The sequence below is a fragment of the Eschrichtius robustus genome, chromosome 6 (assembly GCF_028021215.1).
Source record: "Eschrichtius robustus isolate mEscRob2 chromosome 6, mEscRob2.pri, whole genome shotgun sequence".
Lineage (NCBI taxonomy): Eukaryota > Metazoa > Chordata > Mammalia > Artiodactyla > Eschrichtiidae > Eschrichtius > Eschrichtius robustus.
In genome coordinates this window covers 29,684,364-29,756,452 of record NC_090829.1, presented here as the reverse complement: position 1 = coordinate 29,756,452, position 72,089 = coordinate 29,684,364, and the positions used below count along the sequence as shown (strand labels likewise).

Here is a 72,089-nt window from a genome sequence, read left to right as displayed (position 1 = left end):
CTGCAAACCTACCTTCCCCTTCTCCCCTTTCCCAGATTCCCTGGGGGTGACTTGTCACTTCTTCTAATTGCCTTTTTCTATTATCAGGATTGACCTATGGTGTGATTTTAAGAGTCCTAGAAACGTCTTCTGCTCCAAAGTTCTCTCCCCTCTGTCTGATATTTAAGAGTTGGAATTCTACTTCTGAAGTTCCACTCCTTGTAAGCCATTGTCCTGTGTTAAAGCAAAAAGCCTCTGGGAGGGCTAGGTTCACCTTCCAGGGCTGTGGTGTCATTGTCCTTAAAATGAGGAGGTTACAGAAGATCATATCCAACAAGTTTTCCTTTCCTATAATTGATAACATATGGAACTTTATTAGTCTTTCTGATGGAACTGAAACTTGCCTTGCTAAGGGGCAGGGGAAGAAAAATTTATAAAAGTAAGGTATTTGGTAAGTAAGAGATTAGTCAAGAAGGTTGTGAAAAGAACATATAGTTCAAGGGAACAAAAATTAATCTTTTTTTAATGAAATTTATGAAGTACTTCATTGACATCGTTATTTTACAGTCCTTTGTACAAGATCTATTAAGTAAATCAGTGTTTTTTTCATCATTTTACAAATGCAGAGACAGTGGAGAGGCTATTTCTATTAATAGACTCCAAAATAGAGTCCAGTATTTGCTAAAGGTAATGCACGCCATGGTGAAACAGCATAGAACTGGGAATCAGAAGATTTATTTGGAGTCTAAACTCTGCTATTGCCTGCCTATATGATTTGAGACCTAACTTATTGAGTTTCTATTTCTTTCTCTGCAAAATGAGGCAGCTGGATTGGAAACCTCAACCATTCCATCTAGCTATAGCAACAGTGATTCCTGTACAAGGGACATTTATTTAATTCTGTTTAACCAGCATTAAGCACTTGCTGAATGTCAGGCAACAACTCGTTCGGCCCTGAGAGGAGAGCCATGGTCACAGCAATAGCAGGCACTACTAAACTTCTGACTCAAGAAATAACTAAGACCTTTAGTCCACTGTTTGCGCTGTTGTTTTGGCAACCTTCCTCTGTCAAAAATTAATCTTTAACTTCAGTAAATTAATCACACCCCCCCCCGCCAGGATTTTTAAAAATGTGAGATTATATTAACAATATCACTAATTTTTATGCCTGCATGTGGTAAATGGAGAAAATGATTACTTAGAATGTGTACTTCTAGGTATTAGTTACATAATGATTTATATTTTAAAATAAAGATGATATTTAAAAATTTTCAAATAACTGTGGAATATGGGAACTTCTTAAGAACTAAGCCCAATGATATGTTAAATGGATATAAGGGGAAAAAAGCTTGAAAAGGTGGTATCACTTAAAAATTAATTGAAAGAAGTCCATGAGTGTGTCTTCTTGAGTGGATGTCCACATAAATCACGGGGACCCTTCCATATACAAAGCAGTGGGTAATCCCTGGCAAGTAGGAACAGCAGGAAGTGATGTATCTGAATGGCAGAAAAACATGAGGATTGATGGAGCATGAATCCTGAATAAATAAAATTATGGGATCCTCCATTCCATGAGAAATTTTTCTGTTTTCCACCAATAGGACTGATACTACTACTACTATTTGAGGACCATTGGACTGTCAGTAACGGGGTGAACAATTCTTTATCTTAGTGGTGTGTGCTGGAATTTCTCTAAGGACATATTCTGACAGTCTGCTTTGGGGAGAAGATGAGTCTCTGCCTCAGGCATGGTTGATATTCAGCACGGGGGAGCTAATGAAATGAATGAGTAGGTTGTTTTATGTGAGAAAATAAGGGAAACTGGATTTGCTTCCCCCAAGGGAGGTGGTGATAAAAGAGCAAAGAGTGCAGAGAAGGAAGGGGATGATGTTTGAGATAGGGTGAAGGTGGGGACTGCATGGGGTCTAGGGAGAAATGTCCAGAGTGATGGAGACCTTTTTGATTCAAGGGTATCCCTCAGTGCTTATAGATGTGTGTGTGTTTGTGTGTGTGTGTGTATAAGTAATTGGAGCTGTTTCACCTCTATATCCCATGGAACAGGGACATCCTACAGTCTGTGTAGAATAGTGAGATGATGTCTAAAGTGAACTGGGGGAAGCAGATGGTTATAATCAGACCATGGAAATATAAACTTCTCAGGCTTCGGCAGAAATTTCTGAACATCTTGGACTTTCTCAGGGAGTCTGAGTCAATCTCATCTAAGATTTTAATGGACCTAGAGGTTCCAAGTACATCGCTACTCCTGTCAAGTACAGCATTGGACGACTCTCATGTCACAGTACTGGATACCCTCACATCATCACCTTCATTGAATTGTCATGCTCTTGGCTTTTATAGAAGAACATTACAAGAACGACGATGTAAGAATCAGACCTAAATGAAAAATGTTGCTTAAAAGCGATCTATTAGGTTGCTCTACGTCTCTACAATTCTTTGTGAGAAACTCCCTTAGGAATTCAGTGTCAAGAAGACTCTGTTCCATTTGGGAAGCTGGTCTGTTGTTGCTTTGATAAGAGTTGCTGGGGATGTTGTGATGTTCATCCCAAGAAGATCAGAACTCAATATTTTTCTCAGTCACAACTCCTCTGCTAACCTGTGTTATCAGTGGTTTTGCTTCTTCCTTCCTGCGGTCTTTATTTCTGTTTTAAAGTGTTCTTCATTGGAAACCGCTCAAATCCTCTATGGAAACATTTAGAGCAAAAATAAAGGACACCTTTGATTTTGTTCAATAAACATTTTTGTTAGAATCACAGGAACTGCTAGAAATACTATAGAGTGTCCTGGTGGAGCTGCCAGCTGCACCACCATGCCTGAGTGTTTCATTTCTGCATTTAGTGTCTTCTCTGAGGATTAGCTGCTCGGTGGAACCCACACCTTCATTTTGTTTTCCATGGCAGTGGGGGTGTAACCATTTGGCTTTACGTCATGCTACCAGCTGTCTTTGTTGCTAACATTCATGAGTGAATTCAAAATATACAGCTTGTTGTACAATTCTGATAGATTTGCCTATTTAGCCCCCCAAACGACACTGCTCTTTTTAATACAATTTTCCATGAAATATATTATTTGGATGAAGTTCACATGCAGTGACATTTGAGAAGGTGACTGGGAGCACAGAAAAGAGAGGGGGGGAAAGGCACTTTATGGGTAATAAAAATCAGGAGACCAGCACTTTCTTATTTACCACCATACATGGCAGCTAATTGACACTGCTTAAAAGGTGCTCCTCCCTTCCTTCTGGACCCCAGAGATTCTCAGCCTTGACCCTAATGACATGTTGAGCTAGAAAACTTTTTGCTGTGTGGGACTGTCCTGTGCATTATAGGATGGTTAGCAGCTTCCCTGGTCTCTACCCACTGGGTGGCCCTGGCACTTTCCTCCCCCAAGTTGTGACATTCAAAACTGTCTCCAGACATTGCCAGATATCCCTGGGGAGCATATCATTCCCAGTTCAGAATCACTGATCTACCTCTATGCCCAACTTTCCTATGCTACATTACTACTGTCTTCATTACTACCTTTTTTTTTTTTGGCATTTACAAGTTCTGTCTATTTATTTATTGAAGTACAGTTGATTTACAATATTATAGTAGTTTCAGATATACAGCATAGTGATTCAGTATTTCTATAGATTATATGCCATTAAAAGTTATTACAAAGGGCTTCCCTGGTGACGCAGTGGTTGAGAATCTGCCTGCCAATGCAGGGGACACGGGTTCGAGCCCTGGTCTGGGAAGATCCCACATGCCGCGGAGCAACTAGGCCCGTGAGCCACAATTACTGAGGCTGCGCATCTGGAGCCTGTGCTCCGCAACAAGAGAGGCCGCGATAGTGAGAGGCCCGCGCACCGCGATGAAGAGTGGCCCCCGCTCGCCGCAACTGGAGAAAGCCCTCGCACAGAAACGAAGACCCAACACAGCCATAAATAAATAAATAAAATTCTTTAAAAAAAAAAAAAGTTATTACAAAATAATGGCTGTAATTCTCTGTGCTGTACAATATATCCTTGTTGCTTATCTATTTTATACATAGTAGTTTGAATCTCTTAATTCCGTACACCTATATTGCCCCTCCTCCTTCCCTCTTCCACTGGTAGGTAACCCCTAGTTTGTTTTCTCTCTGTGAGTCTGTTTCTTTTTTGCTATATACATTCATTTGTTTTATTTTTTTAGATTCCACAAATAAGTGATATCATACAGTATTTGTCTTTTTTTGTCTGACATTTCACTAAGCTTAGTTAATATTCTCTAGGTCCATCCATGGTGCTTTAATTGGCAGAATTTCATTCTTTTTTGTGGCTGAGTAATAGTCCATTGTGTGTGTGTGTGCGCGCACGTGTGTGTGTATATGCACACATATGTACACACACAATATCTTCTTTATCCATTCCACTATTGATGGACACTTAGGTTGCTTCCATGTCTTGACTATTGTAAATAATGCTGTTATGAACATTGGAATGCATGTATCTTTTTGAATTACAGTTTTCATTTTTTCCAGATATATACCCAGGAGTGGAATTGCTGGGTCATATGGTAGTTCTATTTTCAGTTTTTTGAGGATCCTGCATAATGTTTTCCATAGTGGCTGCACCAATTTACATTCCCACCAACAGTGTACAAGGGTTTCCTTTTCTCCACATCCTTGCCAACATTTGTTATTTAAAGATTTTTTGATGATAGTCATTCTGACAAATGTGAGGTGATATCTCATTGTGGTTCTTTTTTTTTTTTTTAATTTATTTAATTTATTTTTATTTTTGGCTGTGTTGGGTCTTCGTTGCTGTGTGCGGGCTTTCTCTAGTTGTGGCGAGCGGGGGCTACTCATCGTTGTGGTGCGCGGGCTTCTCACTGCGGTGGCTTCTCTTGTTGCGGAGCACAGGCTCTAGGCGCACGGGCTTCCATAGTTGTGGCACGTGGGCTCAGTAGTTGTGGCTTGTGGGTTCTAGAGCTCAGGCTCAGTAGCTGTGGCACACGGTCTTAGTTTCTCCGTGGCATGTGGGATCTTCCCGGATCAGGGCTCGAACCCGTGTCCCCTGCATTGGCAGGCGGATTCTTAACCACTGCGCCACCAGGGAAGTCCTCATTGTGGTTTTGATTTGCATTTCTCTAATAATTAGTGATGTTGAGCATCCTTTCATGTGTTTGTTAGCCATCTGTATGTCTTCTTTGGAAAAATGTCTATTTAGGTCTTCTGTCCATTTTTGGATTGGGTTGTTTGTTTTTGTGATATTGAGCTCCCATTTATTTATTTATTCAATCATTCATTTATATCAGCACAGACTCTTGAATATTTATTTTATATTTTGGGCTATAACCCAATACCATATTATTTATTTTATTGCTTGAATTATTTCAGCTTTGGCCATTGGAAGCTCTTCAGATTGGCTCCTGTGTCCCTCTGACATGACAACATCGTTTATTTTTCAGCGTTTCCTTACTTTCTGGCACTACAAAACACTCCAGGTTCATCTAGTATATTCCCTGCCTCAGCCCTAGAATCAGCCATTTCTCCAAATGGCACTGGTTCTTTAATTGGAGAATGGTACAGAAAGCAACATGTGGGCCCTTGCTGTGCCTGTTGCTACAGAAGTGTCATTGCTCCTAAGCCTTTTCAGTGCACAGAGACAGGAAATATATGTATGTGTGTTAACATACATGTACACATATGTATACACACATATCTATAGTTATTCATGTATCTATCAGTCTGTATCTATATTAATCTAAACATGAGTTCATGCTGATGTCACGAAATTTAATCCAAGCCCACACGGTTCATTCTAGCCTGCCTCTCTTGTTAGCCTGTAGCCTCCTTCTCCAACAGGGAGAAACCTGGCTCCCACCACCTGTCCTGCCTTTACTTATTTGCTCAATCTCAGTATATATGTAGAGAACTTTCAGAATTGTTAACCTCCACAGGAAACAACTTTATCAATCTAAGTACAGTATTTATGCACCTTTCCTTTTGTCTTTAGTCTTAACAGTTTCCAGTTGTTTCTTTTTGTGATACTAAGCTGCATAAGCTGCTTCTATATTTTGGAGATTAATCCTTTGCCAGTTGCTTCATTTGCAAATATTTTGTCCCATTCTGAGGGTTATCTTTTCGTCTTGTTTATGTTCTCCTTTGACCTACAATAACAAACCCAGAACAATTAAGAAAATGGTAATAGGAACATACATATTGATAATTACCTTAAATGTAAATGGATTAAATGCTCCCACCAAAAGACATAGACTGGCTGAATGGATACAAAAACAAGACCCATATATGTGCTGTCTACAAGAGACCTACTTCAGACCTAGGGACACATACAGACTGAAAGTGAGGGGATGGAAAAAGGTATTCCATGCAAATGGAAATCGAAAGAAAGCTGGAGTAGCCATTCTCGTATCAGACAAAATAGACTTTAAAATAAAGACTATTACAAGAGACAAAGAAGGACACTACATAATGATCAAGGGATCAATCCAAGAAGAAGATATAACAATTGTAAATATTTATGCCCCCAACATAGGAGCACCTCAATACATAAGGCAAGTGCTAACAGCCATAAAAGGGGAAATCGACAGTTACGCAATCATAGTAGGGGACTTTAACACCCCACTTTCACCAATGGACAGATCATCCAAAATGAAAATAAATAAGGAAACACAAGCTTTAAATGATACATTAAACAGGATGGACTTAATTGATATTTATAGGACATTCCATCCAAAAACAACAGAATACACTTTCTTCTCAACTGCTCATGGAACATTCTCCAGGATAGATATATCTTGGGTCAGAAACCAAGCCTTGGTAAATTTAAGAAAATTGAAATCATATCAAGTATCTTTTCCGATCACAATGCTATGAGACTAGATATCAATTACAGGAAATAATCTGTAAAAAATACAAATACATGGAGGCTATTCAATACACTACTTAATAACCAAGCGATCACTGAAGAAATCAAAGAGGAAATCAAAAAATACCTAGAAACAAATGACAATGAAAACACGATGACCCAAAACGTATGGGATGCAGCAAAAGCAGTTCTAAGAGAGAACTTCATAGCAATAAAATCCTACCTCAAGAAACAAGAAACATCTCAAAGAAACAACCTAAACTTACACCTAAAGCAATTAGAGAAAGAAGAACAGAAAACCCCAAAGTTAGCAGAAGGAAAGAAATCATAAAGATCAGAGCAGAAATAAATGAAAAAGAAAGGAAACAATAGCAAAGATCAATAAAACTAAAAGCTGATTCTTTGAGAAGATAAACAAAATTGATAAACCATTCGCCAGACTCATCAAGAAAAAAAGGGAGAAGACTCAAATCAACAAAATTAGAAATGAAAAAGGAGAAGTAACAACTGACACTGCAGAAATACAAAGGATCATGAGAGATTACTACAAGCAACTATATGCCAATAAAATGGACGACCTGGAAGAAATGGACAAATTCTTAGAAAAGCACAACCTTCCAAGACTGAACCAGGAAGAAATAGAAAATATAAACAGACCAATCACAGGCACTGAAATTGAGACTGTGATTAAAAATCTTCCAACAAACAAAAGCCCAGGACAAGATGACTTCACAGGCAAATTCTATCAAACATTTAGAGAAGAGCTAACACCTATCCTTCTCAAACTCTTCCAAAATATAGCAGAGGGAGGAACACTCCCAAACTCATTCTACGAGGCCACCATCACCCTGATACCAAAACCAGACAAACCTCTCACAAAGAAAGAAAACTACAGGCCAATATCACTGATGAACATAGATGCAAAAATCCTCAACACAATACTAGCAAACAGAATCCAACAGCACATTAAAAGGATCATACACCATGATCAAGTGGGTTCTATCCCAGGAATGCAAGGATTCTTCAATATACGCAAATCAATCAATGTGATACACCATATTAACAAATTGAAGAATAAAAAACATATGATCATCTCAATAGATGCAGAAAAAGCTTTTGACAAAATTCAGCACCCATTTATGATAAAAACCCTCCAGAAAGTAGGCATAGAGCGAACTTACCTCAACATAATAAAGGCCATATATGACAAACCCATAACAATCATCATTCTCAATGGTGAAAAACTGAAAGCATTTCCTCTAAGATCAGGAACAAGACAAGGTTGTCCACTCTCACCACTATTATTCAACATAGTTTTGGATGTTTTAGCCACAGCAATCAGAGAAGAAAAAGAAAAGGAATCCAAGTCGGAAAAGAAGAAGTAAAGCTGTCACTGTTTGCAGGTAACATCATACTATACATAGAGAATCCTAAAGATGCTACCAGAAAACTACTAGAGCTAATCAATGAATTTGGTAAAGTAGCAGGATGCAACATTAATGCACAGAAATCTCTTGCATTTCTATAAACTAATGATTAAATATCTGAAAGAGAAAAGAAGGAAACACACCCATTTACCATTGCAACGAAAAGAATAAAATACCTAGGAATAAACCTACCTAAGGAGACAAAAGACCTGTATGCTGAAAACTATAAGACACTGATGAAAGAAATTAAAGATGTTACAAACAGAAGGAGAGATACACCATGTTCTTGGATTGGAAGAATCAACATTGTGTAAATGACTATAGTACCCCAAAGCAATCTACAGATTCAATGCAATCCCTATCAAAGTACCAATGGCATTTTTCACAGAACTAGAACAAAAAGTCTTAAAATTTGAATGCAGACATAAAAGACCCTGAATAACCAAAGCAATCTTGAGAAAGGAAAATGGAGCTGGAGGAATCAGGCTCCCTGACTTCAGTCTATACTACAAAACTACAGTAATCAAGACAGTATGGTACGGACACAAAAACAGAAATATAGATCAATGGAACAGGATAGAAAGCCCAGAGATAAACCCATGCACATATGGTCACCTTATTTTTGATAAAGGAGGCAAGAATATACAGTGGAGAAAAGACAGCCTCTTCAATAAGTGGTGCTGGGAAAACTGAACAGCTACATGGAAAAGAATGAAATTAGAACACTCCCTAACACCATACACAAAAATAAACTCAGAATGGATTAAAGACCTAAATATAAGGCCAGTTACTATAAAACTCTTAGAGGAAACATAGGCAGAACACTCTATGACATAAATCACAGCAAGGTCCTTTTTGACCCACCTCCTAGAGAAATGGAAAGATAAACATAAAGAAACAAATGGGACCTAATGAAACTTAAAGGCTTTTGCACAGCAAAGGAAACCATAAACAAGGTGAAAAGACAACCCTCAGAATGGGAGAAAATATTTGCAAATGGAGCAACTGACAAAGGATTAATCTCCAAAATTTACAAGCAGCTCATGCAGCTCAATATCAACAAAACAAACAACCCAATCCAAAAATGGGCAGAAGACCTAAACGGACATTTCTCCAAAGAAGATATACAGATTGCCAACAAACACATGAAAGGATGCTCGACATCACTAATCATTAGAGAAATGCAAATCAAAACTACAATGAGGTATCACCTCACAGCAGTTAGAATGGCCATCATCAAAAAATCTACAAACAGTAAATGCTGGAGAGGGTGTGGCGAAAAGGGAACCCTCTTGCACTGTTGATGGGAATGTAAATTGAAACAGCCACTATGGAGAACAGTATGGAGGTTCCTCAAAAAACGAAAAATAGTAACTACCATACGACCCAGCAATCCCACTACTGGGCATATACCCTGAGAAAACCATAATTCAAAAAGAGTCATGTACCCCAGTGTTCATTGCAGCTCTATTTACAATAGCCAGGTCATGGAAGCAACCTAAGTGTCCATCTACAGATGAATGGATAAAAAAGATGTGGCACATATATACAATGGAACATTACTCAGCCATTAAAGAAACGAAATTGAGTTATTTGTAGTGAGGTGCATGGACCTAGAGTCTGTCATACAGAGTGAAGTAAGTTAGAGAAAAACAAATACCGTATGTGAACACATAAACACACATATATATGGAATCTAAATAAATAATTAATGGTTCTGAAGAACCTAGGGGCAGGACAGGTATAAAGATGCAGACGTAGAGAATGGACTTGAGGACACGGGGAGGGGGAAGGGTAAGCTGGGACGAAGTGAGAGAGTGGCATGGACATATATACACTACCAAATGTAAAATAGATAGCTAGTGGGAAGCAGCCACATAGCACAGGGAGATCAGCTCAGTGACCACCTAGAGGGGTGGGATGGGAGGGTTGGAGGGAGATGCAAGAGGGAGGAGATATGGGGATATATGTATATGTATAACTGACTCACTTTGTTTTAAAGCAGAAACTAACACACCATTGTAAAGCAATTATACTCCAATAAGTTAAAAAAAAAAAAAACTAAACTAAAATAAACATAAATATCAGAAACTGGTAGTCGCATACAGCAAACCCCAATCTACAGTTGCTCCCAAAGTCCAGTGCCTCAATTTTGGGATCATTCGTTGTCTACTTAAGTGTTCCACAGATGCAGGGTATATCAAGTTGATTGTGGGGATTTAATCGGCTGCTCCTGAAGCTGCACGGGGAAATTTCCCTTTCTCTTCATTGTTCGCACAGCTCCTGGGGTTCAGCTTTGGATTTGTACCTGCCTCTGCATGTAGGTCACCCTCTGGCATCTGCCGTTCACCCAGACAGGAAGGGGTTAAAGGAGTGGCTGATTAGGGGGCTCTGGCTCACTCAGGCCTGGGGGAGGGAGGGGTACGGATGCAGGGTGAGCCTGCGGTGGCAGAGGCCGGCGTGACGTTGCAGCAGCCTGAGGCACGCCATGTGTTCTCCTGGGGAAGTTGTCCCTGGATCTCGGGACCCTGGCAGTGGTGGGCTGCACAGGCTCCCAGGAGGGGAGGTGTGGATAGTGACCTGTGCTCGCACACAGGCTTCCTGGTGGTGGCAGCAGCAGCCTTAGAGTCTCGTGCCCGTCTCTGGGGTCCGCGCTGATAGCCGTATCTCGCGCCTGTCTGTGGAGCTCGTTTAGGCGGTGCTCTGAATCCCCTCTCCTCGCTCACCCGGAAACAATGGTCTCTTGCCTCTTAGGCCATTCCAGACATTTTCCTGGACTCCCTCCCAGATACCTGTGGCGCACTAGCCCCCTTCAGGCTGTGTTCACGCAGCCAGCCCCAGTCCTCTCCCTGGGATCCGACCTCCGAAGCTGGAGCCTCAGCTCCCAGCCCTGCCCATCCCGGCGGGTGAGCAGACAAGCCTCTCGGGCTGGTGAGTGCTGCTCGGCGCCGAGCCTCTGTGTGGGAATCTCTCCGCTTTGCCCTCCGCACCCCTGTGGCTGCGCTCTCCTCCGTGGCTCTGAAGCTTCCCCCTCTGCCACCCGCAGTCTCCGCCCACGAAGGGCCTTCCTAGCGTGTGGAAACCTTTCCTCCTCCACGGCTCCCTCCCACTGGTGCAGGTCCCGTCCCAATTCTTTTGTCTCTGTGTTTTCTTTTCTCTTTTGCCCTACCCAGGTACGTGGGGAGTTTCTTGCCTTTTGGGACGTCTGAGGTCTTTTGCCAGCGTTCAGTAGGTGTTCTGTAGGCGTTGTTCCACATGTAGATGTACTTCTGATATATTTGTATTTGTGGTGGAAGGTGATCTCCACGTCTTACTCCTCCGCCGTCTTGAAGGTCCGCCCTGTGTGTGTGTCTTTAGCTCTGAACTGAGTCTCTTGTAAGCAGCATATAGATGGGTTTTGTTTTTTTATCCGATCAGCCACCCTATGTCTTTTGACTGGCGCATTAATGCATTGACGTTTAAAATAATAATTGATAGGTATGACTTATTGCCGTTTTATTACTTGTTTTCCAGTTGTTTTTGTAATTCTTCTCTGTTCATTTCTTCTTGTTTTTGTTTCCTCCCTTGTGATTTCATGTTTTTCTTTAGTAGTATGCTTGTGTTATTTATTTTTCTCTTGTTTTTGTTTATCTATTGTAGGTTTTTGAATTGTGGTTACCATGGGGTTCATATATGTTGACCTATATCTATTTGTTTTAAACTGGTAATCATTTAAGTTCAAACATATTCTAAAAGGTCTACATTTTAAAACTCCTTTCCCCCACATTTTGCATTTTTGATATCACATTTTATATCTTCATGTTTATCCCTCAACTGTTTATCATAGTTGTAGTTGCTTTTGTATAATTTTTTTTCTTTTAATCTTTGTATTAGCTTATTTAAATTGTTGATCCTCAGCCCTTCCTATATATTTGCCTTTCCTAGTGGGCTTTTCTGTTTCCTATAGACTCTTACTTCTTTTCCACTTAGAGCAGACTCTTTAAAATTTATTTTAGGGTAGGTTTAATATTTATGAACTCTTTTGGTTTTTGCTTGTCTGAGATGTTCTTTATCTCTTCTAAATGATTATCTTGCTAGGTGGAGTATCTTAGGTTGCAGGTTTTCCCTTTCAACACCTTGAATATATCATGCCACTCCCTTCTGGCCTGCAAAATTTCTGCAGAGAAATAAATTGATAGCCTCATGGGGATTCCCTTGTATATGACTGTTTGCTTTTCTCTTGCTGCCTTTATAATTCTCTCTTTATCTTTTACTTTTGTCATTTTAATTATTATATGTCTTGGTGTGGATCTGTTTCGGTTCATCTTCGGTTTGGGGCCCTCTGTACTTACTGTTCCCAGGTACCAGTTTCCTTTCTCAGGTTTGGGAAGTTTTCAGCTCTAATTTCATCAAATACATTTTTGATCCCCTTCTGTCTTTTTTCTCCTGCTGGGATCCATGTAATATCGATGTTGGTATGCTTAATGTTATTCTAGAGATCTCTTAAACACTTTTCATTTTTTACAATTTGTTTTTTTTGTTGTTGTTCTGATTGAGTGATTTTCCATTATTCTATCTTCCAGATCACTTATTCATTCTTTTACATCAGTTAGTCTGCTATTCACTCCTTCTAGTGTGTTTTTTATTTCAGTTATCGAATTCTTCATTTCTGATTGGGTCTTTTTTATATTTTCTAGTTCCTTGTTAAAAATTCTCACTGTGTTCATCTATTGCTATCCCTAATTCCGTGATCATTCTTATTACTAATGCTTTAAATTATTTATCTGGTAAGTTGTTTATTTCTTTTTCATTATTTATTTTTTCAGGAGTTTTCTTTTGCTGTTTCAATTGAGACCAGTTCTTCTGCCTTTTCATTTTGCTTAACTTTCTCTGCCTCTATGAATTTAGGTGAAACATTTACCTCTTGTGGTCTTGAAGGCGTAACCTTATGTGGGAGTGTCCCTGTACAGACTGTGTGAGCCCAGTGCCTTTGGTGGGAGAGACGGATTTGACGTGGACACAAGACATGTCTTTCCTCAGGGTGTACTGCCAGCTTTCATCTTGGTAGGAGGTGGGACTGGAGATGGAGGGGCTAGAGCTGGAGCCAGGTGCGAGGCGGGGCTTCCCCTCTGCTCAGTGGACATCACTGCCCTATCAGGAGCGGGGTCTGATCCCAAGCTGCTGGAGGAGAAGCCCTGAGGGTCGGGCCCTAGCTGGCTTTGTTCCCTCTGAGTGTGTGCTTTCCCTTCTCCAAGCACTGAGACCCTTGCCCCAGAGTGGCGGAGTGCTGAAACAAGGGGAGCCTGTGTGGGCTCTCAGCTCGTGCTGGTAACAGACAGAGGTCAAAGCTGTCTCCAGTACACTGCCTGTGCTGGTGCCAGCAATTGTTTACCTCTCTCCGCTGAATTGTAGCCTCGAGTCCAAGCCCCTTTGTCCCTCACAGCCAATCACTCCCCCAGCCTCTGACACCCGTGCCTTGTTGTGGAGCCACACTGCAGGGCAGGGGGGCCTGCGTGGAGTCTTGGTGTGTATTGGTGAATGAGCTGTGGTGGGCTGGTAGCTGTCAGAGGCCTGGGCTGCTTCCAGTGTGCTGCTTGAGTAAGCACCAGCAGTGGCTACCACTGCCCTACTCAGATGCTGCCCCAGGACCGAGTCGCCTCTGCGTCCGACTTCTGAGCTTCCTTCCTGGTGGTGGCAGCCATAGATGCATTGCCATGCTGTGACATAGAGTAAGCGGGGCTGGAGCGTTCCCTCAGCTTGAGCTGGGTGCTCCCTGGGTTGGTTGTGGGAAAGCCGGCAGCCGCTGGCGCGATCTCCTATCTGCTGTCTCTGCCCTGCCTTGGGGCCACACCAGTGTGTGCGCACTCCGCGTAAGTGGAGTCCAGGATTCTCTTAGCCCTCCTGTTAGTCTCAGCAGTCCTTAAACCAGCCAAGGGGGCTCGTCTCCCTGTGTAGGACCCCAGAACTGGGGCGCCCAGTCTGTGGCTCAAACTGCTTACTCCCCAGGGTGGGTCTTTGCCCATGTATTGATAATTTCCCTTTTTTCTCTGAGTCGCCTCTCAGGAGCACAGGTCCTGACCTGATTGTTTCTCTTCCCTTCCTGCCCAGTTCCTTGTGGATCTTTCTCATAGCCTTGGCTGTACAGGAGTCTTTCTGCTAGTTTCTATTTAGTTTTCAGTGAGAATTGTTCCATACGTAGATGTATTTTTGATGTGTTCATGGGGGGAGATGAGTTGCGTGTCCTCCTACTCCACCATCTCTATCGATCTCCGCCATTACTACTTTCTGATTCACGTTGGTTGTTGGAATTTCCATCATGTTGTGGTCATCCTCTCAGCCCCTGGCTGAATCACCTTGTTTTTAAGTGTTTCCTGTGTAACCACTCCTTTCTACCTCTTCTGCACCCTGAAGCAAAGGTGAAACAGTGAGCATGTTTTGCCTGATCTGTTGCAAATCTCTTCGTAGCTCTCACTGTTTCAAATAGTATCCATTTTGAGGTGATTTTCAGTGATGCTGCTAGAACTTTCCTCAGGACTCATGGCTGTGATCTTATTGCCTTTATTCTTTTGGTTTCTGGACACAGTTGAGATAAATCACACTTTTGTTTTCATTATCCTAGGTATATTCTTCAACTAAATTTATTGCCCAATCTGAACTGTATAACTTAAAAGGAAATCTCTCAGAGTGTAATATAATTTCTCCACAATGTTTTCTCAAAAGAACATCATTCCGTTAGGTTGTAAGAAGAAAATTTGACATGAAAAATTAATTTAGGAATTTCTTTCTCTCTCCCATTTAGTAAATACTGTCTAAATTCTTGGCTGCAGAAAGGACCAGAGCATTGAACTAATTACTGTGACAGTTAGCAGTCATAGCCTGTTTATTTGCTAGACCCAGTATAAGCTCATCCAAAATAATACTCATGTTGATTTTGAATAAATAGACTTGGGCAATATTTTGGAAGGTACCTACATGATTCGTATATTTTTTTTTTAAATGGGGTTCTCTCTCTCTTTTTTTAAAATTTATTTATTTATTTATTATTAATTAATTAATTTATTTACTTTTGGCTGTGTTGAGTCTTCATTTCTGTGCGAGGGCTTTCTCTAGTCGTGGCAAGTGGGGGCCACTCTTCATCGCGGTGCGCGGGCCTCTCACTATCGCGGCCTCTCTCGTTGCGGAGCACAGGCTCCAGACGCACGGGCTCAGCAGTTGTGGCTCACGGGCCTAGTCGCTCCGCGGCATGTGGGATCTTCCCAGACCAGGGCTCAAACCCGTGTCCCCTGCATTAGCAGGCAGATTCTTAACCACTGTGCCACCAGGGAAGCCCTAAATTTATTTATTTTATTTTTGGCTGCATTGGGTCTTCGTTGCTGTGTGTGGGCTTTCTCTGGTTGCGGTGAGCCAGGGCTACTCTTCATTGCATTGTGCGGGCTTCTCATTGTGGTGGCTTCTTTTGCTGCGGAGCACAGGCTCTAGGTGCGTGGGCTTCAGTAGTTGTGGTGCACAGGCTCAGTAGTCATGGCTCGCAGGATCTAGAGCACAGGCTCAGTAGTTGTGGCACATGGGTTTAGTTGCTCCGTGGCATGTGGGATCTTCCTGGACCAGGGCCCGAACCTGTGTCCCCTGCGTTGGCAGGCATATTCTTAACCACTGCGCCACCAGGGAAGCCCCTGATGCACATTTTGTGATGCTGTTTTTTGGAAGGGGGCAACATAGTTTAGTAAATAAGAGCACAGATTCTGGATTCAAAATGTCTGGGTTCAGATTTCAGCTCTAGCATTTGTCAGTCACGTTGCCTTGGACCAATTATGCAGCATCTCTAAGCCTCATTTTGTCTCATTGGATAATAATAGAACTGATAAGATTGGTTGTTGTGAGGATTATGTAATATAATGCATATAAGCAGAGAACTCTGTCCTATATTAAGAATTTGATAAATGGTGGCTCTAATGATTTTGCTGAAGATTGGATTTTAGTGGATAATTTTGACAGGAAACTCATCCTCAGACAGCTTAAGAAAAAAAAGTCTGGCACAGAAAGTCAATTCTTGAATGATATCATAAAGGCTTGGTTCCTCTCCAATTCTTGGTCTACCCTTTCATTATTTTAGTTTCATATGTTGACTTCACTCTTATGCTTTCTGTGAAAACTCCAGGAAATTTCTGCCTCTCCCTTTGGAGTGACCAAATGCTGCATCTGCTCCTCACATTTACTTAAGTTCTGTATGATGAGAAAGAATAAGCATTTTGTCTGGTGGCTCCTGGCAAAATTAGGAAATTCACCTTGATTGGGTCCTTTTAGGCTATGTGCCCATTCCATTGCAGTCAGGGGAATATATGGGCATCGATTTGCTTAGGTCTCCTCACACCTCTTGTTGCATGTGTTTGGAATAGGGGTAGAGCCCTATCCAGACTCTACACTAAACTTGGGACAGAGAGGGCACCAAAATGGAAATAGGGGGCTATTTCTGGAGGAAGGTGGAACAGATATGGGTACTCACGGAACAACTGTAAAGGTGATAATCAGTGAAAAGGTTTTTTTTCCTGCTATCCATTTACTACATGAATGAATGAAAATAACAGTTACTTATTTGTAAGGACATCAGATTATATGCTTGGGGATCCTTTCTCTCTCTCTCTTTTTGTTGTTGTTGCATATCTCCAGAGATTGAAATTGAGGTGCATCTTATTTTCTGCAAGTTATCATTTAGCAACTCTGTGTGCCAATATGGCATAGCAGAACTTTATCAGGCTAGGAAAAGAGGTTCTGTGAGATATAGCCCAACTCACCGGGATGTTCAGCCAGGATTCCCATTTCTCATCTTGTACAGTTTTTCAAAAGAACCTTTGTAATACATGAAACGAATCAAGAAATGGGCCCCAGGACATTTATGGCTCATCATCATTTTGATATTTGAAGCCAAGTAATCATAATAGCAAACTGGTTTTTAATAGTTTCAAAATTAACATCATTTATTTATCAAATTTACATCTCTTGTGCACATAGATAAATATTTTCCTATCATGCTGTTTGAAGGGCAAACCTCAGGGTATTTAAGCTCTTAGAGGTTATTACACAAAGTTTCTTTGTATATGAGTGACAGAATTAAATATTAATAAAGCTAAATTCTCTCATTCTAAGCTATTGTCTTTTGGAAAAAAAAAGACAATAATCCAATTCTGACTCTTTCTGATTGTGAAAATTCAGTTATCTCATTTCTCAAGTAAGGTGGATGGACTTGTTGAATGAAGGCCTTTTCTGTTGTATTTGGGCAGGGTAGGATGCAGTGTTCGCAAGTTCTGTGAGATCTAGAGAACATCCAGGTCATGGAGAGAGGGGAGGGTCCAGACAGCATGTGGACCATGTATTTGAACTCTCAGGGGGTGCAGGGTGCTCATTACCTCTCTTTACTTATATTTAATAGTTCAGATAATACTTATCATAATTTCCTGGGCAACAGAAGAGTGTTTTACCAGTGTGCCACCTCAGGGGAAGATCTCAGTTTATAATAATTTACAGTAGTAGGTACCGTAGTACCCTTAGTCTCATCTAAATACGGGTCCTTTTCTATCAGCACACCTCTTCCGCTCTAACACACACAATCCTAGATGTCCTGGTCCTCACCTTTTGATAAGGAGACATGTGAAAAAAGGATGGTCCACATGACTCCATATTAAGATAAAGATATTTCGGGACCTAGACTGGTATTATTCTTGCTGGATGGTCAATGGGTGATGTGTTGACCACTACAGAAAGGAACTTCTTATTGGTCAAGCAGGAAGGAACACATGCAGATCTCAGCTACAGATCATTATAGTCTGTCCCCTGATTAGAGACATGGATGCTGGTTCCAAGTATAAGGTGGGCAGGGACACAGCTGGGCATTGGACGCAGATAGAATCAAGGACTCAGGTATCCCCTGGACTTTCTTGCCTTTCTGTTAACTTCACTCGCAGTACAGGCTAGATTTATCCAGAGTGAAGACATGGTTGCTAATAGATTCCAAGCTTACATCTCACAGCTTCTCTCCCAACAACTTCCAGCACTGGAGTTGGGCCAACTCTTCATCAGTATATGCTTAAAAAATCCTTAGGAAAAAAGCTGTGAATGGTTCAGTTCAAGCCTGGATTGATTAACTGTGGCCTGGGGATAGGGTTAGGTAAGAAAATTGCTCATTCTAAGGTGGTTGTGTTCTTCGGTGAGTTGGGAAATCCCCATGATAAGGAAAAAGGGGACACTGTGCAGATAGTTCCACAGGTGTCCACTACACATAGCCATCAGATAAGAGTGGCTGTAGTTGCAGATGTCATATTTTAACTGATTCAAAGTTTTAAATTGTGAAAGTCTGACTCTATGATCATTAGCTCCAATATTCTACCTCTTCCATTTCCTTACTCCCTTTACATTTATTCTTCAGTCTCATCAAAACCTCCAGTATGAATAGTTCTTCAGAGGACTTTTGCTTTTCCAAAACGCAACCTGAAATATATAAAAATTGCTGAGTTTTGCCGCATACCGTTGTCTACTGTTTATTACTTGCTTCCCTTCCTGATATTTAGGTTCTTTCTTCCTCTGGTTGGTCTGGGTCTAGTGGATCCAACATGGCCCGGGGGGACTAAACATCTGTATGCAGCTCTCCTGGGGGTTTGCACCCTGACATTTGAGGCAGTGTGTCGCTGTCCCCAGGGTTCTACCACTTCTCAGTCTTCTGTATCTCATCTGCTCCTGATTTATTTTCTTCACTGCTCTCAGGGAAATCGTCCTTCATACCAGTATTCAAAATTCCCTGGGACTCCTTTTCTCCACTCACTTCACCTCACTTTTGTGACCTGTCTGAATCTACTTTCCCATCTTTGGTCCTCCAGGTTGGCATGTATTGTTGGAAAAAAATTGGCCTGGTATACAGAGTTATAAAACTGAGAAACTGTGGCGTCAAACCTTTGTGAGCTTTTCCTTGGATTGGCAGTCAAGCTACTTCTCACTTGGCTTGCTTTCATACTCCCCACAGCAGCTGGTTGAAAAGTTTACTGTGCATTTTAAGCTGTATGTTATATAACTCTAGTCCTCCAGCACAGAATAGGTAAGCAATACAAAATTTATTGAATCCATGAATTAATGAATTATTGACTGAAAAGATGAATCTTTCATGGGGGAAACAAGGATTGGAATGTAAAAAAAAAAAAAAAAGAAAAAAAAATATATATATATAGACCTTGAGTTCTGTTGGGCACATAGATCCTCATGGTAAATATTCCTTTCTGATTAATTTTAAAAATATTCCAAAAAATAAAGAGTCCACTTAACCTCTAAATACGTTCATGAAGAATAAATCATGGCATACCATCCTAACATTTTGGTAAGTAGAGTCTCAACTTCAGTATTAAGTTGGTCTCACTGATAAAGCAAGATTAATCATGAAGTTATCAGTATCTATTTCACAAGATGGGATCAGGAAAAATCACAGTATACTTTGATGAAATTAAAATGAAAACAAGGCTTGGAGCTTGTTATTCACACCAGTTAATAAATACATGAGATAGAGGGTATCTAAGTACAATTGTCTACCAGAAATCTTATCAGCTATAACTTATTAAGTGTTTCAGCAAGTTTGAAGTACTTGTAATCACTTGGCTTAAGATGATTATTGAATAAAAAATGAATTGTTATACAGCCGACTCAGAGGGATTTCAAATAGGGTAAGTCTACACTATAATTTGAGACAAGCTAGAATTTATTTTTTGGAGGTGATTGTGAAAATAGTAAAGGACGTTTGGAGTTAGTGGCTGGCATTTTATATCAGTGAAATTAAAAATAATATAAAAGGAAAATGAGGCACATGTAACCACATTTATTCACAGAATAACTCTATCCTTGGGAATGTGAACGATAATAGGCTGCTTTGTGGAGATTCTGTCCAGCCTACCGAGGCCTCTCTGAATGCTCCCCCTCAGCCACGCCCCCCATCAGCTCCTTTATACATCAGCCCAATCCTTGGCCACTGTTTCTGGAGTCAGATGAGTACCTCTGCCTGCTCTGTGCAGGGCAAAGCAGCAGAGGCCTCTAGGATACTCCAAGGGGAGCAGGAACACAACAGCACTTTCTTCAGTGCAGTTGCATCCTTGCTCTTGCATGTGGCCCCTGAATTCCTGCAGTAAATTTTCCTTTTCTGCTTAAATCTGGTATATATTCCACGCTGCTGAGGCTGTGGTGAGATGTCATACATAGTTGGTAGTATTGTAAATTGTTATGTTTTCTGGAAAATATTTGGCAATACGTATTAAGAATATTAAAAACATTCATATCTGTATACTCAGTTGTACCACTTCTAGGAGTGTATCATGAGGGATTTATCAGATTCATGTACTTGAATGTTCAGGTACAATGCAATTTATGATACTGAAAAATCAGAAAAAAGCTAAATGTTCCAATTTGAATACTAGCTAACTGTATCATGATGTGTCTGTATTTTGTAATGTTATACAGTTATTAAAATGTTTAGAAAAACATTTAATGGTGTAGCAAACTACTATGCTATGACATTAAGTGAAAAATTTGTATACAAAATACTATATACTTTATGACTCCAATATCGTGATTTATACATGTGTGTGTGTATAATGAATAAAAGAAAAGTGGAACATTGCACCTAAATGTTAAAAATGGTAATTTTTGAGCAGGAGAACTAAATATGACTTTTTTTTTTACTGCTTTCCTATATTTCTTACAATAATCATGTATGTGAATAGAAAAATCCTATTATTAAAAAATTCTGTGTAAAATAATATATTATTTTAGTGTTAAAAGGAATGAGTTTTTTCTTTGTTGCATGAAAAACTTTGGAAAATTCAAAATGGTGTATTTACTCCATGTTGTACAGTGGAATAAAGTGTGTTCTTTATCTTTTCACGGCAGGATATAAAATCTAAAACCAACAGTATTAAACTATCAGTTGTATCAAAATTTAAATAGAAATATGTTTCTACTTATTCACAGTTGTTTTAAAAATAAATCAGCATCTATTTTAAGTAATGAAGATTAAATACATTACAATAACATTGTTTTAATGTGAATATAACTTTGCCAGATTTTAATAAAATAACAACAGTTTAGAGATATACATATATAGGTAGAATATATACTTTTTAAAATAGTAAGGCATATTTTATGATATATAATCTTTTTACCACAAAATATATATACTTCTCAGATACGAAATAAAACTAATATGACTAGGAAGACACTACTACCTGGGACCAGAATAACACCTTTACAAGTAGTTTAATTTTTATACGTGACTTTAGTAGCATCATTATACAAATAAGCCATTTAGCAGGCATGTTTTGGCAGTGTGAATCTATAAGACACTGGCTGAATTTCACATAAACTTCTGCAACCTGACAACTACTGCTTAGCAGGTCTTTGTATAAAATGTGCAGTAGCAGGTACAAGTGGGCCACAGTTGCTAATAGGTAAATAGGCACGAAAGCTTTGCTGCCCTTTGGAAGTTGGGCAGAGCAATCTTGAGCTCTGATTTCCTGTTGCTCCTCTCAAGTTTTAATATATTCTAAGTACCTTTATGTGGAAATCAAAAATAACGGAACAAGAGCAGACTGGGGAGATGGCGTTTCTACCAGTAAAATTTTCCAGATCAACACACTCGTCCAGTTTCTGACATCACTCTTTGAGTGGACGTCATCTATCTGATGCAAAATGTGGCTTTGCTTTGTTTAGTTGCAAAGGGAGAGGAAAGCTTTTGTTCAGAGCTTTAGAAAAGTCAGTTCAGTACACATAATCCATTTTCTTCTTTAATTCTGAAAAGTAGCTCACGCTCATTTGGTAGTGAAGTGTTGTAGAGGAATGTTTCTCTTGCTCCTTCTTCAACAAGATGACTTCACAGACAGGTTTCAAGTGTGTCACTCAACCTCAATACATGGGACAGGCTTCTTGGTAGATGAGCTTCCATTTTCTGAGGGGCGGTAGGAAAGCGTGCTCATTTTTGTTGACAGGGTTGAGTGGGATTTGGCCCTTGGGGGAATGTATTTCAGAAGCTGGAGAAAATGTTTTTTAAATTTTTTCCCCAGAAAGCCATAAAAGAGAGGATTCAGGCAATTGTTAAAATAAGCTAAGCAAATAGTGATGGGCATGGCGGTGTCGACAACATCTGAAATTTTACAGTCATGTATGATGCCCAACTGAATCAATACATCCAGAAAAGTGAATATTTGGTGGGGAACCCAGGAAAAGAAAAAGAAAAGCACAATTGCCATAATTATCTTGAAAATATCGTCTTTTCTTGGTTTGTTCTTCTGAATTTCATAAGCCTTCTTTAGGGTCTTCCAAATAAGAGTATAACTTGTAAGAATAATTAGAAAAGGAAACAAGAAACCCAGTATATTCTTGGTTAGGCCCAGCCCTACGGGGAGGGTTGAATTTTGGGATTCGTAATGGAAAGCACAAACTGTGATATTGATATTCTCAATGAAAAATACATTGCGGTGGATTATAGTTGGCAAACTGGCCAAGCCAGCCAGCAGCCAAATAATGATGCAGGTGACTTTGGCCACAAGCATTGTGCGCCGAAGGCGGGACTTCATTGGGTGCACAATAGCCAGGTAGCGATCAATGCTTAGACATGTGAGTAGAAACACACTGGCATAGAGGTTGAAACTGACGCTGGCTGAAGCGATCTTACATAGGTAATTGCCGAAGGGCCAGTGGTATTCCATAGCAGTGTAGACAGCCCATAGTGGCAAAGTCAGTAAAAAGCATAAGTCAGCCAGTGCTAAATTCAAAAGAAAAACACTGGCCACAGTCTTCAGTTTCATGTAAAAGTAAATGACAATCACCACCAAGCTGTTTCCAAATATTCCTACCACAAAGATAATACTGTATAAAGTGGGAATCATGACAAATATGTAATTGTGCCTTCCAGCTTTGGGACAGTCCTCTTGGATTCTTTTAATACCATCTTCGGTGGAAGAGTTGAGGATCATTTTGATCTCCTGGGTTAGTTGGTCTCAGACACTATGCCAAATGCACCTAGAAAAAATAAAAATGAAAAGGTAAAAAATTTTTAACTTCCAGTTATAAACGAATAGTTTATTTCTCAATCATTAATACAGTAACTCAACTTTAGTTTTTAGGAAAAAAATTAGATCATATTTTCTGGAGAAAAGCTGTGAACTGATAAAACCTAAGACTGCACATTTAAATTAAGTTTTAGAACATATTGCTTTTCCAGGAAATGATAAAGATCCTTCAGACAAGTAGACGTGGGGTCCTATGTGAATACTCATCTATGTCCTTTGCCTTTTTTCTAGGAGTAAATCCTAGCTTCCAAATTGATTAGAAAAACATAATCTAAATCTCAGAAAATACTACTGAATTAAATTAGTTATTCAGAAAGACTTGAGTTTTTCCTGAGGCTAATTAATTTGTCTTTAACCTCAGAAATGTGACACATCCGTATCTTATTCTTTGAACCATTTCTTTCATATCACAATCTTAGGTATAAAAATTATTAGCATCCTCCCTTAAGTGGTCTGAATAGCTGCCTCTAGGTTCTCAGGAATTGATTTAAGAGGGGATAAAAGGGAGGGCTCAAGGCTTTGGGGAACAGCATTCTTCCCATGGTTTTCCAGGTCACTACAGGCAGTTACCACTTATTCTTTAACTTCCACCCCAGTCTAGCAAAAGGGCCTGAATCTCCTAACTTTTGTGCCCACAAGTCATTTCTGGAGTTAACTCTGAGGTTAACCGTTTGTCTAACAAGGATGTCAAATAAATAGATTAGGTCAGGATTATCAATAAAACATGTGTTTTGGGGGGGGCTCAAGATAGCAGCGGTTCTTTAGGATTTTAGGAAGAATCAGATGCTCAGGAATGAGCTCCATAGAGACTTTTGCAAATATTTGCTCCAATATTTTACCCAATCAACAGTCAAGCCATTCATTTATGTGATTTAGAAAAGCATCATATTCTGCCCTAGACAAGAGTCTATCAAAAAGCCCTTGGAAGGGAAGCTGAAGATGCTGTGAGGATAACGTGGCAGGGTGCGGCACAGGCAGGCTCTGAGGTGAAGGCCAGCCCTAGGCACACGCGAGGCTGGCCAGGCAGGGTAGTGGTGTTGGGTAAAGACCCTATTGCTCCACCAGGAGTGGGTCCCTAGATGAGCATGCGTGTGCATTCCACTTGTAGCAAATCATCCTGGGTAAGAAGAGGAACAGGAATAAGACATTAATAGTCTGCCCAGGATAGCTGTGCTTGGCATCCAGGAGCGCTGGATGAACTCGTGCACTTAAGGTGGTGTCCATCTTGGTGCAAGGTGGTGCTATGAAGAGGATGAGTCTCAAGTAGCCAGATTTTAAGAGGTAACACTGGGAAAGAGAGGTTCTTAAGTGGCCTCTTTGCCTCCCCCAAGGAGGCAGTTATTCTCCCTACCCAAGTTTTTGGCTCTATGCCCTCGTTATCGTCTCCTTTTGTACTCAAGACTATATAATCTAAATCCCTTTCTTCTCTTTTCATTCATGGGGGTATCAGCATCCACCAACAGGCAAATGTCACAGCCTCTGTGGAGCCTTCCTGACTTGTCTGGGCAATTGGCTGTTCCATTTTTTGTGCTGCTTTGGCACTCTCGATGCAGGTTTTGACCTATATATTATAATGGTATGTTGACATATCTGTCTTCTCCACTGGTCTGTCAGTGGCTTGAGGGTAAGGCCTGTTTCGAAGCATCTTGTTCATTAGTATAGGCCCTGACATTTTCCTGGAAGCAGATGATAAGTGTCTGATAAATAAGAGAGCAAGTAGACAAATGAATGAGTGAATATTATATAACTGAAAGCTACAAGTAGAGAGTATGAGACTAATTTCTAGGGGCCAATGAAATCAATTTACATTCTGCTCCCAAAGAATCTGACAGAAAATACTCAGTGTCAACCTGGGCTTCACCTTGGATAACAAGCCAAAACCCAAACCCAAATCTAATCCTAAACCAAACCAAACTGACCAAAAAAACCCTTGGCACTTTTAGAAATCTGTAGTTTACAAAACAGAAGAAGATAAAAATAAGGAATAACTTAGTAGAAACTAGGGCTAGGCTCTCAGGAAGGTTTGACCTACTTCTTCCTCACCCAGAAGGATTTCTCTACACTTTCCTGATTTTTTCAGTTTTTAAAAAAGTCATAATTACTGAAATTATGCCAATTTAAAAGTAGAAATTCATTTTAGGTAAACAAATATTCTCTATTAAAAATTAAATGCTTCTTAAAAAGCTTATGAGCTAGCAGTCATTTATACCTTAAAGTGGATTCATTTACTTATTTGCTCTCCTTCTGACATCTAGTTGTGATAAGTTGGATTTTGCCTAGGAAAAACTTGGAAATGTCAAGGTTAAAGAATCTCAAAGATTAAAAGTGGCCTGGGTTGAACTGAAAATAGGGCAGAGTTAAATATTTGTTTCAGTTTGGGCATAAGAGCACTAAACGTTAGGAAGGAATAAACTGGATTCATTAGGATTCCTTGGGTGCCCTGAGCTTGGGTGCACAAGAGTAGGGGGGGGACTCTCTTTCCTCTCTTGACCTCACTTTGAGGGCACACAACTCTTGCTGGTCCCATTTTTTGTCTAGAGGGGGTAGAACTTTATTGACTAGGCTGGAACTATAACCATCATTTATAAAAGAATTTCAGTGGAAAAATTTGCATTTGAAAGGACCCATTTATAAACACGGTTTTGGACTCCAATTCCTTCACATTCTGAGGTCAGCCTTTTCTTAAGTTTCCATCGATTCATATTGACTAATATTTAAAATGTAAAAAGGTTGCTCTGAACAACTAGGGAAACATCCCTGGAAGTTTGAATGAGGTATGTATTATTTTAATGAGTATATTATTTGAGAAACTCTGGGCATAGCATTGAATATACTAACTGGAAGGACATTTTATATAAATGTTTATATAAGTAATGACCGAAACTTCCTATCTAGTAAGGCGTTGGGGAGAGGAATTTCAGGGGATGAAAATAGCAGGAGCAAGTACAAGAAAGCAGAAACGCAAATAGTGCATTCAGCAGGCAGTCATCCATTCGTCCCATATTCACTAAACACCTACTATGTGCTGGGGTCAGGGGTGCAAAGTGAATAAAGCCACAGTCCTTCTCCTGCTTTGGATGATTTGAGTCTAGCTGGGGGAACAGGAGCCGTAAAGCCAAAATTATCTCCAGTGTGTTGAATACTATACCATACCAGAGGCATGTGGAAAGTTCTGTATTTTTCACTGACCCAGCTTGATGGTGGGAATGTCCAGGAGTTAATCAGGCACATTTCCCAGAGATGGCAGTTGGACTTTGGAGGATGTATGGGAAACAGAGTGGTTAGAAGTTAAAGGCAACCAATCTGGCCGGCTAAGGTCGAATAGAGATTTCGTTATCGCTTGAACTTTTCTCTCCTTATAAATGTCTGCAGCTTCATCTATGGGAAACTGCTCCTGTAAATTTACAGATAGTGTACAACCTCCCAGGCAGGGGTGTGGGGTCTGAATGTGTACTGGATGGGAGGGTGACACAGGCCACACTGGTAGGTAAGAAGTATTGTTCTCTTAGTCTGCACTGTTGCCACTCATAGGCTTCCCTAGAGAAACTTGGTTCTTGAGAAAGAGAGAAAATGGAACTCTTATGATTGGAGTCACCTTAGATTGATGACAAATAAGTGGTAAAGAGTAGGCTGTTTTTCTCTTTGAAGCTTGGAAGTGTGCTGTTTTGGTGAGCAGCTGAAGGAGAGAGAGATGTGATCTCCCAGGACACCAAACTTTTGAGTCCCAGAAAGCAGCTACTTTTCTGTTTCATCTTGCTTCTTCTTCCAGTAGGGTTATAGGCAGGTAGGAAACTGATTAAAAACACAGGAGGATCCACCTCTCTCTATTTCTGGGTCTCACCGTAGCTTTTACTCAGGCTCTGTGGTTTACATGAATTCCACAACATCATTTCCTCTTGGGGTAAAGAAGATGGAATTTGGAGTCAAAATGCTTGTAATGGAATCTTCCTTTACCACTGACAAATCTGTGTGGCTCTGGATAAGTCACCCAGTTTTTCTCTGAACATAAGCCTCAGTTTCCTCATCTGTAAGAAATGGGAGCAATGATTCTTACTGCACTTAATTATTGTAGTAATTAAATGCAATAACTTGAAAGCGCTGGGCCTATCTTTCAAATAGTAAGTGTTTAATAAATGTGTTTTATTTGAATCTTTACTATTATTTTTTTGAATGCAAGGCAAGTGCTGACTCAGCCATGGATCAAAAAAGCATGAGAGATTTAAAAAAAAGGTTTATCATTGGTAAGCTCTTTCTCTTGCCATTAAAAGGCTAAAAATACCAAGCTGTTTTTCTTTCAAAGTATGAGTAAAAAATAATCTTAAGCAGATGAATAAATTTGCCCTGAGTCAGGTGGGAACTTTCAGTCTGCTACAAACACAAGGTTGGTTCATGGTGGCCACACCACATTTATCTACTGCTTGCTTTAGTAGGAGTTACCTTTCATTCCTTGACACCTTCCCTGGTTCTTAAAAACAAACCTAAGAAAGAAGATTTTCTTTTTTCTTTTTTTTTTAATTCTAAGAATATTTCCCCAAGACTTTTGATTAGAATATTAATACCTCCTTAAGCTTTTAGGCAAGCCAAAACCAATCAATTAAATTGTTCATCACAAGCTCCTTTTTTAATGAGTTTGCAATCTGAAGAAAAAAAAAATACCCCGAAGTTTCCTATGATAATAAAGAGAGAACTAAACGACCAAATAATTATATTTTAGGATAATCTATCAAAGTATGTTTCTTTTTTAAAAATTTCTATTTAATTTTATTATCTCCTTTTATTTATTTTTTAAAATATTTATTTATTTGGTTGTACCGGGTCTTAGTTGCAGCAGGCGGGCTCCTTAGTTTTGCTCCGGGGCTCCTTAGTTGTGGCATGTGAACTCTCAGCTGCGGCATGCACGTGGGATCTAGTTCCCTGCCCAGGGATCGAACCCAGGCCCCCTGCATTGGGAGCACGGAGTCTTAACCACTGTGCCCCAAAGTATCTTTCTTAAATATCAAAAAGAGTAGGCCAGTGTTTGTTATTTGCCTGTAGTGCTGGACAGCTCAATACACCATCCTGTTCGAAAGGCATTCTCTTTATTGCTCCTATCTTATAATTCAGACATTAGAAAGCAACTGTTTCTGCTCCTGTGTGTTTTTCCCCCAGTAATGAATGAGGCATTCTACAGGGAACAACTGTTAGTATCCATTTGTGAATTCATTGAATCATAGAAGTTGGCATTCAAATTTTTAGGGTTTCTACTTGTTTCTTTTTCAAATCCACTTGTTCTTATTTCTTAACCTTCTGTTCTTATTTTATGGGGTCTATTTCTACCCTTATCTCCTTAACCATTTTGAACATCTGTATGTGAAGAGCCCCTATCCAATTGCTTTACTATTTGTAGTTCTTCAGGTCTAAATTCTATTTGCTTCATCTATAGACGCTCTTTCTTGGCATTTGCTTTCATCTTAGGTTTCATAATCTTTGCGAGTTAATCTCTAGTGGGAATTAACTTCTTTAGGAGGCCTGAGTGGATGGCAGTGGTGGTAAAATTTCTGCTTGGGCATAAAACACTCACTTGATCTGGAAAAGCTTTTAATGCCGATTCTTAGCCTAGTTTCCAACCCCTTACTTTGCAGATACTGCAGATTAGGCCCTCTACCCATTCTCAAATTTTTGCTGGTCTACAGAAGTTATCTTAGTCTTTGGTCACAATGGGCAGTAATTTTCCAGTCCTGGCTTTAACCAGGAAACCCAGTTTCTGTTGCCTTCAGTACATGAGCTTAATGGTCTTTACTTCCATTCTGATAAAGTCATTAGAACTTTATCTCAGCTGTGTATCTGGTGTTGGTTCTTCTCTGGCCCCTGTGGTCTCAATTCTTATTCGGAGCTGTAATGTGATATTTTATGTATTTAGAGAAAAAAGGTAATATCCATGATTGCTTAATCCATTATCTTCATCTTGACTGGAAGTTGCCCTACACATTATTTGGTGATAATAGTTAAGTTGCTTGGATCCAATAAGCTTTGAAATATAGTCTTGTCCCTCTTCTTGCTCTCCCTGCCCCATCCTGCCCTTTGATGAAGCATCCAGGCCTTTCTGGGTGACACTCTCCTCCAGGCTGATAATCCTGGCAGCCATGAAGAAGGGAGCGTGGCAAAGAGCCTGCATCATAAGGCAAGTGACCAGAATTACTCTCAAGTCAGATCCACAGGAGAATGCAGTGCTTTTGGTCAGCAGTCCCAGCCTAACTTCTCTATGTTAAATACTTTTGTTGATTTTGTTTGCCTCTGCAATTCCCAGATGAATCTTTCTCTTAATACAAAAGATATTTTATTAAAATTATTAATGCCATACTAATTACATACTTAAGATTCAATCTCTTCAAACTTAATGAATGCAAGTGTGGTATGTCTAAGTGGTAAGTAGTGGTGTCTGGCCCTCTTCCTAAGTCAATATCATCCACCATGGCCTGCCCTCACAAGAAATGAAAACAGTGCAAGCTACTTTTTTATTTCTGCTCATACCATATGTAACCAACTGTGGTGATGGTGGTTAAATATCCTGTCATCCTCAACCAGTCCTCCCCTTTGCTTTGTCCAAAACAGCCCAAGAACCTAAAGAACTCAGCTTTAAGAAAGGAAATTCTGAAGTTCCTTCCAAGTTAGGGTATAAATTTCAAGGAAAGTAAAATGTTCATCCTAAATTTTTGCTTCTTGGAAATTATTCAATACTTTAATATCTAATAATATAACATTAAACTACAATTAAATTTCTCTCCACTCGAGAAGCTCCAATTTATCATAAATTATAGTTTAAACAAGTCGGTTGTGATGAATATCCCAAGCTCCCCAAACAACTCTCTTCATTCCTATGGTATTTCCTCCCACTCTTGTCTATCCTAAACTCTTGGCTATTTCTGTAGTATGATTTTTTTTTTTTTTAATTTCAGAAAGGAAAGATAGGGATGAAAGATATGTGATTAAGTCTAATCAGGTGCTTAATAATCGTCCTTTGACACACTGGTGTTAGAAGAAAATATTCTTCTTATGTTAAATATGGAAGGCAATGGAAGGTTTTCCAGTGAGCTTAGAAAGAGTAGTGTTCCAGAGACTAGGAGAAAAGGAAAATAACATCTAACTTGGAAGAAAGCTTGTATATACATGAACCCCTGTCCTTTATTACTTCCGACTTTCTCAAACTTATGGACTCATAGAATCTCCCTGAGGGAATCATAACCACATTTCGAAAGATCAGTATCTTGGCCATCAAGGTGGAGGAAACCTCATTTTTAATATATGGCTTTCGGAGACTGTTTACAAGCTTTTCTTTTTCTAAAGATGAAAAAGGCAGCTCCTAGGTGGGCATCTCAGTCAACAACAGCTGCTTTATCCAACTTGTGAACAAAAGCCCAGATTTCATCTGTGAAGCCACTCCACATTTGCTTCTTTGAGACTTTAAATCAGGAGCAGACACTGCTTATTTCATTTCAAATTCCACTTTAAGGGGTATGAGGAAAGTTATTGGGAAGGAAAGGATGCACTAATTAATTTATACCCTTAAGAAATGATGATAATATTATAGAATTTATATGTATTATGAGTTTTATGTTAGAGGTTATGGCATATAACCATATATGGCATATGACATGGCAATTCATTTCAGATTAAAGTTTTTAATGTTATGCAAATCAGATAACCATAAATTTTAAATGAAGCTAGAAGGATTAAATATTCAGTATATTGTACATGTTTCCCCAAATTACCCAGTGTCCTAACTGAAGCAGAAATATTCTTTGGATGATAGTCTACAAATTGGTCCTGCACAATGTGTAAGGAGACTTGGGTTCTAGATAGTCTACAAATTGGTCCTGCACAATGTGTAAGGAGACTTGGGTTCTAATTTTGGCTTTCCCACTCACTAGCAAGGTGACCTTGAACCAGTCACTTAGCTTCTCTAGGTTTCTCTATCGTCAGGGAGCTGGTACATGCTTCAGAAAATCTCCTGAAACACTGAAATTTCATAATCTCTCTTCCGAATAGGTATACATCTTTTGTATACAATATACAAAAGATATATATTAGGTAGATATACAAAAGGTATACAATAATGGCTCGACAAGTAGAAATTACCCAATAAATCATTAAGTCAGCCAGCTATTTGTTTATCTATTGATACAGATATTATTAGTGTCACAATGATTTAATAACATTCTGTAATTAAATATAAAAACTCTCTTTTATTAACAATGAAATGAAAAGAATTTTACCTTTTACTGAAGATGAATAAAGAAACTCTACTTAAGATCATTATGTTTTAGTGACAGTGAGTTCCCCCCGCCCCATTTTTTAGATTAAGCATCTATTAACCCAAAGACATGTTACCCCAGCAGAGCATTTGGATAGCTGGTTGTGACTCCAGGTTGATGAGGTCAAGATTATAGGTTTGGACCCGATCTAGACTAGCTGTTTTCACTCCATTTATGGTCAAAGACTATGAGCCTCTCAGGCATCCCTTGTGTTATTCACTGGCAATTCCAGGTGAAAGGGTAAAGACAGATTGATTCATGGCTGCAAGTCAAAATTAAAAGTATGCCCTGCAGTGAGGGAGTCAAGATTATATCATCCTATGAAAAAGGTGGCACAATATGTTATTGTTAAAATAACTTATTCAAAACGAACCTATTCTCAGATTCTCTGTGGGGAAAATACAACTTTTTAAAGTTTAGCATATACTCAAAGTGGTTCAGTTGCCCAGATAAAACATAGAGGTGAGGGCAGAGGAACCTCACAGTAATATACTATTTAGAATAATACTTCAGAGTATTATATTGTCAGTGTTTTGATGAGCTAAATGGACTTTTGTGCCAAGAAAATGAATTCTGTAAGGGTAATGTCCATTTGATTTTTATCACAGAGTTACATTTTTTTTCAAATACAGTTTTGTATGCTACTTTTCATTTTATTTTTTACATTAAAATGTCATAAAAATGGAGAGATGGTAGAATGGTTTGACAGAGAAAGCGCTGGAATAGAGTCCCGTCCAAGGGCTTGTTTTGTCACTAAAATCATACATAGGTAATTTAATCTCTTATCCCTTAAATATTACAAAGTATTTAGAATGGGAATACCAATACCTGTTCTCACCTCTATTTCATAGATTGTTAAAGTTAAAAAGTGAGGTCTTTGGAAGGTCTGGAGGCACTTTGAAAACATAAGCTTTCTATAATGCAAGGATAAATGAAATGAACTTCATGAAAGAAAACTCAGAACTTCAAAAGATTAATGGAATTTTTTCATTCAGAAATTCAGCAGAAATATTTTTGATTATTGTAATCTAATGCTTTTACTTCAAGAATTATAACAGGGTACTTGATTAATGTTGAAAGGTAAAATGATACGATACTGTATAGCTTCTACATTTGCACTGTAGCAGCAAATGTTTGTGTACGACATGGGACCCTCAGGCTAAATCTGATTGACAGATATATTTTCTTTGGCCCCCAAAGTGTTCATAGCTTTTGGGATTTGAATACTCTGTGGTTCACTAATCCCCACCATTCTCTATTTTCTGATTCTTTAGGTCAGTGCTGTTCAAAAGAAATATAATGTGAGCCACATATGTAATTAAACATTTTCTAGCAGCCACATTAAAAAATAAAAAGGAACAGGTGACATTAATTTTGGTAATATATTTTATTTAACCCAATATACCCAAAATATTGTCATTTCAACATGTAATCAATATAACAATTATTGAGATATTTTACTTTTTTTTTTTTTTTTTGTACCAAGTCTTCAAAAGCCAGAGTATAGTTAGTTGCCAGCACCTCTGGGTTGAAACTAGCCACACTTCAAGTGCTCAGTCACCTCTCGGGGCAGCCCGCTGAACTGGACAGCACAGCGTACGTGCTTCCCTCACGTAAGTCACCCACCTAGCCCTTCTAGCAAAGGTGCTGAAAGTGTGGTCCCTGGAACTGCAGCATCGCCATCGCCTGGGGATTCCCTGGGAATGCACATCTTAGGCCTCACCGCAGACCTACTGAATTAGAAGCCCTGTGGGTGAGGTCCAACAAAATTGTAATGAGCCCTCCAGGTGATTCTGATGCACGCTACCATTTAAAAACCACTGCCCTACTGGCATCTTCGTTGGTAACCCTTGCTTATGTGCTCTGTGCCCGTCATGATTCATAGGCAAAACCAAATACAACAAACAACCAAAGTGCCATCAGCTAAAATGTTTTCATTTGGCCCCTTTGAGGCATTAAAACCTGAAGAAATAGGACAAATTCCTAGATGCAGCTTGAGAATTACACATTAAACTGTGTATTTCTTTTAAACATTCAGGACTGGAGTAGCCAAGGGGAGCCGAACAGGAGTCATCTAGTCAAATAACCCTTGCACCTACTCCTAGATGTCTGGAATTTCTTTAACTGGGGTGGGGTGGACGATACTCACATCTATACCCCCATTAGAACCAAGATCTACCTGCAGGAGAAGACACACTGACTCAGGTGAGAGCCAGAGTTAAGGTCGTGGAAGAGCATGGTGCTGGGAACCAAAGACCTGAATCAAGTACACGATTTACCTCTTATGAGCTATGAAGTTTTTAGCTTTTCACCAAACCTATGACTCATCTTATTCGTCTGGAAAATAATGATAACGAAGTTCATGATAATGATGAAGTAAAAAAATATCTGTCCAGTCTGGCTCACAATACCATTGTGAACATCAGATGAGATCATGTATGTGGAGATGCTATGAGATCCTGTAGCTTTAAGACTTTTGTTAGTGTTATTAAAATCCACTGTGGTGTAAATGACCAATTTTTCCCTTGCAAGCAAATATGGGTAAGAAGGATTGGAAAACTCCATGTGATTCTGGAAGGAGAAGAAGCTAAAGGACCAGAAAGAGGTGGAAAGGCTCAGAGAGGGGCCTGAAGGCACTGCTAATGAGCTTCTTGACCAGAGAGTTTTTCCAGCTGTCATCACGCTCTTGAATACCTATATAATTTTAAAATATAAATTATAATGATACTACGCCACTGATTTTAATAAAAAAAAGTTTAGACCATTCTATCTCCCATTATTTACCTCTCCATTCATTTCTATGTGGGGCTACTTGTGTTCTCTAATTAATCATCCTGTGATAAGAGGCACGGATGCTGGGCCAATAAAAGGTAAACAACACTTTGCCAACTGAAAAATACGATGAGACACCAGTGACTGCTGCTTCCTGTGAAAACTTCATTAGCAATAAATGAGTTACCAGATGTCACCTATCAGATTTGAAATTAAAATATATTCCCAGTATTTGTGTGTAGTCTGAGCAGGACAAAAAAAATGAACTCTTTCCAAGAGAGCTGCATAAGATAATGCACCTCTTTGCCTTCGATTGTGTTTCTCCTCTAAATGTAGAATAAATGCATCCCTTGGTTTGTACAGGGGAAATATAGCATTTCTGCATACAAGGGTTATGCAGTGAAGCGGCACATTACTCATACAGCAGCAGCTCTTTAAGGACAAGGTGAATGTTTTCAAACATTCTGTGCCACACCAAGACCACCATCTCCTCTTGTTTTTAACTTTGCCATAGCAATTTCTGTCTTTTCTCACCTTCACTTTCAACAAGCAATTCCTGCTTTTATTACCAACAATAAAACAGTTCAACTAAGCAACTGTCAACGTTGACTCCATTTTTCCCCCATTAGTGCTTCCTTTTTTTTCATGAGATATGAAACCTCTCCTCTTGTTCTTCTGGCCGGCTAAGCCGACTGTGTTCTGGTCCTCAAAGTCACGAGCCTCTGATCGGAAAGCATCTGTGGTTAAGGAGGAAGTCCCACAGTAGGATATCGGACAGCACGCTTTCACTTGAGCCAGCAGAAATTTCAAATGATAAGCCAGTGTGGTAGAAATATCTAACACTCTCTAGTTTTTATAAACAAGTTTTTTGGCAGAGGAAGGCCCATGTTCCTTTGCAATTTCAAAATCTCCACGGTTTTTTGGTTCCAACTAAAGACCACGACTGTTCAAAACTGTTTATTTCTTTTCCTCCCTAGTTTATTTTTGTTCTTATCTCTTGTGAGATAGGTGAAACTTATAAATCAAATTAAGAGGGTGAACTTAATCACCCTCACTCTCAAAAAATATTTACACAGAATTTCTTTACACAAAGAAATTCCCCAAAGCACTTAAAAGCTTATTTCTGGGTCATTTACTACTCATCAGGTGCTGGGGATGCAGGATCTACTGCCCTTTGACCTTCACATAAAGGAAGCCAGAACATCTTTGAAATAATTAGCTACGTCAATGGGGAAAATGTCAATTTAAACTTTTTAGCTGCATAACTTCAGCACAAAGTGACACACAAGTGACACACTTATAAACTTATTGTTTTATACTCTTCTGTGCTTCAGCTGGTATCTGATTCACATGGAGGACTTATAATAATAGTGGCTTAATATTAACAAAAGGAACATTTGTGATTAATTGAATGCTTACTATATGCCAAGTATTGTGCTAATCGCTGTCACCTCTGTAAGAGCCCTGTTATGAACTGAACTGTGTCCCCCCCCAACCCCAAATTCATACATTGAAGCCTAAATCCTCAATGTGGCTATATTTGGAGATAGGGCCTTTAAAGAGGTAATTAAGGTTAAATGAGGTCACAGGGTTGGGGCCCTAATCCAGTAGGATTGGTGGCCTTATTAGGGGACGACACACCAGGAATGTGCTTGCACAGAGGAAAAACCATGTGAAGACAGTGAGAAGGTGGCTGTCTTCGAGTGAAAAAGAAAGGTCTCACCAGAAACCAACCCTGCTGGCAACTTGATCTTGAACTTCTAGCCTCCAGAACTGTGAGAAAATAAATTTCTATTGTTATTTTGTTATGGCAGTCCTAGCCAACTAATACAAGACCTATGAGGGAAGGCACCATTATTCCCACTCTTCAGATGAGGAAACTGAGGCTTAGAGAGCAGGTCCTTACATTTCTGACGTTCTAAAGTTTCAAGGTTCAGTTCTTTTTTTTTTTTTTTTTTTTTTGGTAAGGTCATCTCTTTATACTCTGGTTAAGCGCTTCTCAATTGGGTAATTTTGCCCTTCAGGGACATTTTGCAATGTCTGGAGACATTTTTGGTTCCTATAACAAGGGGAAAGGGAGGAGGGGGTTTTACTAGCGTCTAGTGGGTAGAGACCAAAGATACTGCTAATCGTCTTACAAGGCACAGGATAGACCCCTGCAGCAGCAAAGAATTATCTAGTCTAAGATGTCAGTGGTACTGTTGTTGAGAAATCTTTCTGGTCTGGACTTTGATTTTTCCCCTTTCAGTTCTTGATAACCTGTAGTTCTTATCTTTTGTGGAATAAGTTAACTATACACTCTGTTTTGTTGGTGGTATTATATTCATATCTCCCCAGGGAAACTATAGATCCCTCAAAAGATAAAATTCTGTCAGGTAGCCTTTAAATGTTCAAGGTCATGCTGAATACTTAGTAGGGGCTCTAAAATTGTGAGTTGACTAAATATCTGTTTTGTCAGATCATTCTAGAAATTATCCTCTCTAAGTATTTTCCAGAATTCTAGGATTCTGTACAAGAACAATGGAAGAGAGAATTTGAGCTTAGACTCATTATAAGGGCTTCTAAGGATCTGATGGCTCTTATAGTAACTCCAAGGTTGCCTCTGGAGGAAGGCAGCCACCAGGTCCGGAAGTCAAACCCTGCCCTCTGGTGGCATCACTGCCATAGGCAACTGCTGTGTCAATCTGAGTCATTAATGTCTGAACTGACTGTACAATATTTGAATGTAAGTTCATCTTTGCATTCACATTAGGCTTTTTTTCTGCGTGGATCAACACATTGAATGTAGCCTGTCATCAAGGCTCTAATGAGAACTAAACCAAGTAGAGAAAAGTAAGAGAGGGATAAACATACCTAGTTAGAGAGGGATAAACATACCTAGTTTAATGTTTGATAATCTCTCCAAGTTTGTCAACCAAAGAGTTTCAGTTACTTAGTTTGAGTCTCTGTTACTTGTCTCCTCTGCCCAACTGCTTTACTGATCCATAAGGGCAATGAGTAGTTGTTTTTGTAGCCGAAGAACATTTCTGAAAAAAAAAAAAAAAAAAGGGTTTCTAAAGGACCAATATTAATAGAGTTCTATGACCAAAATTTTAATTGTTTATTGGTTCCTGTGGTATTTTCCCTACAAATTTCTTACTGACTAGTTCTAGAAGAAAAGCACCACTGTGTTTGAAATACCAGCTAAATCTGAGGAAATTATACTTCCCCTTTTCCCCATTGAGAACTCTATTCTCTCACTAGGAAAACACCGCTGTACTTCTTATCACAGATACAGCCTTTTCTGTATACTGATGCCAAATGGGTAACATTTGAGTGGGGCATTTGAAGTTGTGATATGCAACTCCATGGGAGACAAACAAGGTCATTCAGAAGGTCTTTTCATTGAGAACATCAGAGCTTTCAAAAGACTCAGGCAGCCTTTCCTGGATAATTGGGATAAAACTGAAATAAAGAAAAAGCCCATAAGGTTCAAAAATAAGCAATCAGATGGAAACACTCAGAATTAGGAAGTAAAAGATATGGTAAATGCTGATGCTGAATCTTAATATATAAAACCAATAGTGGTGAGTAAAAAAGCAACATAATTTAAGAAGTTGAAGAGTAGAAATCAGTTGATTGCAGGGTTTAACAGAGGGAAAAAAAAGACTGAGAACAAACAGTAGTCTGGAACTGGGGGGTGGAGGACTTGGCGGCTTTTTCTTTGCCATTCTAGAAATTGAGACCTTAGGCAAATCATTAAACCTTCATTGGACCTTGCTCTGACCAACGGGAACGAGATGCTAAAGCCTCTACTTCGCCTTTGTAAGAATGTTGTAAGATTCTGTGTTTAAAATAATTTCCTCAAAAGATAATTTATTATACTCATTCAGTGTGAACAGACTATATACCATAAAAACAAGTTTAATATATGGCTGAAGTGGAAAGCTAATCTATTTATCAAGAGGCATATATTCAGTACTTAGAATTTTAAAAGGGAACATTCATTTAATTAACGTTAGCAGAGCCTGGTGGCTGGCAGGCATCATGGGAAACAAACCGTAAGCTTTGCGGTCACAAAGGTAAGATCCTGGCTCGACCTCTGACTAATCTTGTAACTGGCTAATTTACTTATCCTCATTGAGCCTTAGTGTCCTTATCTTTTAAAACAGGATAAAAACTTGCTGTTAACATGAGGGGTTAAATACAACATGGGGGAAAAAAGATTGCCATGTATTAAACACTAAATAAATATTATCTATTTTTACTATCATTTTATATATTTTCAATATATATTCATATGTCCCCACCAAATACTAAGTGAATTACCCCATAAATTTATATATATGTATAAGTTGTCACATTATTACACATGGCCAAGAAACAGATTGGAATGATGTTAGAGCTCTGTCAACACAATACAGTATGGTGATACAATTTGTTGTTAATCCCATAAAGCAATGTAAAGGATCCAGGAAGGATCCATTTTTAAAAGAAGTGAAAGTATGAACACCTAAAGTGCAGATGATTTTAAGAGTACTTTAAGCTGGAGGGGGAAAAATACCATACTATAGACCTTTGGTGGATGAAGCATACCTAAACTAATTAAATGGCAAAAATTTCCTTCAAAGCGTAGGATTCAGAGAAAAAAATATCTTTGCCAACAGCCCCCCTAGTATTCATATAAGTCTCTTCCTTGAATTATCTGACTTAACATGTGGTAATTGTTGTTTTTTAATATGACTTCATGAGATTCACTTTCTAATAATCATAAAACACTGTATTATTTCTGGTAACATTTTTGATATGACTTTATTACTATATAAAATAATGGAAAAACAAATTAGGCTAAATATTTTTGTACTCAGAATAGAGCAGGCAGATTTGTGAAGTTCATTAGAACTTTGTGAGAATAACATAACATGCTAATAATTTTGGATATGAAGAGGTTCTAATCCAGAGAAAATATGTTTAGGAATCAGTCTGTTTCAGTAGGCATTGTTATATGCATGCCAATGATCCGCTTAAAAGCCATTCTCTAGATAAATAACATGGTTCATGTTACACCAACAAATTAAGATGTTCTCTTTACAGAAAAAGTCATTCTGTAACTATGGACTTTCGATTTAGGTTTGGAGTGTAGCTTTATCTCAGTGTAGATCAGGAAGTCACAGAAATTTCTGCTATAGAAGGAAATTTAGGGGTCATATTTATTGCTTTTCTTCTTGAGAGAAATACAGGAATATATATGTACGCCCTTAGAGACACCAGGGGAGGCGGAGACAAGATGGTGGAGAGGAAGGACTTGAGCCCACCTCTTCTCACGAAAACACCAAGATCACAACAAACTGCTGAACAACCATTGACAAAAAAGACTGGAACCTACCAAAAAAGATATTCTACATCCAAAGACAAATAAGAAGCCACAACGAGACTGTAGGAAGGGCACATTCGCGATACAATCAAATTCCATACCCGCCGGGTGGGGTGGGTGACCTACAAACTATAATGTATGCCCTTTGTCCCTGTAAACATACACAATTACGATATTCTAAATGGGGTCTTGGTTGTCAGGCTACCCAAACAAAGTCTACGTTAGCCTAGAATGTAGTTGAAATATTATTCTCTACAGTCTTTTGCTTTTATTGAGGCAACTTGAGTCAGAGATTCATAACATTTTACTGCTGGAATGGGCCCTAGAAATTACATGCTTCAGGGTTCACATATTTAAATACTTATAGGGGCTGGGAGTAACAGAGATGGGTGAAGCGGGCATGGTGGTGGACACTTCCCCTTTCTCAGAGGAGGTGGGGATGGGGATTCTCAATTGTGCCAGTGGTGATCAGGGGAAGATACAGGCCGATTTTTTAAGATAAGCTGGAAATTTCAAATTTTACGTGGAATATCCTATTTTGAAACGTTTTCAACTAAAGCAAATGAAAAAAAAGCAACACTGCGTGGAAGTAAACAGAATTCTTTTGCAGATCGAATTTGGTCCAAGGGCTGCCAATTTACAACTCAGGATCCAGGCCAACCACCTAATTTTACAATTAAGAAAACAGACTTCAAGCCCCAGCAAGATGCTGCAGACCCCCATTCCAGTGTTTTTATATAATACACTAAATACTTGAAGTGTGTTGTTGTTAGACATCCCCCATTCCATTTCCACATTCAACAATAATCCATGACCAAGGAGTAGCAGGTAGTGGGAAAACAAAGAGATGTGATGGGATGAGGTATTACCCACCCCTGCTCTCATGAGACCAGCCTGGTGCAGAGTCTGAGAACTGTCTCAGAATGGCAGCCGGGACTGCACCTCCCTGCTTCTTTGATCTTGCCAGCAACTTATCTTTCCTTTTTCCTTTTTATATTTTGGTAAAGATACTGTTAATGTTTTCTAGAGCTGTTGTTGCATTTCACTACAGTGATGTCTCCATGTGGGTGAATACAGCACACAATCTGTGATATTTGGTTCTTGCACATTATTTTAACATTTATTCAAAAAGTATCATCCAGTGCCCAAAAGATGATCAGTAGTGAAAGGGCCTGATGCCATTTCATAGAGCCACAATGACCGCATGGCCCTGGTTATATAACTGGTGATGAGGTGAGATTTTAAAATATTTTCAGTAAGTGCTGAAAAATACTTATTCTTGAAAACTTCACTGTCAAGTAAAGTGTTTCTAAAGTGAACTGTGATGTTCCAAGCATGAAATTATCCACACATTTGTGTTGCAAGGCGACGTTTGTGTTTTTGATACTTTTTTTCTAAATTCATTCACTGCAGGTTTAGGAACACACACACACACACAAAATACATAGAATATATCTGCTGTTAAGTGGGTACATTGACTGAGGGAATTACACAGGATTAATACTGGATGAATATGGAGCATTTCTGATGAACAGTAATATTTGGCTGGCATATCCATTTCTTGGAATTCTAGCCCTAATAAAACTTCCTAGACAAGTAAATTGATTTTTTTTTAGCTTGGTTGGAAAAATAGTTTAATTCTCATGAGCATATTTTGAATCTTGTAAAAGAACAACATGTACATTTTGGTTAATTGCTTCATTGGCTGGAAGAACACAGTTCGTGATTTTATACATAGTGCCTTGGATGGGAAGGGTGGGGAGCTTCAAAAGTATCAATACTAACTTCCATTTGAATTGTACGTTGAGTGAAGAGAACAAATTTCATGCCGTTTCAAACTGTAGAGTTTTCAAGTGAGATGGAAAATCGAGATGGAACATGGCGGTCTGATAACGTAAACTTTCTTATAATTCAGAAGGTGCCACGTTGAGGACTGCTGGCAGCTACTCTACTGAGGAGTCCATATGCCAGAGTGGAGTGTCAGCCCACGGACAGTGGTGCCATCTGCCCCACGAGCCAGAGGAGGGCCTCGGGGGCGGGGGAGTCAAAGTGGGATGGGAAAGGGCGCATGTGGAGCCCTTCAGGAAGTCTGTTGTCTTCAGATGCTAAACCCCTCTTAAAAGGAAGTATTCATCTGGGAATTTCAGTATTAAGCAAGTAGTAAGCAGGAGGCCACTGGGATCAAACTCATGATCCAGGGAAGAATATGGTGGGGGCAGTGGAAGGAACATGGTCATAGTGTCTGAAGTCTTGCTTTGAGTTTTCAGCTCCAGAAATTCTATTTCAGACTTCTGAATAGTGTCCATGTCTCTTCAATATGTTCAGACTTTCCGCTAGCTTCTTGAACATATGGAATACAGTTATAGTCATCTAATGGCCTTGTAAACGAATTCTATCATCTGTGTCGTTACTAGGTCTGTTTCTATTAATTGATTTTTTTCTTTTTATGGATTTTATTTTCCTGCTTCTTTGCATGCCTGGTAATTTTTGAATGGAGGCTAAACACTGTGAACTTCACCTTGTTGGATACTGGATGTTTTTGTATTCCTATATAAATTCTCCAGCTTTGTTCTGGGAAGCAGTTAAATTACTTGCAAACAGTTTGATTCCTTCAGATCTGGCTTTTAAGCTTTGTTAGGTGGGACCAGAGAAGCATTTAGTCTAATTTTTTCCTATTCTTGAGGCAAAACCCTTCTGAATATGCTACCTGATGTTCCATGAATTATGAGTTTTACCCCTCTGGCTCGTGGGAACAACAACTGTTTTCTGGCTCTGGATGATCTCTGCGGAGTGTGCCCTCTAATCCTTTTGGGTGATTACTCACTCACATGCACTGAAACACAGGGGGCACCTTTCAGATTTCCATGCTCTTTCTTTGTTAAGCTCTCTAGTGTCTGGTACTCTGCTCTGTGAACTCTAGCTCCTTGCCTCTCTGGACCCCCAGCTCCATCTCCTCAGCTCAGGGAGACCTGGGAGCTCCTTCTGGATTATCCTTTCTGAGCCATGGCTTGGAACTTTCTCCAGGCAGTGATCTGGGGCTCACTTCATTTGTCTCCTATCCCTCAGAGACTACTGTCCTTTGCTGCCTGGTGTCCACTGTCTTGAAAATCATTGTTTCATATATATATATATATATATATATATATTCATATATATTCATATATATATTATGTATATATTCATATATATATATAATATTTTAGTAGTTGTTTTTGGTAAGACAGTAAATCTCTCTCACTCCATCTTGGCTGGAAGTAGAAGTCTCTGGGTTTGAGTTTGATCTACATCTTGTGTGCTATTTAATTTTGGAAGAATTACTTAGCTTCCTCCTCTTCTTTGTCTATTTATGAAATAGGGATAATAATATAATGATTAGGCAATGGAGTCATATAGAACATGTTATAGTCTACAAGATTAGGCAAAGGAGGGACTTTCTTGGTGGTCCAGTGGCTAAGACTCTGCACTCCCAATGCAGGGGACCTGGGCTCTATCCCTGGTCAGGGAACTAGATCCCACATGCTGCAGCTAAGAGTTCACATGCGGCAACTAAAGATCCCATGTGCCACAATGAAGATCCCATGTGCTGCAACTAAGACCCAGAGCAGCCAAATAAATAGATAAATATTAAAAAAAAAAAAGATTAGGCAAAGGAGCAGCCATACGTTGAGAGTGGACTTTAAAAAAAGACCTGCATGGGGTGCACCTCTTTCTCCCTCACAGAAATCACCCGAGCTCTTTTCTCTTGCCCAAACAGGGATACTTGCCTTATTTTTTTGCCCAGATACCAACTAATGACCCTGCCCTTTACCTTGTGGACCTGCTGATGAAGGGCCTATAAGCCAAAGGCCACTTGTCTCCTCTCAGAACCCATGGGGCAAAAAACAAGTTTATCTGAAACATTTTGCCAAAGCTACACTGCCACACAACTGTAGTACCTCAACAGAGTCTATGTGACTTGTGGTTAAAAAAATCGATTTTTTTCTTATTTACACCATAATTTAAAATAATCATGTTCACCAAATTCCTGTGAAGCAGAATGCATAATACTATTAATTGAGAACATCTGTGCACAATTATAAACAGAACTCATTCAGATTATAGTTGTACTTTAACATTTGAAAAGAAAGTGTTATTTTTTTATGGGAAAGATATCTTTCTTCTGCCATATTAAAATTCCAACTTACTAAAGTAGTAACGTGAGTGAAAAAATAATAAAATCGTATGGCTTTTTTTTATTACATGTTTATTTAGGCCAAACCAGTATGAGGCAGCTAGATTAATTACTTTTATACTGTTAAGTACTATACATAGTTAATTATTTCATCTAAGTCGTGTCTGAGCCAAATCTGTGAATTACTGTTCATGCAGGGCAATGATGATAATTTATGTACTCCCTCCATGCTACAGCCTGTTAATATACTAGTTTTGATTTGAAACTGGATGTTAAAAGTTTGCAAGAGGCTTTTCAAGACTAGCCCATGACATAAGTTCTAAAATTATGGATTTCAAAATTAAGCTTGATAACATGCCATGATAGGAACTTATTTAGATGATGGATTTTGTCTGAGAAATGTTCTTCCCATATTTTACTCTGATCTGTTGACTCTTAAGGGTTTCAGCTTGTGCTTTTTATTCTGCCTGATTTTACGATGTGGATATTACCTTGGGCCCTTAGTAGTTTTTCAGCATGCACAAAACCTGATCTCACCCACTCTCCCAGTATGGCTAATCAGGTATTTAATTGTGGTTACAAATGCCTAATTACTTCAAGTGCTAGAGAGGTGCTCACAACCACCATGAACTCACCAAACTAAACAGATGACACTGAATCCATTCTTAAAAATGTAAGATCAACTTTACAATACCAGGTTCCCAGAGATTTTTGTACATAGTCAAGTGAAAGAGAACTTTAAAAGTTATATAAAGTCAAAAATTAAATTTTGAGATGCCATTGAAGTAAAAAAGAAGAGAAAGATGAAGAAATGAGTGAAACACAAAGTGTAATAAAAAATTAGAGATGTTACAGCGTCTCCTCGCCGCTCCCGGCTGTGGTCCTGGATGCCAGCATTAGCATCACCTGGGAGCTTTCTAGTAAAGCAATCTCAGGCCCCATTCCACACCTACTGAGTCAGAATCTGAACGTCAACAAGATTCTGCAGGTGGTTTGTGTATCTATTCATGTTTGAGAAGCGCTGGTCTAGAGAGACATTTAATAATCACCGAAGCTTGTGCATGGATCCAATAGTTTGCCCCTCATAGAGATGGAGAACCACCCCAGTCACTGAGCCCCAGTCCAGTGGAGTGTGGCTGTCCCCATGGAGAGAACCTGGGAGAGGACAGGCAAGCAGTGGCTGTGTGAGAGGCTCTTGCATTTTCACGGGGAGCCCTTGGAGTTTAGAGGAAGGAGAGTCTCATTGAGGCAAAACTGTGTGCCAAGGAAAATAAAATCTACTTTTACATAACGCAAATATCTGCCAGCTCCATTCATATAACAAGTGAATTGGACGTTAATCTTTCAGAGGAAAACCAATACAGATCCAGACTTCTTGCTGGGACTTTGATGGGAGGAGTCCTTGCTTGTTTTGGGAGAATTGAGAGCACCTAAAAGGATGGAAAGTGCCCCATCTTCCCTTGCTGCACAGTATTACCTTTGTTTGATTTGTATGAACTATGTGAATTTTGCATTGTAATTGTAACTAGCAACAGTTTTTCCTCTTTAAAATGCAAGCACCTGATGCACAATTTCCTCTTCTTGCAGAGGCTTTCAGACTGTTCAACCACTAGAGGTCTGTATTACCTATTTTAAAAAATCATACCCAACTGGTTGAGACTTTCAGCTCTCAATTTCAACACCTATTTCTATGTTTTAAGATTTAAAATCCTTTAAAAACATAACACCAGGGAATAAAAATCACAACACTTTAGGAAATGAAGGAGAAAAGCTAATAGGGAACCCTTTCATTCAGAAGGGTACCAAGTCTTCCCTGCTCTGTCTAGGAGACAGTACACCTTCACGCTCAGAAACACGGAAATCAACGGCCAGTTACAATTCCAGGGGACAAATTTATTTTCTGTAAAATAGGTTTTCCCCCAACATATTTTAAGATCTCTGTGTTTTAACTTTAATTTTTAAAGCATTTATTTTCCTATTGCAACAAAAGAAAAGTTAAAGCAATGTAATTCTGTTTAGTTCTTAAAACACCAATTTGACTACTTCTATGAAGGTTTTTAAATAAGAATTTCTTGTTGATCCAAGATTAGACTAAAACTTCATGTTCTTTCAGGCTTACTTTATAAGGCTTTGCTGCAACTTTATAAACAAATGCATGAGCCTGGGCTTGCCTGATTAAAGCTGTAATAGTGGTGATGATTGCCAGTGGTAGCGACAGCAAGTGGTGTCTCCCAACTTTTCACTGGGTTCCATGTTTGCCGGGGATTTTTCACTAGCATAGCGCATTTGGGTCTGCCTTCTGCCCGCAGCAGCAAAGGCTCTGAGCCTTCCAGAAATCGAAAAAATGAGGTGTCCCATTTACTGCATACCTGATTAATAGTGATGAAATCTTTCCATAGCATTATAGAGCAGGCCTCCTAAAACACCACACACTCATATATGCACATACTTAAATGGAATTGTTGAAAATACTAGAGGTAAAAGACTGTAATTTACTGAGTATGTATTGCACCAGGGGTTTGGGATTTAGATGCTGGATTTTCATAGATGCTAATTACCCCCGAGTTTGGAGTAAGTGGCTACATTTGTTGCCAGGCAAGGTGTAAAGCTAAGTGGCTCCCTTCTTTTAAAAGGCATTATTGCATAATGTTCCTGGTCTGTAACACCTCCAGAATCATAAGCAGGTCTAGTGTGGCTTCTCTCTCAGTCTGTCACTTTATTAAAACACAACAATTTGCAAATGTTATTTAGCAGATCAGCTGAGTTCATTTCAAAGGCTAATATTTTACAGAAGGGAAAATAACCCATCCCAATCCTTTAAAAAAGTGTTTTCTATGTATTCTCAGGCAAACTGCCTAGTGTTTTATATAGATCTCAAAGCTAGGATTCAAGGATAATTTTAGTAATGTCTTACACCACTTGTCTATATAATCCAAATGATCAGTTCTACAGCAGAAGGAAACCAATTCACAGTGCAATAATTTGTATTACAGACCACATTATTTAAAGTAGTTAAGTTTTTCATTTCCTGTTGCATTTCTGCAAATGGCTGGTGGCATATGAATTAATTTTCTCACTGAAATGTGACAAAAATATCTGCTTTACCCAATCCTGAACATTACTTTCAGAGCTCCTGACTCTTCTACTATTATTCAAAATGATGCTAGCTTATACTTGCATCCAACGTCAGTATAAACCTATAATTAAATATTAGCACAGTGTTCGCCTGTATAGATACACGTAAAAAAAATGCTGCTAGTGTGGCAGTTAATCGAAAGAAAGGAAGATCTCAGGCTTTGAAGAATTTGATGGGTTACATCTGGGAGAGAAATGAGAACGAGGGCTTTGGAGTCAGCCCAAAATTCCAGTTCTTGTCCTGATATTGGTTAGCAAGATGGGCCCCTTAGACTCACTGTCTGTGAAAAAATGAAGCCAATAAGAAAACCTAGCTTGTAGTTTTGTTTTGTTTTGTTTTGTTTTTGTGAATTAAGTAAGAAAATGGAGATAAAGTCACTAACCCAGTGCCTGACCCAACTAAGTGTCCAATTAATAGATGTTAACTATTACATTCTCTTTGTGTCTGCATTTTAAAAAATAGCAATATAATACAATGGCAATAATCCTAGTTACTTTTTTGTTTTCAGGTTTACTGAGGTATACTTTATTTTATTTAATTTATTTATTTTTCCACATAAAAACACTTTATTACCATATTAAATAACAAGTTTATTTTTTTAATCCTAGTTACTTTTAAGTGTTGTTGTGAGAAGGTGATAAGATCAAGTGTATGAAACTACCAGGCTCTGGTTGCTTCCCAAACTGGTCTCCCAAAGTTTTCACCCATGAAACTAGACTGCAAGTTGGGAGAGTTTTAAGGATGATTCATTCCTGGATTTTTTATTTTTTATTTTTTATATTTTTTGAGTGAGAAGATTGTACCATTTCAATTACTTGCTCAGGATGATGACTTAAATTTGTGACTCTACTAGATTAAGAAGATATAACATTGCCCTGAACAAGAGTCAACTAGAGACAAACTATTTTCAGGGCAGTTAAAAAAATGAAGTTAAGAATCTGTTCAAACTCAGGGAATTTAAAGAAAAAACATGATGCTTAAAATGCTATTTTCAACCCTTTTATTACCTTATCCTTAGCGATTGACATCTATTTTCAACCCTTTTATTACCTTATCCTTAGCGATTGACATCTATTTTTAACCCTTTTATTTATTACCTTATCCTTAGCAATTGACAAAAGTTTGTTTTCCCTAAAATGCTGTCTAGTATCTCCTTTCAGGAGAAAAATCTGGGGGAGAGGGATTTGAAGGAAGCTGTGACTAACTAGCTTTTTATTAGGGACAGAATACTTGTTAAATTACAGGCATTATTTTAACTCAACTTGTCTTCTTAATACTGTTGGGGTTTAGAATGAAAATTGCGGTGTTTTGCAACAGGCACTGAGGAGAACAAAGACCAGCTACTGACCTACAACTAAAAGATTTTACTCAGAGGAGAAGGACTAGACTTTGGCAGTTTGGCCTTTATGCAGCAATGTCCAAGGACACACTAGAGTTTCAAAAGAGATACATGCTTCCTGAAATCACAGGCCCTCGCCTTTACAGAAGTCCATGTCAATTCAAACCAACTTTCATGCTTTTGCATGAGAAAAGGAAATTTCCTCATTTAAAGTTACGTGTTGTATGTTCTCAGAATGTTAGTTCTTTTGCAGGGCTGATTTCATGAGATGTCAATGATAAGAGGGGTCCTGGGAAATACGTTCCTGTATAGTTGTATATAAATAACTATTTGTACCATTAACTAGCCCTGGGACCTGGAATTATACCAGAAGAAGTTCTTTTTGGGTTATATTTCAGCTTAGAGAGCCAGTCACATATTACCAGTTAAGGACTGAATCCTTTATCTTTCTGTCAACTCAGCACAACCCCGTTTCCAGAAGCCTCCTTCTATCACCACCACTTTGGAAATCAAATCAGCATTTCTACTTCTAAGTGCATACCTTATAACTCTCCACATGTGCAGGAGAAATGTATGAAAATGTTTTACTGTAGCATTGTGAACCAGCCACTGAGTACTGTTTTTCTAGAATAAAGGAAATTGCATTTTTTCCTCATTCGGTTCATGATCACTTCTCATTTCTTACTTTGGGGAAGTCTCTAACCGAGGCAGCTGGCCTATTTGGGGGAAGCATGACATCACAGATGATTGTCTTTTCCTTGGCCCCATCTGCTGGAAATAGTAACTAAGTCCTTTGCCTAAGCTGGTAGGAGAGGAGCTGTAGAAAATCAAATTAGCAGGAGAGAAACTATTAGTCTTCATTTTCTTGTTTACAACCTGCAAATACAGATTGTTAAATATGCCTGTTCTCTAATTCTCATTAGGAAACCTTGAAGAATAGCAGGACAGGAAAAAGGCATGGGATTATGAGAAAACACTACCACTAAAAAGTAATACAAAGTCAGAATTGTTCCTTCTCATTCAGACTATCTTACATATTTAGAGGTGGCTGAATTTGAAATTTTCCATTAAATAATTTTATTTCAGTTATATGTGGATGGATGCCACATATACAATCCCAAATGTATCTTTTTATTTAGAATTTTCTTTTTGTTGGACTTGAAGATAAAATAATTTAAATGGAATAACCAGTATATGAAGTCATTTTGCATTCAGTGGTAGCCCCAGGAATTATTAAGTTCATCAGTGTATGTGTGTCAGGAGGCAAAGCTTTCACTAAAAATAATCTAATGGCAATGTCGTGCACCACTGACTCTGTTACAGGGAGTTTTATTTTCAGGCCCAGAGACATGGGATTACAGGTCAGTGATAGGCAAAATGTTTTTGGGGTATACCAAAGGTGCCAAACAAGTCATTTGGTTGTCCAGGAGGAACTGACATCAAATGCAGGTTTTTAGTGATTAGAGTCCTAGACGTAGCCCCTGACTATGATGGCTACTGAACCAGTCACTGGGGATTGAATCATGGACCTGACTTCTTTTTAAAATCTCTTGTGTGAAAATATTTCACTATATTTCAAAGCATTTTCAATCTTTAAACCATTTCAGTTTAAAAATTTCATTTGTTCCCCTCTTCTAGCATCCATTCTAAATATGTCTCTAGTCTACCTGTCAGTTTATACCCTTCAATACTGGCTTTTTGGATACTGGCCTATTTGCTGTGCCTCGAATATGCCAGTATAGTGCTGCCTCAGGGCCTTTGCATTTGCTCTGCTCTCTCCATACAGTCATCTTTCTCCAGATGTCCACATAGTTCCTTCCTTCTTACTAAGCAGGCTTTCCCTAAACTCCCCTTAAAAACTGCACCCTTCTCCCTCACTGCTTCCACATTCTATTTCCATTATTCATGCCATCCAACATATATACTTTACTTGTTTTTCTGTCTACATGCACTAGAATGTAAGTTCTATGAGGGTAGGGATTTTTGTCTGCTTTGCTCACACTTTGTCCTTAATGCTGAAAATAGTGACTGGCATGTAGGTGTCCAGTAAAAATACTTATTGAGTGAATAACAGCAGAATCTGTTGCAAACTGCAGCCCTAAATAGGAATACCTTGTGTTTAATATAATTTTCATTCAGAAGACTTTTTTACTGTCATGACATTTCTTTGATATTCTTATTTTAGAGTCAGAAGAAAGAAACTTTAGGGTTACCCCACACCTGTTCAATAATAAACTTCTAGGTTACAATAGTTGCAAACTGAAATGCCATCAGGATTTAGGCAGTTAGATAAATGCGTGAAGCGCCATTAAGGAGTGACAAATAGTTGAGTTCATGTACTCTTCTACTTAAAGGCATTCAGATTTGAAAAACAAATGTAAACATAGCCCTGTCGGAAGAAAACCTGTCTACCTGTGGTTTCAAAGGCCCACTTTGGCTGTTAGTTTGTGGTCAATAGGACCATGAAGACATTTTTCTAAGTCATGCTGTTTTTTCTACCTCTTTCCAACTATAAACTCAGGCTTGGGTATGTGCCTAATTCCACATCAGGACAGGAATACTCAACTGATCAAATCTAATTACATTTGCTTCCCAACTAAATTGTATATCACCTTCCCCTCTTGTGAGGGAAATGGCCCCTCTTGGGTCCTCAGGATCTGATTATTGCAAACCTAATTGATTTGCAACATTTCATTAATAAAGTTAACTAAAACTAATTATACATATTGAATAAGAGTTTCCTGTGAAATGAATTATTCTATTTAGCTTAAGGGTTCTTAATTGTCAGAATAAATTGCTGAGAAGGATTGCAGCATTACTTTCTCTTGAGATATATATATATACATATATATATATATGTGTGTATATATATATATATATATATATGTCAACCAATATGGATTGATGGATGTTTACACCATAGAAACTGATAAAAGAAAAAAAAATTAAATATGAAGGTTAAAGATATCAAAACATACTCCTAAGAAGATAAAAATCACAAAATAGATTACACATAGATCTCTTCATTTTAAGATGTCAAATTAGGTCTGTTACATTTGTCATATAAAGGAAACTAAAGTCAATTTTTAAATTTATTGACATTATTTTATTCATAGTAAATTTTTCCTTCACTTAATTGGTTCATATTGTATTTCTCACTCTTTAATTCAGATGCTATGTGTCTAATTCATCGATCTAATTAAATCAAAATTCTAGCAGAAATCCAGAGGGAGCCTATACTAACTACTTCAGTTGCCCCAAACCAAGCAGATGCACTGTGGGCCAATACTTCTCACAGGGCCATTTCCAACAGTCCCTATTTGTTCAGTTGTGTATAGATAAATATGTTCTATGTAAAATGAAGATGAGTGTTCATTAATGGTTTAGAGTTGAATAAAATATGGCTGGGCCATTAGTGTTACAGAATAAACTTCTATATCACATAAGAAGCTATCGTCATCAATGACTCAAATTCGCATTGCTTTCACACTGCCAAAGCAGGTTGGATTTCCTTCTTTGCATTGTTAAGGAAGATACTGAGTTGTTTTATCCTCCTGCTGTGTACACTGACCGCACTGGAGGGACCAAGAGGCAGCAAAATGCCCGTCTTGTTCTTGCTCTTTGGCCTGGAGCATTGCTGAGGAGCCAAGGTTCAGACTCTAGGTCAAAAGACAGCCTTACCCACTGCCTGGTTTTATCTACAGTGGCTTTGTTTGCTTTTTATGGTGGCCCATGCCGTGTGCAGAAGTATTTTGGCTTCGCCTGGATAAGAGGAGAAGGAAGGCTGCTCCTGATTGGATTTTGGACTTGCAGTATGACATTGCTCCTGCTGTCTCATGGATGCCCAGGGAGAGTCCAGTATTTTGTTCCAAATCTGGAAAGATGCCAAAGACCTAGTTCCAGATAACTGGTTACCTTCTGCCAGGTCTGCACTGTACTATTCCATTTCTGAGATATCTTAGATCTTCCTGGAATTAAAAAAAAATGACTCCTCTACATCCAAATCATCTCAAGAGTCTTAAAAGGAATGACTAGCTAGTTGAAGGGAGAGGATGACAGCACTTTTGGTACTAGTGAAAAGTTCTTCCTGCCAGCAAAACAGAACCTCTAAATTTAGAGGCTAATTCTCTGAGCTCTTTTAATTGTTAAAAGTATTAATAGTAATCCAATTTAAATTAGAATCTCCTACATAGTTGTATGTTGAGCATATCTAGCTATATTATTTAAACCTAGGAACAATGTTACTGTAGATAAACTGTGTGAATAGTAGGTTATTTGGAGTAGTAAACCTGTTATTCTATAAAGAAAGCTATTTTTTGGTTTATTGGGGAAAAAAAAAAAAAAAAGCTCCACAAGTGGCTAACTTTTACTTTGCCTTTTTTTCATTGGTAAGACTCGGATTCATATTTAACAGTTCCAAACTGGGTCCAAACTTCTATTATTTACGCTTTCACTGAAAAATGATACTATTAAATCTGTAAAGGGAATGTTGGCTGGATATTTATATGCCTTTTTCTCAGCTAGTTATATAGCTATTTCAAATCCTTGATACTTCAATAACTCAAAGATAAGTTTGTTTTTAATTTCTTGCCTTGTGTAACGTACAACCATTAGTCCAGGAACCAAATTTAATTGAACTACTAGGTATTAGTGACTGGAAAGTAATTGAGACTGATGTTAAATAACAGGATTGTATTAGTGGAAAAATCGTGACTAAGAAGTTTAAGAATACACTGTAAAAGGGGGTGATTATATTATTTAAAATGATAAACAAAATATTGTTATCTGTGATACATACAATTTTGAAATCAAAATATTACACATTTCCATAAAAAAAGAGAAAAAGAAATAAATGATCTAATAGTTATTTTGCTTGGCTTTCCAATTGCTTAAAAAACATAAATCAACTTTAGTTAAGTCAGTATAATTGAGACACATCTATCATTGTAGGAAAAATAAAATCTTACAGAATATCAACAATAAAGAAAAAATATTGGCCTTAAAAATGATCCTACACCTTTTCTAGTTTTTCTTACTTGGAGATGTCAATGATTCAGGTAAAAAAGCCAACAGCCATGTATTAGCTCAACATAATTGTGTGTACCACTTTTCACAATTTTTAAGGAAACGAAAACCTCTAACTTTAGAAGAGTACATAAAATATTTAAATAAATATTTAAGTAAAACATTTAATTCCACATATTTTAACAGGCAAATAGGAAAAAGAAAAAGGGGCTTGTGAGAACTAACTATACACCAGACAACCTACAACTGAGAAAACTGGAATTTAAAAGATATTTTAAAATTTCCAAATAAGTATAAAAGAGCACAAAACTTTCTTGCCAAGTAGCAGTGGAAGTCCGCTGCATTATTAATAATTTGCTTATGATAGTATTGTCTAATAGAACTTTCCATAGTGATAGAAATGTTCTATATCTTTGCTATTCAGTACAGTAGCCACTAACTACATGTGTCTATCTAGAACTTGAAATGTGGCTAGTACAACTGAAGAACTCGGTTTTTAATTTCATTTGTTATAATTAATTTAAATAGCCACATGGGGCAAATGGTTACCAAAGATTTTAAGCCACTGAACATGTTCTTTATTCTATGTCCGAACCAGGTTTTCCCATTTTGCATAAGTAGATTTCAACCTAAATATTTTTGGTTCAATAAAACAAGCTCTGAAATGCTGTTTACACATTACTGGTTTAAATCAATAAGAGATCAAAGTTCTGTAGTTGTAAGTTGGTGAAAGCTTTAAAGTGACAATACAAAGTTCAGAAGGCCCTTAGAAAACACTTTTTGTATTTCAATATAGTGACCATGGATTGGGATGGGGCCTTGAAGATTCTTTCACAGGAAACCAAAGGCAAAGTTGCTAGTTAGTGGCAGAATTGGTATGGCATTAGTTCTTTAACAAAAAAAAACTTCTTAGAATTAAGTATGTTTTGCTCATTCATTTAAACCTTAAAGGTTTGAAAAAGTTTAAAATTTTACACAGTGTTTTTGTTCAGTGTTTTCTTATTTGTAAGCAAAATGTCACAGTTATTTGGAAAATTTTGCGACAAATATGGGAATGTTAATCAGAAACCGAGGGGCTTCCAAAATACAGGAGAAGAGAGGATGGTCTAAGAATCATTTCCAGTAGGAACCCCCCGTATTACTGTCCCAATTCTTCTGCTCTAAGGCTGACGGGGTGTTACAGACAAAGAGCTCCTTCTGTTCAGTACTCTTAGGATACAAAAGAAAGCTTCCAGTCTTGGTGTCTTCCTAACTGATTTAATAGATTTTTTTTAAATTAATTTATTTATTTTTAGCTGTGTTGGGTCTTCGTTTCTGTGCGAGGGCTTTCTCTAGTTGCGGCAAGCGGGGGCCACTCTTCATTGCGGTGCGCGGGCCTCTCACTATCGCGGCCTCTCTTGTGGCGGAGCACAGGCTCCAGACGCGCAGGCTCAGTAGTTGTGGCTCACGGGCCCAGTTGCTCCGCGGCATGTGGGATCCTCCCAGACCAGGGCTCGAACCCGTGTCCCCTGCATTGGCAGGCAGATTCTCAACCACTGCGCCACCAGGGAAGCCCAATTTAATAGATTTTAATGTACGTTTTCCAGAGCTGGATTTTTGCTGGAAACATGCACAGCTCAGCTTCCTAGGTTTAACTACACCTCACAAAAAAACCCCTACAGATTTCCAGTGGCAGAACTCTGTAGAATGTTACTATTTTTGTCTCCAAGATTAAAGCGGTCCTAAATAATTGCCTAACACCACTGTGGAGTGCCTTCCAGCAAGTGTTTCCTACTTGTCAATCAAAAAGACTAGTCGCCTCTAACATATGTAACCCACCACCTATCTTATCTACCTTCTACTTTGATAAAGTGCAATCACAACATATTCAGAAGGGGACAAGCTACTCTTTTCATTCTCCTTAGAGGAACTAGGGAGTGTCTCCCCTGTTAATTTGGGAAGCTGAGGGCTTGTTTTTTGAGCTGAATTTATGTCAGAAGAAAAAAATCCTGCTAGCCGGGTAAATCCAGGAGTCTTTTTACGAAAAGTATCATACAGGCCTATGTGATAGGAGTTGGACCAACAGAGCAGTCTCTAGCTGCCCTCTGAGGTTCTGAGTGTAATGCCCCGCCGTGTGACTCCACAGGACTCACATCTACCAGGGGGTTAAACTGCATGGGAATTAAAGGGTACCTCTATATCCAATTTCAGAGCCCCTTTTCCTATATCTTATTGGAGTAAGAGAGACTTTTGTAAGAATGAGACTCTGAGACATTCGGGTTTTCTGAAGGTGAGCAGGTAGTTTCAAGGTTTATGGTGTTTAGACATATGCCCGCCTCTAGAAGTGAGTGCTGGGGCATCACAGAGCCCCAATTCCCCGTTTGGCGGCTGATGAGACAGCACAGTCATTTCCCTCCTGGCCCTGCTAAAGCCCTAGGTAGCATGGAACGCAACGCTCAGAGCAATCGCCTATGACCATGAGGAGATCCTCGCCAAGGGTTTGCAAATCTGTCACGTGGTTTATCATCAATACATGAATATCTTGGTAATTCTGACACTGTTTATATTGAAAATCATATTAATATATATGTTTTTAAGCTGTATATTGGAAGGGATGGGGTAAGACTGGAACTTCATTCTTTTCTGCTTCCTCTGTTTCTGTCACCTGACAATGGCATATGTGGCTTTTTGTGCTACCTTCACTGTTGACACGTTAGAGAAAACTACTGACAGATACAACGTTATAGGTGTAAGACATTTACCTGGATGCAGACCTTCTGGGGTGGCTTCAGTGACTTATTCAGATATAACCTCAGCCATTTTAGACCAATTTATCATGTATCAAATCTGGAAAGAAAAAAAAGATTAATGTGACTCACTGAATATGGTCAGATTTTAATTTTCTAATTTATAAAATAAGCATTAACACTACATCTTAAGAAAGTTTTTGAAGGTAATGAAGTCACCTGGTTGATATCAAGAACATATTCTTCCTTATATAGACTTGGGCTCTACTGAGTGGCTGTCTGTCACAGGACCTGGTCCTGTTCCTCCTTATAGTCAACACCTTCCCTCACGCCCTTGTACATGAACACTAGAGAAGGAGTAAAAGAATGTTTCTGGGTCAAAAACAGTGCCATCTTCTAAGGCATTTCTGTAGACATAACTACTAAATATAAGAAGTATCCTAATAGATTAGATTTTTACTTGGGAATTTACAGTTAAGCTTTGATATGATTCTAGAGCTTATACAAGTGTTATTGTACCATAATTTTGAAAAAGAATCTTTTAAAAAGATGTTTTCAGTTTTAATCTTTCATTGAAGTAATAGATGCATGTGATATAAGTGTCAACTTACAGAAACATATAAAACAAAAGTACACGTCTCTTAACTCTGTCTCTCCAGATCCACTTCCCAGAGATACTTACTACTAATAGTTTCTTATGTACCCTTCTAGGACTTTAAAAAATGTATATACATGCATATAAATGTGTATATCCATGTTTTTTCATTTTATACATTATATGTTCTGTGCCTTGCTTTCTTTTTTTTTAAACTTAATAATATGCTAGCAGAACTTTCTACATCAGTATACATAAATCTAACTCATTCATTTTAATAGCTATATAGTATTCCATTCATTGCACTGAAATATGATAATTTATTTAACCAGCCCCTATTATGGGCTGTAAGGTCGTTGTTTTGTTTTGTTTTGTTTTTCCAATTTCCCTTTTTGGATGCTTAAAAGAAAGCCCAATGATCATATTTATACATTTGCATTTTTGTACTTATATGATTATATAGGTAGAATAAGTTCCAAATATAATTGTTGATGCAAATTGTTTATACACTTTAAGTTTTTGAAAGGTACTTACAAAATGTCCTCTATAAAGGTTACATGAATTTATGATACCAAAAATCTGGCTTGTATCAAATCTTAAATTTTTTTCTGTCTGATAAGTGAAAAGTATATATTTCTTTTGGTTTGCATTTCTTTAGTTATGAATGAGGTTGAGCTTCTTTTTGTTTTCTTATTTTTTGTAGTCATTTTTCTACTAGTTTGCCCAGTCATGGCCTTTGCTCATTTTTCCATTGGGTTGTTCATTGTTTCTCATTTTAAAGAGCTCATGTTGAAAATTGGCATTTTACATGTAATGTGTGGCAAATAGCTTTCCCAAGTTCCTGTTTATCTTTTGACTTTGTTTATGGTGCTTTTTAATATACAACCATTTCAATTTTTTTTTTTTTAATGTAGCCAAATTCATCAATATTTTTCATTATAGATTTGGGGATTTTTTTAAGTAGGAAATTTTTTAAAGTTAAAGAATTATTCAAGAAGACTGTGTAGAGGTTGCTTTTTTTTTTTTTTTTTTTTAACAACAATGTACACCAGCTATTACTATCACATTGTGATACAGGAGATATAGGAGAATTTTGGCATTAGAAGGATCTATTTTTATCCCAATTTTTTGGTGGTTTTGTTGTTATAGCAAAGATTTTCCCATTAGATGATTCTTCCTATAAAATACCACTCTGGTGTAAAATCTGTGGATTCTTGTAAGGCTCTAGTGTACCTTAGGGACAAAAAAAATAGAGACAGGGCTGACTTGCCAGTATCATTCTCCAGAGGGTTAACAGTAGCGTCTACGATCTGAAATCTAGAGTGAGTTGGAAGGAAAGGAAAAGAAATTCCAAGATAAACAGAAAGTATGAAGTATAATAGAGGTTCATTATAGGAAATTTTGAAAGCACATGCAAAAAAAAAAAAAGGGGGAAAGAAAAAAGTCACCTTTGATCTTAATAATCCTCAAAAGCGTTTAAGATTTGTTATATATTTTTCCTAGTGTTTTTTATCTGTTCCGCAAATATGCAGGCATTTAAAAAATATATCGGTGATTTTACTCACAAATCAGTGCTAATATAACTAAGCTATTTTCATTAGAATACCAGTGACCCAAGTAAGACCTTAATGGCAGCTTGACAAGAATCTATCAAACACATACACACACACAGGCTCTCACTCGATTTATGTTTGATATGTTGCTATATTTACTTGTGATTATCTTTCCTTGTCACTAAATGTTTTAAAATATATTTATATAAAAATATATAATGACTATATAATATTTCATCATGTGGCTTAATGTAATGGGAATTTAAAAGAGTAGATTTGTATTTCTCTCAAAAATCCATTCTGTTAACCCAGTAGATCAAACACTAGGACACATTCAGGAAATCATTACGTAGGAATCACATCAGATTCTTTTCCATTCCTGATAAAGTGGCAGTAATTAACTGTGTGAAGGTTAAGTGCTGGAAGACATCATGGTACAGTGTGTTTTATGTGAAGTGACATCATTTGAATGGAAAGAGAATTAGATTATTAAAGCTGGGTTAATGGAACATTCTTGTTCTAGCGGCATCCCACATAATTTAGAAGCATGTAAGATGCATTTGAATTGTATAACAATAAGAGTTTGGGTCAAAAAGTGAAGAAAATTGTGTGTGATAATAAAATTGTAAACGTATGAAGTTTACTAGAAGAAATGCTGTGAGATGTTTTTTCAATTTATATAGGAAAAAACCTGGTGCAGATTAAATTCAGCCACAGTCACAGATATTTGGGGTTAGTGAGACAAGCAGGACTGTAAAGGGTCATGAGAGAATCACTAGTACTTTATCATTTATTAGCACTAAGAAACTCTGCCTGCTAATATGCAGGATGTCTCCTGGGCACGAGTTCCCTTGCTACTTGGCTTTGTGGCATCGCTGGGTTGAGTTCGCCCTCAGCCATAACTTACAAGGTAGACGCTGCACTGTTAGCACTGCCGAAAGTTCTAGATCTAAGCAGCTGGTGAAATTCTGTCTCCTAAGGATGTCCCTTTATCACGGAGAAAATCATGGCTGCTCAGTCCCGTTGACACACCTCTCCTCTCAAACACGATCACAAGGAGCCCAGATGCACCTCAATCTTTTGACCAACATCAATGAGGCCCTGTCAAAGCAACAGACATTTGACCAGATCCAACTGACAGCTCTCAATCTATACGCATTGGGAGAAATCTTTCAGAGACTAAATCATTTGGGGAGTCGCTGGCTTAAAATAAGTCACCCTTGTTTGCAGAGCGACTGATGAGTAACTATATTCAACTAAAGTTTTGTAAACTATACCTATAGGTAAATAAGTGTTTATATTAAAAGCTGAAAGAGTGATATATAATTTGAGTTGGAAAGATGAACAGTTTATATATGTAGGAAATGTCTTGTTCAATTCAAGAACTTTTAAAAAAAAAGTTCATCAGAACACAAAACAGTAGAAAAAAAAAGTAAATTTCAGGTAAGTTATGGGAAAATAGAGATATCAGACCTTAAGTTTTAAATAATGGGCTGTCATAGTTTTCATATTTATTTCCCAACTAAAGAAGGAATTTCTAGAATTCTTCACTATTGCAGTTAAAGGTAAGATGACAGGCAAATGTTAACCAAAATGGAGGACATCTTGTTTTTTTCTATGAGGGAAACAGAACTTGATTTCCAGTTATAACTTTAAATAAATTATCAAATAATTAATTGGCCTTCAAAAGCAGGCAGCCTAGTGTAGAGCAGACAGTGTGGGTGGCGGCTCAGAGCACAGGAATCAACATTTGTGTTTAAATCTTGACTACCAGTTACCACATCTGGGTAAGCTACTTATCTCATTATTACTCAGTATCCCAGTCTATAAGATGGGGGTAAGGCAGTGACTATTATATAGGGACGTTGTGAGGATTAAATAAAACACAGTATTTAAAGGCTGAATATTGTTTGGCACATTGTATGTGCTCAATAAATGTTAGCTTTATTAAAAATGTTAGTTTATTAAAAAGCCAAGGAAAGAACCTCTAGGTAATCATTCTGAACAAGCCAGAGGTACTCTCCACTTGTGCTTCTTTAGCTTTAATGTGCATTTGAATCATGTGGGGATCTTGTTAAAATGCAGATTGTAATTCAGTGAGCCTGGGTGGGGTCTGAAAGTCTGCATTTCTAATAAGCTTCCAGGTGATGCCCATGATGCTAGTCTCTGGACCTGGACACTTGAGGTAATTATGGAAGATTGGTTCTACTTTGTAATAGATGTGGTGGTTCTCAATAGGGGGAAATGGGGAAAGGAGGAAAAAGGGAAGTGTAGACAATATGTACAGATTTAAAATGCTCCCCAGGTGATTGTCATATGCTTGCCTTACTTGCTCTCTAAAGCCTGAAGAACCACTGATTTGATATTTCAACCTTTTATTCTTTTTCATTTCTCCTTTTCTTACTCTTTTCTCTACCTTGCCCTTGACATTACAGCTTTAGACTAAAAAAATGGTATTAATACTTAGTTCCTCAATTAGACTAAAGCATCAATTTTAACTCATTTTATTGTGTGTAATAGGAAGTGGTTTCTCTCTAACATTTCTCTTCTACAATATAGGGATCTGAAAATGTATTTAATGTTTTCCATAGCTTTAGCCAAAAACAAACAGGCAAGAAAGTGACTTGTGGAGCATTTAGTAACAGAATAGGAGGATGCAGTTGGGTGTGGTGCATACAATCAAAGGAGTTATAACCCCATGGGGAAACGAAAGTTGTAGTGGTTATTATGGAAGTGGCTAGAATCAAACAATGTAACCACATTAGACATTCCCCCTAGTCTGAAAGGTAGGAGGGAGGAGGGTTGTTTTTAAATGGCTTCCCACGCCAGTGGCATTGAGATGATTAGAGAGACCCATATCTAAATATGTACTTAGCTTGACCAACATCTCTCTAGGGCAAAGACCATTTTTATACTTCGGTGTGTCCTCAGGGCCTAATATCACTCAGATCCATTGTATTCCCTCTATCTTCTACTACTGTTGATATATTTCATAGATATAATTCTTCATTTTCCAAGGTAGATAAGAGGAGCTTTGACTAATATAAAATGGGAAATAGCCAAAGAAAACTTAGAGGGGAAATTAGCAATCATGAACTCTCTTTAAAAGTGCAGAACCAAATGTGTATTCTCTAGTATTCTTAGTCTGAAGTTCAGTAGTCAAAGTACTTTAATTCATTGATCTAAATGAGATTTTAACATCATTTGAAGAACAAAGCAGCTTATATGTATGTAAAATGAACAAGAAATCCCATAAAAGTTGACCCAAACTGAATGATTATTAATTCTATGATTTTAAGTTTTAAGGACATCTAGAATTGGGACTTGGAATGTGAAGGCACAATGAGATTATGAAAAATGAAGCATATCTATTTCTTACCCATTTTTCCAACTTGTGTTAGAAAAGTAATTAAATATGAGATTGGCAATACAATTTAAAATATTTTTGAGTATGGGAAGAAAAATCAAACCGTAACGGGCAGATTCTAGACACTTATTTCTACTTGAGACATTTAGCTGATGCACCTATTTAGGAACCAGACAAACAAAAAGGAACTCTTCTAAATTGAGCTATAAAAATAATGTATCAATAGTATAAAGCAGTTGTACAGCATTTACAGTATATAGTGTATTCTTTGTTAGTAAAATATTTTGAAAGAAATTTTGGTTTTCATAGTCAAGGGAATTTCTTTCCCTCTGTGATCATCTGCTATCAAGAGAAAGAATCAAAATCAGATAGAAAAACTTTTGATGTTAATACAACCACAGTTAAGAGTCACTTATCATTTTTATGATTGTTATAGATATATATTTCATTTTCTAATTGTCAAATTTGTCATTAACTACCAATTAACAAAACATCTGGCAAATTTATAGCTCTTTAGGTATTTTTTTTGCTGTGACTTATTTTAGATGTATTTGAGAGCTTTAATAGGATAATGGTAGTCATTTGCCGAATCATTTGAATAGTACCTTAAATCCCTATAGATACTCCTAGATTTAAGATGGCTTTGTGTATTAAGCCACTGAAAAGTTGATTTTTAGCAGCTAAAATTCATATCATGATGAAGAATAAAAAATGTAAAGTGATAGCTAAATTAAGGCTGGAAATGGAACAAAATTTACTTTTGCTTATGGGAGCTTTAGTATACTGTTTTAATAAACTTATGTGAAAAGAAACACATGTAATCCAATGACTTCAGGCAATTTTGAAAGGGAAAGCTTATAAGCATTTTGAAGAAAATAATAGTACTTTCCAGTGGTGATGTGTTGGAAAGCTGATTTTTCCAATTTGCTAGATAACATGGGAGAAAAGTGTTCCTAACCCAGCCTTGGATACTTTGTCATATTTTGTTGCTCTGGCTCTTTATTTGTTTATTGCCACAGTCTGTCTTCAAGACAGCTTTTTAATTTTCACAACACTTGGATTTACATCAAACTTCTAAATAAATTTCTTAATTTGCTAGCCCACTTGGGAGAATCTCTGGCATTGCTCAGTCATGACTGAGCAGGAAAAGGACCAGGTAAACTAGCGAGCTTGGGGCGAAAGACCAGGAGCCTGTGTCAGACAGCCAAAACATCTAAGTGTGATGGGACTTGATCTTGGTCCCTGTAACAAATTTGAGAGCAAAATACAGCAACTATCAGCTGCATAAAAAGGACAGTGTGACAGCACAGATAAAACTATGGGAGACGTGCATCATGCATTTTAACCGTGAGTTTCAAACTCCTTCTCAGCTAAGTATTTTACCTGGGCTTTGGGTAAGGAGCAGATTAAATTTTCTTTCATTATTTTCCGTCTAGCATAGGGCAAGCAATTAGTCATAGTAACAACAACAACAGTAATAAGCAGCAGCAGCAGCAAAATCACCCCAAATTATATACAGGTATACACACGCAATTCTTACCCAAAGTAGGAAAAGAAAAAACGAAGAAGTAAGAAACCTGAACAATTCACAGAGTCACAATTTGAACCCTGAAGCAGGGCAAGAGAGTGATAGGAGAGATGGAAGCTCAGAGCTCTTGGAATGCAGAGCATTGCCAAAGCAACAGTGACTGGAAGACACTTTATAAAACTCAAGGAAGACAAGTCTTCCTTTGGCATCAGTGGAAGAAAACCAGTTTTCTTCCAAGCTGGATGATGGAGCAGTTGATTCAGTTTAAGATCAAAGAAGAACCGAGCTAGAAATCAAGGCCTCATGATGGGCACAAAGAACAATGAAGTCAGGGAAAAAAAAGGGGTAAAAAGAGTAGATAACAGACTTGACACTACCAATCATGAAACTTGAACAAATGTTGAGATCTAGCAACTTGGGGCCACTCCCTGAGCCTTAAGCCAGGTTGTAGGAACTGCCAACTCTAATTTGGGGGATGGACACTTGGACCTAATGATTTTCCAGAGCAGATAATTTACCAGGAGAGCTATTTAGACAGTTTTGAGGACCACAGACATGGGCTAAAAGGGTAATTATTTTAGGCTTTTATTTTTTTAAGCAATAACTAGGAAACAAAAGGAATCAAGGAATTTTATCACTGGAGGGAAACTTACAGGCGGGGCCTTGAGGTTCAGAGTTGTGAAATAACTCTAAGAGCACATGGCCAGTTAAGTGGGAGTCTCCATTCCCAGCTCTCTGTGCTTCCCTGCTCCTGCACTGTCTTCCAAAAGGGTGGTGGACTCCACCACAGCCTGAGGAAAGATTATCCATGTGGTGGGGCCTTTAGAGCTAGGGAAACACTGCAGGGGACAAGGGAAACAGACAGTTTCCTTTTTTGAGAAGACTTATAAAGGTGTTACTGCTTATGCTAAGGAGAATAAACCTTGGAGACCCAGGATCCTTGGGTGGTAACTACCAAGAGAATCATGTTGGGGATGAGGCACCTTTAAGAGGAGATATAAGTTGCTCAAAAAAGTTATAAAACAGAGCAGCAGGGTGCCAGATTTCCTCCCTGCCTCATTGTTACTTTCTCTTCCAGGAATGACACTAGAAGTAAATGTAGCAGGTCGAAAATGTGATCCCAGGGGAAAGTGGGCACCCAAACGTTCACAAAGAAGAGAGGGCTCCAGAGGGCCACTAGTGGGTGTTTGATTCTTAATGAAGCCATCAGCAAACAAAGATTAGGTAAAGAGGCCCCAGATGGGTTCAATGGCCAGGTCTCTAATGGGGGCCCAAAGTCAGGGAAGGAGATGCTTCTGGAGACGAAGCATCTGGCACTTTGGAGAGATTGGGCTGGATATTTAAGAGAATTGGAGAATGGGGTGCTAGGTAGAGGGGTGGATGAAGGGAAGGGGCCAGCAAGAGGTTCTGTTCAGTCTTGGAAGCAGAAGAGCTTCTCCTAGAATCCCCCTCAGTTACAAACGTGCCCTGGCCAAGGCTGTGGGGATTGGGGTGTGGAGAAGCCCCGGTTTTTCCCCTCTCCAATTAATTCGATGTGGGCATGCACGGCTTCCCGTGCCAAGGACCCACCGATATGGTTTGCAGAGAGGGGTATGGGGGAGGTGAGCCGTGTTGGTGCGAGGCCTGGGAAGGCAGGGGACACTCAACTTCACTTTTAGAAGTGGCACAACTTTTAAATGGACGCCCCGCGGAGTCATACACTCAGGTCACATTTAAAAGACAAGAGTTAGCTAAAAGCGTCGGGAAGAAAGTTTATTTGGCTGCATCCCATTTCTGCAGATTCCTTGCTTGTACTCGATAGAGTTGTGTCAAATCGGAATGAAATTTCTGGGGCGTGCGGCAAACAAGCTCAAATTGTTTCTTCCCAACTCGGACGCCCCTCCTCTGATTTGGGGAAGGGCCTCCAGCTCGGGGTGGGCGCCGGTTGGAACTAAGCTCGCTCTCGCCTTCGTCCCCGGGAGCCTCCCGGCACAGCAGCCGCAGTTCACACCTTGGCAGGAAACTGACTACCCTCGCCCCCAGCCCCCAAGCCTGGCGGGGCAGTCCGCGCCACTCACCGCCACTCGGGACGCTGCGCCCACGTCCTGCCGAGCTGGTGGCGCTGGTGCGGGGTGCGCCCTCACTCCCGGGGTCCGCTCGGGTTCCTCCCCATGGATCGCCGCCTCGGGCCGGCAGAGCTGCTAGACTTGCGTCCGCCCAGGCGCTCAGTCGCCCACTGCCTGGCGCCCTTGGCTGACAGGCGCTGGAATCATTCTCTACGAAGGCAGCTACAAATTTATAGCGAGGGGCGTTGCTGCTTCGAGGGTTCCAGGGGCGAGGCTGTGTTTTGAATTCCCTCCTCCTCCGCCCCGCCCGGGAGACCCTCTCGGCCCAACCCCCTTTCCTCTCCAGATGCTGACGGAAGCGGGATGATGCCACAGTCACCCCAGTGTCACTTATTAGATCTGAGAGTACCAGGCCCAGAACCCGGCATCGGGGGAGGGAGTGGAGAGATGGAAGAGAGCTGCGGTTGCAGGAGCAGCTATTCACACCGAGATCATTCCTCTACTTTTTTTTTTTTTTTTTTTAAACTTGGGAAACTTCTAAGGACTAATTAGGGGACTTCTTTCTCTTCCCTGGGAGTAACTCAAACTTTGACAATACCATCGTGGATCATAGATCCATAGATTAATCTCAGGGTTGTTACAGAGTGAATGGGTGGACATTCATTTCCTCCTATCGGACATGCTATTGGAGTTACATTTTTTTTTTTTTAAATGTAAAAATAGAAAAAGTTAAAAAACAAAGTATGACCAAATATTTAAGGAAGAATTAATATAAATTCTTTATAAATTCCTCCAAAAAAACAAAGGAGGAAGTATCACTTTCCAACTCACACTATGAAGCCAGTATCACCCTTATTCCAAAACCAGATGAGATGTCAGGAGAAAAGAAAACTACAAATCTTCCATATGAGTGTAGATAAAAATCCTCAGCAAAATATTAACAAGTCAAATCCAGTAACATATTAAAAGGATAATACAGTATGACCAAGTGAGATTTATCCAAGTAATGCAAGATTAGTTTACCAAAAATCAATTGATGTAATACACCATATTCATAAAGGACAGAAACCACAGGATCATCTTAATAAATCAGAAAAGGATTTGACAAAATCGGACACTTTTTCATGATAAAATCATTCAGCAAACTAGGAATAGAAAGGAACTTCTTCAAACTGTAAAGTCTATCTATGAAAACTCACTAACATCATACTTAATGTTGAAAGATAACGTGTTTGCATCTAAGATCAGGAAAAAGACAAAGTTATTTGCTTTCCACACATCTATCAAACATTGTACTAGAGGTTCTAGCTGGGGCAATTGGGCAAGAAAAAGAAATGAAAGGCATCCAGATTAGAAAGGAAGTGAAACTATTTTTATGTGCAGATGACATGATCTTGTATTTAGAAAATCCTGAGAAATCAATAAAAAGCTATTAGCGCTAATAAATGAGTTCAGAAAGTCTTCATGATACAAGAACAGTATACAAAATCAGTTGTATTTCTATACATCAGCAATGAGCAATCCAAAAATGAAATTAAGAAAAAACTGCATTTACCATAGATCAAAAATATTAAAATATTTGGGAATAAATTTAACAAAAGGGTGCAAAACTTGTACTCTGACAACAGAAAACGTTGTTGAAAGAAATTAAATGAGACCTAAACGAACGGAATGACATTCCATGTTCACGGATTGGAAGATTTAGTATTGTTAAAATAGCAATAATCTCCAAGTAATATACAGAGCGAACACAATCCATATCAAAATCCCAACAAGCTGTGGTTGAAGAAATTAACAAGGTGATCCTAAAATTCATGCGGAAGTGCAAGGGACCCAGAATAGCCAAAACAATCTTGAAAAAGAACAAAGTTGGAGGACTTGCCTCATAGTATCACAGATATTTGGAATCAATTATCACAAGACTTTTTGTAGAAAAGCCAAAAGTAGGTGACAAATTCCAGAGTCTGTGAGTGATATTAGGAAATGCTCCTGTGATTATTATTTAAGAATCAGGAGAGTTTTATATTTTTAAACCTATTTAGTGCTAGAAATCATTAACCATAGTCACATCTGTACTAAATTCCACCTTGATTTTAGAAATGATAGTATTTTTGAGAACAGGAAGTTTGTTACAAAGCCAGCTGTTTTGGGTGAAATTTCTCAAAAGGGTGGGGTTCACTCCCTGGGATGTTACGTCATCAGACACAATCAGATGAGAAGGACAAGTTTCCAAGAAATTAATGGCATCATTATTATTGTGCTGAATCAGCTGAGTAATAGTATGGTTTAAACGCCCAACACTTAAGCTGAATCCAGCTTTGCTGCTTGTTAGCCTCATACACAAATTTACCCTCTGATATGGATTTTTTAATACATAGGGTAATAATGTTCTCTAAACTCTTGTCAGGATTAAGGGAAAGAGTATATATATATATATAAAAGCTTCAGGTACTGTGCCTGGTACATAGTAAAGTGCTTAATAATTGGCAGTCATTTTTAGTGAGGAACTGGCAGTTTTCCATAATGGTCAGGGATGTATTGGCTTTTTGATGCTTTGAAAAAAGAGATAAACTTCTTGATATCTTTCTAAGGATTAAATTTGTCTCTGGTATTTAAAATTTGAAATTTTGATACAAATGAAGTCTTCTGATACAGTGGACCGAGGTGTAGGCTTTTTTTCTCTTTCCTCTCTGTATGCGTCATGTGAGGCAGAATCAGGGTGAGCCATCACCATGAAGCTGGAAGTGGGAACACAGAAGGAAAGGCCAGTGGGCTGTTGAAACGCTAGGTGAGCAAAGGAGGAATGCAGAGCCTCACTGCTGCTGAGGCCAGGGCTTGGCTCATGTCGGATTCTAGATCATCTAAGAAAGACTCAACTCTGGATATCAGTCTGGAATAAAAATTCAACAGGACATGCAAAAGAAGTGCAGTGCCCAATAAATATGAAACAAACGTTTAGTCTTCAAAGTAGTAAAAATGAAATTTAAAGCAACAAGGTGCAATTTTTCACCTATAAAATCACCAGAGATTAAAGAAAAAATATAACACCGGAATTCAATTTTGCAAGGTGGTAGGTAAGTTGGTACTCTCAGAAGCAGAAAAAAAATATATTTGATACTGTAGGATTGTTGCATACCCTCATCAACCAGGAATTTATTCTAAGTAATAATCATGGATATATGCAAAGCTTTATGTACAAGGATGTTATTTACATTGTTAAGCATGATAGTACATAATTGGAAAAAATCTTAATGTCCCCTAAATAAAGGGCTAAATAAATTATGGCACATCTAGAATAGAACTTAGCCATTGAAAGTAATGCAGAAGGATATTTAGTGATATGGAAAATATTCATGATATGTAAATTAGTGAAAATCAGCTTATTGAACAATATGTACACTATTATCCAAATTAACTAAAACATACACACACACATACACACACATGTATACACACACATTCACATGCATATGCGTAGAAAAAAATTAGATGTATATTCACCAAAATGTATACAGTGGTTTTTTCTGAATGAAGAATGTAGTGATCATGGATACTTTTAAATTATATTTTATTTTTATGTTTGTCTATATTATCCAAATTTTACATAACGATTAAATCACCATTAAAAAGTTAGCAGAATAAACAAGAAGGCAGGGAACTTAGCACAGGAACTGTTTGGAGATCAAGGAACATCAGGGGGCACCTTTTGTGGACAGTTTTTGCTGACACTAAACTTGAAGTCCCCATGGCTTCAACACTGTGAGTGCACCTATACCTGTACTGTTTTTGAATATATAAAGTAGCATGATTTTTATGGGAAGATATGTTAACTAGGAATTCAGAGACCTGGAGCCCATTTTCCACTATCTCTAGAGACATCAGTGGAGCTGGGCCAAGACAGCTGACATCTAGATCTTTCCTTAAAATAAGGGTTTTCCAATATCCTGTTTACTAGCTGTGTGAACTTGGGCAAGTTATTTAATCTCCTATCTTTTAACTTACTTATCAGCAGAATGTGGGTATGAATAGCACTTAATTCAGTGTAGATGAGGGTTAAACAAATTAATTAATGTAAAGCAAATAGAACAGTGCCTGGTCTGTAGTTAGTATTCAATACATGTTATCTTTTTTAAAAAAAAAATTAACCCTAATAATTCTACATATGTGTGATGTCCAAATATTCAAATACAGTCACTATTCTAAGAAATGCTTTTAATAAAACAGGGATTTATCTTACTCAATATACTTTACCAAAATTGATATCCCTGCTTTAAATAGTTTTACAGGAATATAAAGAGATGACTATGACAACCAAACAACAGTTGTTGAGCATTCTTGACTGGGGCATGTACATCGCCTCATTAAGTGTAACTGAGTTTTACAATGCCATGTATTATAATGAGGGTCTATATCTCAGGTGATTTATTTCAGTTGTCCATATAGTATACTGCAGAAACTAATATGTAGAGTGAATAAACAGCTGCTTTACCCCTCTTATTTTCTGTTTTACAAACCTAACTGATTTAAAAAAAACAGTTCTAAACTTCATAGATCATTAATCAGACAGGATTTCTACTATTTCTTATCATCCCATTTATAAAGATGGAGAATGAATATTTGCAAGGTTCTGTAACTCACCAGAGCATAAGGATATTATTCAATAGATATTGTCCAATAAGCTGGTGAATGTGATAAAATTCGTAGAGGCTGGAAGACTCTAAAAGAATAAAGCATATTTATTCAAGTTATATTTTGCTTTAACCATGAGTTATATATTTTAAAATTATTTCAATGCTTATGAGGAAAGAGGAGAAAACTAGTAGGAATAAAGCTATTGTTAACGATAGAAATGAAGTCAGATGTAGTAAATGAAGATGGATCAATTTCGTATAGAATTAATTTCACTTTCTAAAAAAAGCAAGGTTACTGTATTCACCAATAAAATGTTGATAGATAATAGGAAAGAATGAAACATTTTATTTACCACACAAATATAATTCCCAACTGGAAAGTTGTAATATGTGAGTGTTTCAAATCTGTGAACATCATTGTTAATAAACATTGAATAAATACATCATGCTCTATATAGGGACTGATATACTAAGAGTTGATCAATTTCATGAACATTTAACTTTAAGAGAAGGAAGTTTTATATGGTAAATGCTAAAAAATGGAGGTGCTGAGAAATAAAGTATCTGGGAAGAACAAGGTAGGTATTTAGGATGGCAAAGGGGGTATATTTTGACCCATATAAAGAACTCAGTGGACTTTCAGATTAAAAATTCTAGAAAAATGGGTGACATTTGCAAAATTGTGTTTGAATTTAACTGGCTGAGGAAAGATAAGGAGATGAAGTTGTCCCAGTTTTATTTAAATTCCCATTGTCTTCAGAATACAATCCAAATATTTTCCACCATATTTCTTATTTTGGTTCAATTTTGGTGAGTGGTCCCTTCTTTACTGTCAAATAGTTCATTCACACAATCATGCTGGCAGTCCTTTACTCACTACAGAGGTCATGATAACAAGCTGTCTACTTTGGCTGACGCTTCTCTGGCACCCGGCCACCTTGAGAACACCCCTGCTGGCTGAGGGCAGACTCCTGCCCTGCTGATTGAGCTGCGTGATTCCTGGTCCAAGGAGAAGGCTCCTCCCTGATCAGTGAAAGGCACGTCTTTGACAGAGGGGAGATGTTTATAGCTGAGCTGAGCTCCTTTGGTTAGAGACAGCTAATGTATGAAGCTTCTCCTGGCCCATTTAGAATCTTCAGGTTGACCCTGCAGTCCAAATACTTCCTTACACATAAGCAAATTATGTTTAAAAAAGTAAAACTGGATGCGCTCACACGCAGCCCCTTGATTGCTAACAGCTGTCATCTTGTCAGGATTTCATCTACACTAGTTGTCATGCTGGAGGCATTCACAAAGTAGTCCATATTTGGCTGGCTTGAAAACCACTTATTAGCAAGGTTTGATCAATTGTTTTTTGGGAGATGAAGTGTCAATATTGAAGTAATGCCACTGGTAATCCTATGCATCATTTGGAGGTCGGTGGTGAAGGCGTGGTTGAGTTGAAACGATCTTCTGAACAGCAAGTTTTTTAAATTAAGTGCTGTCTTTTCTAATATATCAGTCAAAAGTTAATTTTATACTAATTCTTATAGGGTTATTTTAATTGAAAACAGTTTTTCACATGGCTATTGGTATAATTTTAAATAGACAAATTCAGGTTTCTTTGGCTGACTGCTTGTAGTCACACTTTCTGTTTGGTTTGTATTCCACGATCTTTCTACATGAACTCATGCTGCCAGTTGCTCATTAAACTGTTCTTGCCTGAGTACTTCCTGATCAATTTTATTATTATTTGTTCTTTTCTTTCCCAGTATTGATGTTAACTGCTTGCTAATTTCCTGGATCTCCCCTTTGGCACATCTTAAAGATTAGAATAGTTATTATTATAATTGTTTTCTTGAATCTTTTGCAGCCCATCCATCATTTTCTATTTTCTGCATTGTTTATGACTTGAAGGTTTACAGGATGTAGATATATTATTCATATTAAGCAAATATCTTATTGTGAGGATAATATTCTCAAATATTTCTTAGCAAAGAGATTTATATTTCACTAAAATATACTTCGAACACACTAAAATAAGAAACAATTTAGAGGATAAAATAAGCATTAACAACTAAGTATGGCTTTGTTGGCAAATTGGCTTTTCCTGAATGAACAAAGCATAACAGTCAACTTTTTAAAATTTATAACTCAAATATGCAAGTAAAGTACTATTTTATTCATATTATTTATACATGAGCAACATATGTTGTCTCTTTAAATATTT

At 38.3% G+C, this 72,089-nt stretch overlaps 1 protein-coding gene across 3 annotated transcripts; it reads right to left on the bottom strand.

Annotated features, from left to right (window-relative positions):
* Positions 1–21,344: 21,344 nt before the first annotated feature.
* AGTR1 (angiotensin II receptor type 1) lies at positions 21,345–65,431 on the bottom strand. Of its 3 annotated transcripts, none has more exons than XM_068546065.1 (4): positions 65,262–65,431; positions 56,177–56,261; positions 37,289–37,437; positions 21,345–23,298 (listed from the first exon to the last, which is right to left on the bottom strand). In XM_068546065.1, exon 4 carries the CDS (start codon positions 23,250–23,252, stop codon positions 22,173–22,175), a length of 1,080 nt encoding a protein of 359 aa, XP_068402166.1. In that variant the 5' UTR covers positions 23,253–23,298; positions 37,289–37,437; positions 56,177–56,261; positions 65,262–65,431; the 3' UTR covers positions 21,345–22,172. The 3 variants fall into 3 exon arrangements, with proteins under 3 accessions (XP_068402166.1, XP_068402167.1, XP_068402168.1); XM_068546066.1 differs by lacking the exon at positions 65,262–65,431 and adding an exon at positions 59,217–59,309; XM_068546067.1 differs by lacking the exon at positions 37,289–37,437.
* Between the last annotated feature and the right edge of the window lie 6,658 nt (positions 65,432–72,089).

Excerpts from the sequence above, each read along its gene's own strand:
- AGTR1 (XM_068546065.1), bottom strand. The coding sequence starts at position 23,252 with ATGATCCTCAACTCTTCCACCGAAGATGGTATTAAAAGAATCCAAGAG.